Source organism: Archocentrus centrarchus, unplaced genomic scaffold (genome assembly GCF_007364275.1).
Source record: "Archocentrus centrarchus isolate MPI-CPG fArcCen1 unplaced genomic scaffold, fArcCen1 scaffold_45_ctg1, whole genome shotgun sequence".
In the NCBI taxonomy this organism is placed as follows: Eukaryota; Metazoa; Chordata; class Actinopteri; order Cichliformes; family Cichlidae; genus Archocentrus; species Archocentrus centrarchus.
Window position 1 is genome coordinate 1,303,576 of NW_022060271.1, and position 72,089 is coordinate 1,375,664.

Consider the following 72,089-nt stretch of genomic DNA (forward strand, 5'->3'; position numbering starts at 1 on the left):
TAATTAATTAATCAAAATTAACACATTAAAGTCCCACCCCTAATATATATCTAAAAATATATCTAAAATACAAGACACACACACACACACACACACACACACACACACACACGCTCAGCTACAGCTGCCTGTCACCATTATCAGTGCCAAACTGAGCCCAGTGCCCCTAAACAAGGACAAAGAGTAGCAGAAACCAAACCAGGCAGTGTGGTGAGTCCAGACATCACAGCACAGGATGGTGACAAGAACCCGACTGTCTGCACCCTGCATCAAAGGCCAAGAAGCAGTGGAAGCCTGCAGGAAGGTCTCCATCAGTGTCTGAGGCCCAGAGCACCACCCGAGCCATGGGACAGCAAACAGGCCCAAAGACAGCCCCAGCCCACAGGACACCCACCTGAGCCCCCCACACCTACTGCCCCCACCACCCCCTGACAGAGAAAAAGGTGCCCACCCTGTACCAGAGAGCCAGACACAGGGGCAGAGCACTGGAAGTCTTCATGCTTCTATATTCATTATAAATGCTTCTGAAAAGTTTGTATTGTTTCCATGTTCATCGTATCTATAATGAGAACAGCTGCACACAACTGCAGTGTCTCCATAACAGCCATCAACATAACAGAGAACATGTAAGTGCGAGACTTGCACATCACATCATTAAAAATAGCACAAATTTGAAAGGAAAATTAATATATCAAATGATAATATATTACTTTAGATTAATATATTAATTTTTAAAGCACAAATGATATGAGGATGAGAAACACTAGCCTGTGTTTGATGGACCTGAGCTTCAGGAGAAGCTCCTTCAGGGTGTGATGGTCTCACTGCAGGTCAGAAACGCAGTGATGACTCTGCTTCCTGTTTGTCTTCACTGTTAAACAGGAGCGACAAATGCACAGAAATGCAGACACATGAGTGAAGGAGGCTCATATAGTAACGTGTTTCCTGTGGTTTCACCCTGAATCTTATCAGTTTGTATTTCTGTGTAAACGCTGAGGGGGAAGCACTGAGATACATGAGACACTGAGCAGGACTTCAACAGGGAGCTGTAGCTGCTGAATAACCTTCTTCTTTAGTTTCTTTGTGACAACAGAAATTAAAACTGTTTAGTTGGATCAGAACAACCGACAGACACCAATCATTCCTTTGAGTGAACAGCAGGAGGCGACATGTTTTCTTCACATACTTTCTCATATTTGGCTAATAACTGGACTGTTAATGAAAAAGAAAAACTGGGATTCATACATAAAGAAAACCCATTAGAGAATCTGCTTCATTTACTGACAATCCAGCAGACCTGCTCTGGGTTCATGGATCTGTTACAAAGACTAACTGAAATATTTCACTGCTTTATTTCCTCTGAGGAAGTACAAACCCACAGTCCCAGTTTAGCTGCCTCTGCCTTTTAGCAAAGAGCCGCCTGTTTGACACTTTCTGAAAGTGAGTCCCAAACTTCTCTGCAGCTAAAGAAAGAAAGAAGGAGCTGATGTTTGAATAACTTTTCATCTTTCTATCAGATCAGTGACCATCTCAAAATAAACCCCCTTCTTACTAAGACTTGAAAGCACTGACCCAGTGTTTGGGTCATACTTAGGTCCTGAACTGTGTGAACTTTTCTCTGCTTCTTTGTTGTGTTATTGGTTCTGTTTTCATTTCTGCTTTCCCATTTTTTCCTGGTGTGTAGTGTCTAGTCCAGAGATCCTCAACTCCAGGGCTCGAGGTCCGGTGTCCTGCAGGTTTTAGATGTATCTCTGCTTCAACACACCTGAGTCAAATATAGAAGTCATTAGCAGGACTCTGGAGAACTTGACTGCATACTGAAGGAGGTCATTCAGCCATTTGATTAAAGTGTGTTGGATCAGGGACACATCTAAAACCTGCAGGACACCGGACCACGAGGCCTGGATTTGAGGATCCCTGGTCTAGTGTGTTTCTCTGGCCTCCATCCTGTTTTATTTTGACAGTCTTGTGTTCTCTGTGTGACTTCCTTTTTGCCATGTTATTGTGCTCACCTGTGTCCCCACCTGTGTTGTTGTTCTGTGGGTCCTCTGCTTGTTGCTGTGTGTTTTCCCTTGTTAGCCTCCAACTGTGTCTTGTTTTGTGTAGATTTTGGGTTTTGGGATTTTTGTCTTTAGTATTTCTGGACATTGAAAAGAGTTTCAGCTTTAAAGCTGCTTAACAAAAACAACAAAAATATTAAACATTTTCTAAACATAACCAGCTGAAACCATGTGAAATAAATGTAATTTAATTGTAATTAAATGTAATGTTAATCAGGGCATCAGTGTTGAACTGTCCACACTGATAGAGACGGTTTAACCCTTTATGACCACAGAACAAGTCTGCCAGACCAAACTTTACGTTTTTACATGCTGTGGATTATTTTGTTACACATCAATAGAATCATTATATCCCCAATTTTAATAATATGTATTAAATAAATCTGTATTAACTAAAGAAAGTAGCTTAAAGTGCACTAACCCACAAAAAAAGAAAAACATTTATTTTTATGAATTTTTCTAGATAAACGACACAGGTGTATGATTCAAAATTTTCAATGACACGAAGCTGCACAGGAAGCTTTTCAAACCACAGAAAATTAATTTTTATTGTGTTCATAACTTTATTTTTGTAATACACTCATTTTTGTGAATGGTTGGAAAATGCCTAGTGTGCAAAATTTACAAAGAGAACGTGTCATGTAAGAGCTGTGTGGCAGGCAGGAAGGAGGACCCCACCACAGGATACATCAGACAGAAGTAAAACATCAAACTTAGCTTTACTGGCTAGCAGCACAAACAAAAGGCAGGACTGGACAGAACCAGCAGCATATGATGCAGAACTCCAGAAAATAAGGTAACAACAACAAAAAAGCAAGGGAGGCAAAGACAACAGGCAGAGAAAACATGAGACTTAAATACACAGGAGGGCTGATGAGGGAAGTAAAAACAGGTGGGACCACAGGTGACGCTGGTTACCTAGATGAGACCAGGGGAAGCAAAACTCAACACAACAGAGACCAGACAACTATCAAAATAAAACAGGTAGACAGAAGGGGAACAACAACGCAAACTCAACCCTACAATCAAAAGAAGCCCAGAACAGAACAGACAAAAATAAGCAAAACAAAACACGGGGTCCACAGGACCAGGACCATGACAGCATTTTCAAAGTTCTAGTGAGTCTGTAGAACTCATTCAATTCAATTCAATTTTATTTATATAGCACCAAATCACAACAAACTGTCGCCTCAAGGCACTTTGTATTGTGGGTAAAGACCCTACAATAATACAGAGAAAACCCAACAGTCAAAACGACCCCCTATGAGCAGCACTTGGTGACAGTGGGAAGGAAAAACTCCCTTTTAACAGGATGAAAACCTCCATCAGAACAGGGCTGGGGGGGGGGGGGGTCATCTGCTGAGGGGGGAGAGACAGAGATTAATAATAACTAATGATTAAATGCAGAGTGGAGTATAAACAAAGTAAATAAGGTGAATGAGAAGAAACAGTGCATTATGTGAACCCCCCCCAGCAGCCTAGGCCTATAGCAGCATAACTAAGGGAGGGTTCAGGGTCACCTGATCCAGCCCTAACTATAAGCTTGATCATAAAGGAAAGTTTTAAGCCTAATCTTAAAAATAGATAGGGTGTCTGTCTCCTGAATCCAAGCTGGGAGCTGGTTCCACAGAAGAGGGGCCTGAAAGCTGAAGGCTCTGCCTCCCATTCTACTCTTAAGTATCCTAGGAACCACAAGTAAGCCAGCAGTCTGAGAGCGAAGTGCTCTGTTGGGGTGATATGGTACTATGAGGTCTTTGAGATAAGATGGGGCCTGATTATTCAAGACCTTGTATGTGAGGAGAAGGATTTTAAATTGTATTCTAGATTTAACAGGGAGCCAATGAAGAGAAGCCAATATGGGAGAAATCTGCTCTCTCTTTCTAGTCCCTGTCAGTACTCTAGCTGCAGCATTTTGGATCAGCTGAAGGCTTTTCAGGGAGCTTTTAGGACAGCCTGTCCAGAACCTCAACAGGTGACTGCTGAGACACCTCTGTTGGGCTAACTTGCAGCCCACGATGATGGAGGTGGTGAAGACCCCCGGGGACATGACAATAGGCCTTGGTTGATGGTGGAGACTCTGGTGGATTGGCAGGTGGCTGACGGAGAAGGTTGAAGTTGATGACGGAGGCCTTCTGGGGGTTTGGCAGGACTCATGACCTGGTGACCTGGTGAGGCTGGGACTGAGTGGGACCCTTGGATGCTGGCTTAGACAATCATGGACGCACCACGGCTCACTAGGGTGGCAGTGACTGCTCGGGTGGTGCAGGTGAGGATGACAGTGGAGGTGCTGCTGCAGGCTCAGACACTTGAGAGTAGACTGGGAGGCAGAGTCTTCAGCTTTCAGTTCAGTATATCTCAGGTGGTACTCTGAGATGGGCTTTATAGTTAATTAAGAAGCTATCTGGTGAAAACCTGGACTTGTTAGGAGACAGTATCCATCCATCCATCCATGCTGTCTTTCTGTCAGGAGGTCTTCAGAGATCCTGTTCTCCTGTCATGTAGCCACAGCTTCTATAAAGCAACAACACACGAGTGTCCAGTTTGTAAGAGAAGATCTTCAAGGTCTGATCCACCTTTAAACCTGGCTTTAGAGAACCTGTGTGATTGGTTCTTACAGCATGAGCCAGAGGTGAGAGAGCATCAGCATCAAAGTTGTGTTTTCTAGTTCGATATAAGAGTTTGAATGAGAAGGTGGAGCAGACATCAATCTGTAACTTGTAGCATCCAGTTTAGCTGATTTAGCAGGTATGTTAGTGGGTCAGTAATCACAGTAAAATGGATCCATGGAGATCATCATCAAACTTTTCAGTGATTGTTCACTTCAGAGCCAGGAATTCCAGTTTATGTGCAGGGTACATAAACTGGACTATACAGTCACTCTGGTTTGCTCTTGATGCTCTGGGTACAAGGTGGGACCTAAACCAGTGGAGCTGGCATCAGTCTGCAGTGTGTGCTCTTTGGAGGTCTCATTGTTGGACCTGTGCTTAATTTCATCAGCACCAAAGCAGCTGAAACTGATGAAGACCCCTCTGATACTTACTGAGCACATCAGTATCAGACCTTTAACTGGCTCGATGCTCTGACTGCAGAGTGAGCAGTTTGAGGAGTGTATAAAGGGTTAAAGTAGAGCTGGTTATGTATCTGTAGCTGTGACCCTGCTCACTGGGACAGCACAGAAACTAAATGTAATGCAGCCATGCTGTAAATCTCTGAAAGGATGAGTTTAGCTGACCTGAGGTCATTTTTTAGAAAAGACTGAATCCAAATGGGTTCTGTTTCTTTTTAGAAACAAGATTTGTTTCTCAAAAAATGCCAGAAAACAACTTTTCTGCCACTTTTAGGAGTTTTCTAGACTACGAGGATATTGTGTATATGAAGGCCTCAGCCAGTCCTCTGTTGGATGATGTCTATCATGGAGCTTTATCACAGGTAGCAAAGCACCTTACTCACCATTGCACCCTGTATTCTTTAGTTAAATGGCCCTCTCTACATACTCGTAGACTGTTACACTGGAATACCTTCATTTACAAATCCATCCTCCAGCTGGTTCCCTCATACTTCTTACCACAGTCTTCACTCTCAGGACTTTATTACATTCAGTGTCCCATCAGTGAGCACTGAGCTTGAAAAAAAAGCATCCTCCTTCTCTGCCCCCTGCACCTGGAGCTCCAGCAGGACCTGAAGCTCTCCAGTCTGGTTACACTTGGAGAGTTCAATATGTCTGTAGGCACTTGTGTTTGTTATCAGTAATAACTGGTTTGTTGATAATTGTATGTTATGGATTTTTAGAAGTGTTAAGTAGATTGTATTATTACTGTTTTTATGTCATTTTCTTGATGCATGTAACAGGTCTCTCTTTTAAATGAGACAATAAGGCTCAAGAGACATTCCTGTATAAATAAAGGATTACTAATAAAAGTAATAATTAAAAAAGGCCTAAAAATATCCTGAATAACCTTGGACATGAGTTTGCTACAGGACCTGTTCCCACGCTCGGTGTGAAACTCTCTGCTTTGGCTCCTGTTTTCCAGAAACAGACTGAAAAACGTTGGTAACTCAGTCCACTGATTGAAGGGCCGACACCCTGATGTGAGCACACTTTGGAGAGTGGAGCGTTCTCATTGGGCCCTCCTAATGAAAACATTAAAAACAACTATTAATGAGGCCCTCACAGGTGGACCTAACTGTACATTTATCATTACACTCTGTACACAAAGTTTAAATCAGCTGCTGCTACAAAGTGAAGCTTCAGCTGTTTAAACACTCATTGATGAAAGTTCACAAAGACTTTATAAAAGTTTTCATCTTAAAATGAAAGCAAATAAAACCAGTTTCACAGCTGAAGGCAGGCTGAACCCTGAACCCTGCAGTGGCCTCAAATACACGATATGGTGAAGCAACGCTGACAAGAGGAAGTCTAACGAAGCTCCGCCCCTGACTCCACTAAACTGACACAAACCAGGAAACAGGCTGTGGTTGTTCCAGTTACAGCATTTTTGACTGCAAAAATAAAAAAAATATAGCTTGTCTTCTTCACAAAGAGACCGAGGTTTTGTATGTACTTCAAAGAGTTCAGGAACAGCAGCTAATTTAATTTGGGTATGCTTTTTCAGGCGTTTTTGGTGATTTTGGAGCAGACAGGTAACAGGTTAATGGTTGAAACAACAGCACGTATAGGAGGAAGGAGGGAGGGTAGTGCTCGGATGAAACTCCACCCTTGACTTCACTTAACTGACACAAACCAGGAAACAAGATGTGGTTGTTCTCGGTGCAGAGAGACACAGACGATCAGACTGAGCTCAGACCAAAGCAGCAGCTTCCTCTGAGTGAGTCCAGCTACAGGAGAGAAAAGTGGAAACTCCAACACTGCTGCTTCAAGCTGCTGACGCTCCACACACTGAAGGTGAGTCTGAGCAACAACACGACTCACAGGAAGTTTCAGTGAAGGTAGCAGAGGAGGGAGGGGAGCAGGACTGACTGTACTTCCTGTTTGCAGCTTCACTCACAGACTCAATGGCTTCCAGATCAGAGGAGGATCTCTGCTGTCCGGTCTGTCAGGAGGTCTTCAGAGATCCTGTTCTTCTGTCATGTAGCCACCTTCTGTAAAGACTGTCTGAGGAGATGGTGGAGGGAGAGAGTAACTCACGAGTGTCCAGTTTGTAAAGAAATATCAGTGTCTGATCCACCTTTAAACCTGGCTTTGAAGAACCTGTGTGAGTCTTTCTTACAGCAGAGAGATCAGAGAGCTTCAGAGGATCTCTGCAGTCTGCACTCTGAGAAACTCAAACTCTTCTGTCTGGACCATCAGCAGCCAGTGTGTGTCGTCTGCAGAGACTCAGAAAAACACAGCGAGCACAGATTCAGACCCATCGATGAAGCTGCACCACAACACAAGAAGGAGCTTCAGGAAACTCTGGAGCCCTTAAAGAAGAAGTTAAAGGTTTGTGAAGAAGTTCAAGTGAAGTTTGATCAAACAGCAGAACACATTAAGGTCCAGGCCCGACACACAGAGAGGCAGATTAAGGAGCAGTTTAAGAAGCTTCACCAGTTTCTAGCAGAGGAAGAGGAGGCCAGGCTGGCTGCACTGAGGGAGGAAGAGGAGCAGAAGAGTGGGATGATGAAGGAGAAGATGGAGGCTCTGAGCAGAGAGATAGCAGCTCTTTCACACACAGTCAGAGCCACAGAGGAGGAGCTGAGAGCTGAAGACGTCTCATTCCTGCACAGCTACAAGGCTGCAGTGGAAAGAGTCCAGCGCTGCCCCCTGCTGGATGATCCACAGCTGCCCTCAGGAGCTCTGATAGACCAGGCCAAACACCTGGGCAACCTGACCTTCAACATCTGGAACACCATGAAGGACATGGTCTCCTACACTCCTCTGATCCTGGACCCAAACACTGCTCATCCAGGACTCATCCTGTCTGAAGATCTGACCAGTGTGAGATATGGAGGAGGAGAGAGGAAGAAGCTTCCTGATAATCCAGAGAGGATTGATGATTATTCCTCTGTCCTGGGCTCTGAGGGCTTTAACTCAGGGACTCACAGCTGGGATGTTGATGTTGGAGACAGTACATACTGGTTTCTGGGTGTGTTAGCAGAGTCTGTGCTGAGGAAGGGAGACATACAGTCTGGATTATGGAGAATATGCTTCTATAAAGGTGAATACTCAGCATTCTCTCTATCAGCTGAAACTGTTCTGTCAGTGCAGAAGAAGCTCCAGAGGATCCGAGTGAATCTGGACTGGAACAGAGGAAAGCTGTCGTTCTCTGATCCTGATACTAACACACACATACACACCTTCACACACACTTTCACTGACAGCATGTTTCCACTCATTGGCACTCTGGAAGGTGAAGTTAAGGTGCTGCCATTGAAGGTGAGGGTGCAGCAGATGAGCTGAGGATGATGATGTTTCAGTGAATTGAAGCTGTTAAACTGCAGCTGTCCTCCTGCTGCCTCGTTCTTCCAAAGCTCTTTGTTTCTCTTTTAGTTTCACTCTTTCTTTCTCTTCCTGCTCTCCACCTTTTCACATGGAAATCATTTCACTGTTTCTCACTGAATGACTCCCCAAACTAGATCTGAGCTTCTACCAAGTTTACAATCATTCCAAGTGATTCCTGTTTGTGTTTGATGTGAATGGAGATGATTTAGTTTGCTGGGATCTGGACTGACAGCAGCAGTTTGTTGTTGTCTTCTTGTCTCTTTGTGACAACAATAAATGTGTTGTTGAAACATGATTCATGTTGTCAGCAGTGATGCTGACATGAAGCTTCGTGGGGCTTCATTTGCTCTCCTGCGCCATCAAGTGGACAGAAAATGTAACTCAGTGATTAGAATCACAGCGTGACTGCAGTGTGAGTCTGTGAACACAACAAGTTAATAAATGATGTTTGTGATGCTGAACTCATTCATATGGTGTCTGTCTTTATGATGCAATGGTGGGGTCAAAGGTCAAAGGGGAAACAAGTTTGGGGAGAAGGATGTGATGTGACTGTGATTGTGTTACTTCATTAAATCTCTCATAATAAGATTTCACTGATTTCAGGTTTCACTGTCACTGATATTCCAACTCACACACACACACACACACACACACACACACACACACACACACACACACACACACACACACACACACACACACACACACACACACACACACACATCATCAGAAATGTTCCTCTGTGTGTTTGAAGGAAAAAATCATTCAAACTTTAAAGAAAACAGGAAATCAATGAGGTCATGATGCGTTCACGGACAGGAAAATAACCCCGTGGATCAGCGTGTGTTTGAGGAAACAGTTTCTGTTTCCATCACAAAGATTCTGGACTTTATTTTCCACGTTTTATTGTCAGAGTTTATTCTGAAAGGTTGATCTTATAAATTACGTTTCCGGTTGATTTTGTCCTGTAGCGGCAGCGAGTCAGCTGACCGGAAGTGAGCTGCAGGTGTTTCAGTGAGAACAAACAAACTGCTCGTTCCTCTGCTGCAGAGCTCCAAACTCCATCAGCTGAGCTGCTGTGGAGAAAAAAGCGCTTCGTTTACTCTGACAGGGACCTCCGCGGCCGCCGTACACAGGACGTGGAAACCATGGTGCTGGAGAAGAAAGGCTCCGGTGAGTGTTTGTGTGCCTGTAAACAGTGTGATGCAGCAGACGGTGTAAAAACGCTGTAACGGGCGGTGTGATCTGCCGTCGTCGCTCCGCTCCGGAGCTCAGGGAGAAAAGGCGCTTTGAAGCCGAGCTGCGGGTTTCTGAAGGCTGCGTGTTGCTGTCAGCGTCTCTGTTAGCTGCTAGTGTTGCTACAGAGCTGCGGGATGGTCGGCATATGGATGTGTGCTACAAATAGTCCCGTTCTTTAACAACGACACAACATCCGAGCTGCCAGCAGCGGCCGCAGGCTGCGGCTTTGCTGCACCGCGGTCAAGCCAGCCGCAGATCAGCCGCCGCGTACATTTTGTTGCGCTTCTAGCCTGAGCTTTATGGTAATGCTCGTCCTTCTGTACAGCGGAGCAAAAATAACCTGTAGTTACTTTTGATTTATATATGTGTTCCCGTTCTGTTAAACACTATGACATATAACAATAACATTTATTAAATTATGCATTTTAAGACAAAGGTGTGTGTGTGTGTGTGTGTGTGTGTGTGTGTGTGTGTGTGTGTGAAATTTGATTTCATTACAAATGTATTCAGGTCTTCATCATTACCTGCACAGCTGATTTTGCAGACATCTGCACAGGCTCCAGCCTGACAGCCCTCCACCTGCGACGCTTAACACAATAAGAAGATAGGATGGATGGATGAGGCTAATATTCATGCAGAAAATCAGAATAAATAAACCCAGGGTCAAGTTATAGGACTGTACAACTGTAATTATAAACTGATAATTCTGAGCCTATTTAATGAACTCAGTCCAGTGTGGTTATATTTTTTATAAGGCCATTAAAGCTCATCATTGATAGCTGACATAATTTTTCTGTAGATTCAGCTTCTGCCTTATCCGCTCTACCTGGCTGTGACATTTCCTCTAAGGCCAGTTAAGGACTCCACTTACATTACAGAACAGATCTGCACAAAATTCACCAAGGTTTGCTCAATATGGAGAATATCAAATTAAAATATTCATAAAAAATCAGCACAGGAAGTTGACGTGAAATTCCTAGCTGATTATGAATCTAGCTGGCCTCCTCTGTATGTGTGCAGAGTCTCATCACAATTTACTGCAGGATTCCACAGACATTAAGGGACCAATCTGTGATGGAGGTTGACCCAAGGAGCAGATTACACAGTTCTCATTAACAAGTTTTATTTGCAGAAGTACAAAAATAAAAAGTGGGAGAGAAAGCAAGGTTTGTCTGCCAATGCACAGAGAGTCGGTGGGTCTCGGACAGGAAGGCCTTGGGGGGGATCTTGTCTGGGTTTTGGCTGGCGGGATGTTTCCAGGATGCAGTGGTGGTGGTGAGAGCAAACTGGCATGATTGGTAGGGCAGGCAGGTGGAGAGGCAGTGGCTGAGTATTCAGGGATTCTTTATTGTCATTCGCGCCACATTTGTCTGGTCAGGAAGGCACACAGGTCATTACTGGAGCCTGGCTGGAACCTTTCCCTGACGCAGGGCGAGAGGCAGGGTACACCCTGTACAGCCTGTCGCAGGGCTAACACAGAGAGACAGACAACCCTTCACACTCAGATTCACACCTATGAGCAATTTAGAGCTAACCTAACCCCCACTAAGTGCATGTCTTTGGACTGTGGGAGGAAACCCACGCAGACACGGGGAGAACATGCAAACTCCACAGAGACAGAGAGAGAGGTGGAATGTGTTTCTATCTGTGAGGCAGCAGTGCTAACCACCACGCCACCGTTCTTTACTAAACTGTCATAACTATTACATGGGCAACACTGGGACCTGAGACAGAATTTTGTTCCACTGCATGCAAATGTGGTGACGAATGAATGTCTTCTGAGTGACGAAGGTCAGCTCATAGCTCCCAGAGGTGGTTTATGCTTAGATAACAGGCTGTATGAAGATGTTGTGGTTAGACAGGAACACTCAGAGAGAGAGAGCACAGTCTTACTCTGAGTCCCCACATGGCCATGTGTGTATTTTTATGATCCTTTAATATATTACATGTTTTACTTTTTTAATTAAAGTGTTTCAGGTGTCTTCCTTCACAAAAACCTGATTACCACACATGCACAGTCTCATCAGCCAGAGTCATAAACTGCTGAGATTTCCACGTCACCTTCCAGGGATCAATAGATGGGCCTTTGTCAGCGATGCCACGTGTGGGACGCTGACTGATGGAAACTGTGTTTGTGTCCGGCAGCTCGGGCGGAGGCCGGTCAGCGCAGAGTTTTGGATGAAGCCACCAGACAGAGGAGGCTGAGCCGGCAGCTGGAGGCTCTGGAGAAGGACAACTTCCAGGTGGGCGTGTCTTTGGTTTGTGACTCTTCTTCCACAGAAAAAGCTCCCTCTGAGGGCCCCTACTCCAGAGAGCATCTCAGAGAAGCATTTGAATCCCAGTGAATGTCGCTCTGAGTGCTGCAGCAGAGTGTGACCTTTGACCCTGGGTCCACTGAAAGGTGAAAGCTTCCTGTCCCACAGCCTGATGGAGGAGACGTTTGGATGCTTCAGTCAGTCACAGATCAGAGTCCCATTAATGTGGCTGAGCAGGTGTTGTTGGTGTGTTTGTGTTGGAGCAGCAGGTCAGAATCACCTCCATTTATAGCTGTCCTACAGTAACACACATTCCTGTGACAGACACACCGTCTGTGCTTCAGTCAGTGGCTGTAGGAACGCTAACGAGCTGCTCACAGAAACAGCTTCTCCCAGCAGAGTCTGCAGCACACTGAGAACATGCTGAGAAGCTCCCACTCAGGGAATCGTGTCTTTACCGCTCTGAGCGTCACCTGCTGCTGACGGCTTCATCCTCTCAGCCCGCAGACTGATCTGAGGTCAGTGAGGACAGTGCAGGAGTGCTGATCTAGGATCAGATGTGAGCGCTGACAGAACAATAACACTGCTGTCTAACAATCTATATGGATTTATTTCTTCCTGATGCTCATCAGGGAACCCAAAGAACTTCAGAGCCTCCTGCTCTCCCCGCAGAGCTCACAGTCACGCTGTTTTCTGGAGCTCTGATTGGTCAGTAGGCGGTGCTTTCATTGAGGTTCGCAGCATTAGTCACCATGGCGATTTACCTGTGTATAGTACAGTAACCCCGGGGTGACCCTGAAGTTACCTGGATGAGCCCAAATCCTGCTGCGTAGTCCTCTGGATTATAATTATTCCCTCCTGTTCTCCGAGGACGAGCTCGAGAGCGCCCTCTGGGTGAATTACAGCCAGTTTGGGAACGCTGGGATTAACAGGAAGTGATGGAGCTCTCGTAGATCGGCTCTGCTGATTGGACGTAAAACATGGGTTTGATCGTTGTTCAGAAAGCAGACGAGACAAACTCTGAATGCTCTCCTCCTCCATCCTCCTCCATCATCCTCCTCCTTCATCCTCCTCCTCCTTCATCCTCCTCCTTCATCCTCCTCCTCCTCCTCCTTCATCCTCCTCCTTCATCCTCCTCCTTCATCCTCCTCCTCCTTCATCATCCTCCTCCTCCTCCTCCTCCTTCATCCTCCTCCATCATCCTCCTCCTCCATCATCCTCCTCCTTCATCCTCCTCCTTCATCCTCCTCCTCCATCATCCTCCTCCATCATCATCCTCCTCCTCCTTCATCCTCCTCATCATCCTCCTCCATCATCCTCCTCCATCATCATCCTCCTCCATCATCATCCTCCTCCATCATCATCCTCCTCTCCTCCTCCATCATCCTCCTCCATCATCATCCTCCTCATCATCCTCCTCCTTCATTATCCTCCTCCATATCATCTTCCTCCTCCTTCATCCTCCTCCTTATCATCCTCCTCCATTATCATCCTCCTCCTCCTTCATCCTCCTCCATCATCCTCCTCCATCATCCTCCTCCTCCATCATCCTCCTCCATCATCATCCTCCTCCATCATCCTCCATCATCCTCCTCCTCCATCATCCTCCTCCTCCATCATCCTCCATCATCCTCCTCCATCATCATCCTCCTCCATCATCCTCCATCATCCTCCTCCTCCATCATCCTCCTCCTCCATCATCCTCCTTCATCATCCTCCTCCTCCTCCATCGTCCTCCTCCTTCATCGTCCTCCTCCTTCATCGTCCTCCTCCTCCTTCATCATCCTCCTCCTTCATCATCATCCTCCTTTCTCATTAGTTGAATCTGAAATAATATTTATGTATTGTTCAGTTTCCTTTTGAAATGCTAAGAAAAAGGGCTTTGAGTGACTAAATTTTGCTTTATGTATATGATATTTCCCTGTAATTATTATCAGATTTATGATCAATAATTCTTTTTGTTTTTTGCTTTTGACGTTGTGGAAGCCAAACAATACTTTGTTCCAACTTATAGAAAGTTCTGAGTCTATCTTCATCGTAATGAACCGGATTACCTCTGACCAGAAGGTGGCAGTAACGTGTCATTGCCAGAACAGGTGTTTTACAGTTTCAGGTTCAGTTTAAAGAATCTTTCTTAAACTTCAACCAGTAAAGCTTGGCTGGATAATATCTATGAATTAGCTTATAAGACACTTCCCTCACTTTGTCAGCAAATATCTGTATGGAAGATTCCACCATTCAGATCACCGACCATACCAGACCAGTACTGAGTCACTGTGGGAGTGGATATCTTTTTGAAATAGTGATGTACTTGTTTTTGTTTTATAATCACATAATAGAACGTATTGAAGGCCTCCAATGGCAGCAGAGATGTGCTTAGGTATGAAGTTCCAGACAGATGTGGGATTGTGTAAAAACTGCTTTATCCAATTTATTTTAAAGATATTGCTGAGGGCAGTAAAATCAAGAAAGTTGAATCCACCAGAATCATAAGTGTTCATAATCACAGATTTTTCGGGTCTTGTTTTTCCAGATAAAGTTGAATAAAAACTTATGGATGGCATCACAGAGCTGTTTGTCAGCAGCAGAGGAGCAGCTGCAGATGTTAGGCTGGACAGGCCTTCTGCCTTGGTCAGCAGAATTCGGCCTTTCAGTGATAAATCTCTCTGAAGCCACTGATTGAGCTTTTTCCTTGTCTTATCAATAATCAAATTCAAGTTTTCAAAGCATCTATCTATCTGCTTTTTCACAATGTTAATCCCAAGATACATGGTTTTAGTTTTAATTGGTATGTTGTGAGCATGTGCAGCATCACAGTCTTTGAGAGGAAACCGCTCACATTTCTTCAGATTTAGTCCAGAAGCTGCAGAGAACAGATCAGTTATTTGGATAGCTACGGGGTCTTGGGTAATCTCTGTTAACAATAACGTAGCATCATCAGCCAGCTGACTCTATGAAGATACCGTTTAATGGGCTGTTTTTTAAGTGAGTGGAAAGTAGTTGTGTCCATAAAATAAATAAATAAGGAGGCAGAGGGCAGCCTTGTCGATGCCCCTCTGTAATTCAAATCTTGGGGAGGTTCCATTTGTAAGTCTGATGGAGCTGTTACCGTTGGAGTACATGGTTCTAACTGCTTTGCAAGAAAATTCACCAAAACCGAATCGCTCAGTTGTTTGAAATATAAAATTATGTTCAACGGTGTCAAATGTCTTATAGAAGTCTAAGAGAAAGATAAAACTGTCATCAGAACACAGGAACGAGTAATCGATCAGGTCCAAAACAAGCCGATTATTATTAGAAAGATGTCTCTTCCTCATGAACTCCGACTGCGTCTCATCAATAATCGGATCCAGAACATTCTTAAGCTGTTTAGCAAAGACCTTATAGTCCGTGTTCAATAATGAAATGGGTCACCAATTATCAATGAGTAGATCAGTGTAATCAGGTCTTGTTAGTGTGGGAGGTAAAGTTTCCTGCTCCACACTTTCTAATATCACCTCCAGTAAAAAGGGAGCCAGATTTTCTATAAAGGTTTGATCAAGTTCTGTGGTGAGACCATCAACTCCAGGAGATTTATTAGTTTTAAGATGTTCAACAGCATGAGTCACTTCCTGTATGGTTATAGTCTCATCACATTGATCTCTGGCATCCTCAGTAATTTGGGTAAAATCGCTCCGAGTTGAAGAACAGAGTTGCAGACTGATGACAGAAGTTTGCTATTCTACTTGGATCATCGGTAACAGCCCCATTAATGTTGAGCTGCTGGATTAAGTTCAGCTTTGCTTGATGTCTTTCCAGGTTAAAGAAATAAGCTGACTTCTGTTCTCCTTCTTCAGTCCACTTTTCCTTGACCTTATAAAGCACCTTTAGCTTTATATAGATACATTTTATTCAGTTTATTTTGTTCTGAAATTGATGAACGGTCTGTGATTGGCTCTGACGTTGCTCAGTGATGACATGTTGTTGTTGTTTTGTGTTTCCAGGACGACCCTCTGTCCTCCCTCCCTCCCCCAGGTCCTACTGCCCGCCTTCCTGCCTTCAGTGAGACTGAAGAACCAGGTGAGGCCGATCTGCACCAGAAGCCTACACATGTGAGAGCAGGGCTGCTTCCTGTCCCTGCCTTTCACAATAAAAGCTCCTTCCATGTCTGTGCTGTGTTCCTGGTAGAAGCTGAATGTTGAAGCAGTGTAAAGTTGTATTCCTCTGAACCCTGAGTAGCAGTAATGCAGCTTTTCTCCTCTAACTCAGTGTTACTGCATTCACACAGTCTCACACACTCATGCAGCTCTTTGTCTCACATTCATAACTGATGCATCGGGTTCACAGTGTTTCCCAGGGACACTTCAGTCCTCAGACTGGAGGAGCGGGATCGAACCCTGACCTTCTGATCGGTGGGCGACCCGCTTTACCTCCTGAGCCGTCCCAGCGTTAATGATTCGAAGCAGAGAATTACAATCAGGTCAAAGGTGTAATGTTACAGCCTGCATATAGTTTCCACTCTCACACATTAATGGACCAATCAGGGAGAAGGTCACAGTAGGAAACACGATGATGATGATGAAGAACCTCAGAAACAAAGGCTGAAGGTCGAAGACGTTTTCTGTCCTTCGTCTTCTGTGTCTGTGCGTCCAGAGAAGAAGAAGAGGAAGACGAGGGGCGACCACTTCAAGCAGCGTTTCAGGAAGAACTTCACCACGCTGCTGGAGGAGGAGGTGAGTCACACGCCTCCGCTCCTCTCTCTGATTGGCTGAGAGTCGGCCGTCGGCTGACCCGCCCTCTCCTCTCCTCTGATTGGTAGAACCTGTCCGAGAAGCCGGAGCCCAACTACCTGTCGGCGGCGGCCCCGCCCTCCTCGCTGCCCCCGCGCCACTTCTGCTGCGTCTGCGGGTTCCCGTCGCACTACACCTGCACCACCTGTGGGGGGCGCTACTGCAGCAGCAAGTGTCTGTGCACACACAGAGAAACCAGGTGAACACACACACACACACACACACACACAGGTCTCAGATCTGATTGGTCAGGTTAGCAGCTTCTTCCTGGAAAATATCCCGACCGGAGTTTTTTTCTCCCGCGTGTCTGCAGGTGTTTGAAGTGGACGCTCTGACTGCCGCCTCTTGTTGCCACGGTGATGGAGGAGGCGTGGCTCATGACGCTGCAGCTGGGGCGGAGCTTGAACCGTTTGTGTCTCTGCTGGCTGCTCTGAGAGACACAGACTCACCTGTGCAGGTGGACAGGAGGACACACGATCTGATGTCACAGTGATGTCACAGTGATGTCACAGACCCACTGAGGGATTTGGCTGCTTCTCAGTGTTTCTGTATATTTTCCTCTAAACTGTCAGTTTGCTGTTAGGAAACGAGGAGAAATGTCGGCTTTGTTGCATCATCGTTTAGTCGATAGAAGCAGATTAACTGAAATATCGGTGACGTCCAGCTGAGCAGGTCAATCCAGCTGTGGCTGCATCTGCACAGAAACTTTAAGGTCTTCTTTGCACATCAAATAAAGCTTCATTCAAAGTGTCCTGATGTTTCAATGATCCTTTCTGTCTCTGCAGGACTGAAAATATCAGTTTCCTGTCTGACTCGTTCCACAGCACTTCATCAAACACCCCCACCTTTGCTTTGGTTTTTGGTGGTCTGGGAGCAGCACCGACTCTATGGGGATGGGGTTTGGGGGGATGGCAGGAGGAGAGAAGCTGCAGAGAGGCGTGTAAGACTGCAGCTCTGCTTCCTGGTCTCAACCCTGGGTAGTCAGTTTTTAGGAGGGTTAATAAATTTGGGCAGATTTCTAGAAATGAGAGCTGCTCCATCCAAAGTGGGATGGATGCTCCTAACAAGACCAGGTTTTCCCCACAAACTCTGCCGATTATCTATGAAGCCCACGTCGTTGTTTGGACACCACTCAGACACCGTTAGTGTAATGTGATCGACATTTTATTTTGATTTTTAAGCATATTTAACACTGCAAAATTTCTCTGATGCTCACATTTGAATAAATACAACAAACTCTACAACAGTTGGCTTTGTATTAAAAACATGTCGAATTTATAAAACAGTATAAAAGCAAAACATGTTTAAGTATTAAATATAAAGTACAGATGTACTATAGAAAAAACAGGTTGAACCATCTGTGTATCAAACAGGTTCTTGTTAAGCTGCCTCTGCGACTTCAGCTGCTTTATAAAAAGTGCAGCTTGTTTTCATTGTCAGAACATTGTAAAATCCTCCAGCTCACATGTGTCAGACTCAGTCATAGGTCAGGCCAACACTGAAGACACAGAGTCGCAGGACGATCAGGATCAAAAAGAATCATTTTAATCAGTAATGTGAATTTGAATGGCCAGAATACAGCAACTTTTTCCTCAACACATTAAAATATAAAATTATATTTTTCTTTAAAAATAACATCAGGAAAAATTTATATATTTCAAGCTGATGAAAATTTGCAAATTTTTCAGGTAAAAACTGTGATGAGAATTTCTGCACTTCACAGTCGGAGAAACGCTGCATATAACATATATCACTTTCATATATCATATGTTTCTGGTGCTACACAAAGCACTGCAACCTCAATGTCAGCTACAGGTCAGAGCATGGGTCAGAGTGGATCACAGAGTGGGTCAGTGTGGATCAGAGTGGATCACAGAGTGGATCTCAGAGTGGGTCAGTGTGGGTCAGAGTGGGTCAGCAGGCCTGCAGCAGTCTGATGACACTCTGCCAGCTCAGCAGTCTGTGTGCTGATGACGATCTCCAGGTCCATTAATGAGCTTGAAGGACAGAGTGAAATCCCTCCCACAGTCAGCTGCTCCACTGCACTTAAACATTATATATCAGTCAAACATATGGCTGAACTTTAGAGGATAATAAATGGTGATTCTAACAGAGATGATCTGCTACATGTGGATACTATCAGCTCTGACAGCAATGGTCAAAAACAGCTTTGAACAAGCTTTAGATCCAAATGAGTTCCAGAACAATTCCTTTAGTTTAAACTGTTGAACTCCTGTAAACTTTGACTGGGTCGGTTTCCTACCTGAAGAAAGCAGAAGATCATGTGTTCTACTGTATGAAGAACTCTGTCCTTTCAATCCTGGAGCAGCAAACATGGACGGACACACTCGTTTAGCTCAGACAGCTTTAATTAAGATCAGTGTGTTTGTTCACTCTAACAATAACGAGCATTTCTTCACAAATGAGCTCGTCAGAAACAAAAATGTGCTCTTATTAAAATAAAGCTTTTTTCCTCAGAGGGATGATCTTTTTTCTCTAGAATTCTACGACTGTGTCTCAGTGCATTCACAGATTGTGGAAATGTTTGATTTGCCTCCATTTTACAAAGATCATTTTCAGGATCTAAATATTTGATGGAAATGTTGCCAGTTATGATGAATGTTTTTGAAATGATAAATCCTGATATTCTGATTTCCTGAGCTGCTCCGATCTTCATGTGCTCTGTTTAGAGGCTTTCTTGAAATGTTTCATCACAGATTCAGGATCAAATTTAATAACATGGAAGGGTTTATAAAATAAAGTCAAATGAAAGCATAAATGCTGAGGTTGAACTTCTGAGCAACAAGATGTGGAGTTTATGAAGTCCAAAGCAGGAGAGTTGTGGATGCCATAATCCACGGCTTCTTCAAACTCCTCATAACTGTGACTCCAACATCTGCTACAGGAAGTGTGGCCTCAAACAGAAGCTGTGGCTTTGGCTGAATTCCTGCTGACTCAGGAATTTCCCTCAGTCCAGCAGCAAACATGAGGATGTCCTCCAGAGACGGATTTCCATTTTTCCCTGGGGAGGTAAGAAGGAGAAAGTGATTTAATGGGAATAAAGTGACAACAATGTGCCCTTACACTTAATAATAAAGCTGCTTTGTACATTTCCCAGCAGCTGTAAGAGCTTCCACAGGAAGTCTCTGCAGCAGCTGAGTCCTCTTGTTTCCTCCTGGTGCTGCCAGGTGGACTGATCTGCATGTGGAAGATGTCCTCCACAGCATCAGCTGTCAGCCTGGTCTCAGTGTAGCACATGAACGAGGAGAAGAGTGAAGGATGCTGCTCCAACATCCAGCATCGCTCGACCCTCTGAAGCTAGCAAACAGTCCTGTTTGAAAATCGATGAGTTCGATGGTTCTTATTAAGGTGGTTTCCCCTCAGCCACAGCATGATCTCACTCTCAACAAGTAAACAGAAGCTACTGTGGAAGAATCAAACCAGTGTTGTTGCCCAGCTGAGACACATCCTGCTGTCAGACAGAGCCCCCCCTCCTCAAACAGCTCTTGCACATTGGTTTCTGTTAGTACTGGGAGGTGGATGGATGTTGGAAACCAAAGAAGTTCATTAGTAATGAAGGTCCCAGCTCTGGATGGAAAGATGGTTTCAGTAGATGAAGTCCTGCTGAATGTGATCAGCTGCTACCTTCTTCTTCTCCTCCAGTGTCCTCATGAATCGATAGCAGCCTGCAGGCTGGAGCGAGCTGGGGGGGTTTCAGAGAGTGGCTGCAGCTCATTCAGGGATGTTGCATCCTTTATGTAGAATCAAAACACAAACACAGATATATGTATTTACTTCTTTCACATTCAGCAGTCTATCAGAATGATGAGGGCTTGGACTGTGGAAATATTTCCACAGTGGAAATTCTGACTCCATAATCTGAGTCCTGTTTCTAACTGGGCTGAAAGAACAGACTGATTGAGGTGACATCCTTCACTCTGTTCCAGTGCAGTCTAACACACTCTGTGATCAACAGTCATTTCCTGCAGTCATGCGTTCAGTTTAGAAGCCAAACTAAATGCAGCTGCTTCCCTTCATTGAGGCTCCTCAGTATCCCAGCCTTCCAAACTCCCTCAGGGAGAGCCTTCTTGGTTTCTTCATCTGCTGCTTCATCAGTTGGAGCCTCAAATGTCTTTGCCAACAAGGTCCATGAAGAGGTTTGGGGAAAGGCAGCGTGGCCCTGGACCACCATCAACCATGGACACTGTGATCATTCTTCCAACATGGAAATATTTATTTTCCTCTGCAGCTAAAGGAAAAATATGACACTATAACAAACCAGTTGTGAGTGTTGGAAAAACTGTGGTAAAAAATAAGTAGCTTTGCTATCAAATGTGAGGGATTTGGCCTTCAAATATTCTTCTTGTTTTTACTGCTGCCATCAAAAGGGTGAGAAGTTCTCGAGTAGGTCCACCTGTGTCCAAAGCCTCTTCCACCAAGCCAACATCAGAGAGTTTCCTGATCATGGCACAGTCGGGGCTGCATGCAGACCATCTGAAGCCTCTGCAGGCTCCATCCCAGACATCAGCTGTGTTCATGCTGACTCTGCTGCAGGAAGTTTGGTTCATCTTCAGAGACAGATTTGAGATGATCTGCAGCGTCAGTCCATCAGCTTCATCACTGGAGATTCAAGGAAAGATTGAAACCTTTTCCTCTTTGTGCTTTCAAGCTTTTTGTTGGTATTCATTTGGAAGTTGTGTTTTATTTGTTGTCTTTTTCTACTTTTTAAAGTCATTTTCAGAAAGCAAACATGAATCTTCAGAATAATCCTCAGTAAACAGACTTTTCAGAATCCTTCTGCATGAATGTGTTTATGATCAGAGCAACAGCTGCAGAGGATGGTTAGACATTTATGTTCCTGTCAAAGGTGGATCAGGAACAGCAGGAACACTAATATATATATATATATATATATATATATTATTGTACTCTGAGATATCAAATCTGCTGCCTTCCTCTGGAAAGTCCTCTCCCTCAGCTCTGAAGAACTGCTGTCAGTGATGACAGGAGTATAAATGTTGGTATGTGTACTGTGGAAGTAAAAGTACAAACACTAGATAACTGCAGTAAATTGTCTGGCTCAGTTTTGGCTCTGCGGTATTTGAGGCTGACAGAAATGTTATGATCAGAGTTATTACATAGAGAAGCTCACTCATTCAAAATAGTGTCTCTGACCATATTATTTCTATAGTGCATTGAAAATAGAAATGAAAGGCTGTGATGGAACATTATGACTAACTTGTAGAAATAAGCTGAAGTATGATCTGCTGAGGTGGATGCTTTTTGGGCTCCATTCTGAACCTGCAGCATAAAGAAACTCACTGCAATAACAAACTGCACATGTAACGGTCCATTTACCTCTGAAATGAAATGCAGCATTATTATCTACAAGAATATGATATAGTTGCACAGTGGACGGCTGGGCTGGTGAAGGTGACCTCTAAAATACAAAGAGTTGAAATGATTAAGAAGATCAGAAAGTTACACAGCAGGAAACATTGAAGTGTCCATCAAATCCAAACTTTAAAGAATGAAATCATTAGACATTTCTATCCCTGACACTGAGGCCACATCAATGAGTCAGAAAGCAGCTAACTTACTGATGTCTGGGCTCTGCTCTTCTACTTTCTGGGCTTCTCCAAAGCTGTCAGATAGAATCATGAAACCTTCAACTCATCGTCTGTCACCACTCTAATTCTTACCGCTCTGTATTCCTTTAAAACCTTATTATTGTTCTATCAGGAATTGAATGCAGTGTGTCTGAATGGAGAGCACAAACATCTTGCACTAATAAATCCCTGAAAGTGACCCACAGCACCACTGTGTCAGAGAGAGGTGACATCATGGGTGGCACCCCAACAATACCTTCATCATCCTCCTCATCTTCTGCATCACCTTCATCTCTGGGACCTTACAGAATATTTGATGATCACAGTTACAGTTCAGTGCTGTTCATCACGCTGGCTGCAAACTTTAACTTTGGTTCCAAACTAAAGCACTGATCACAGAAAGAAAGAAATGAGACAATAGAGACAGTAAAAGAGAGAACTCCAATGGTGCCAGTTCTATTTAATGCTCACTTTGTGACATGAAGCCCTCAGGGTGCAGACAAACAGTGTCCTTCTTTGCTGAGCTTTTCCAGCAGCCTCTTTGGAGAGCTGAACTGTAAAAGGTGTGTCAGGAGTATTTTTCCCTGAGAGCCATCAGGGCACAGCAGGACGTTTTCTCCAGCTTCCACATCTTGGTTGGAATCTTTCACTTTTTTAACGGCAGCACCCAAAAGTTTCTCAGACCACCGACTTGCCCCAACATTTAATGGTAGTGTTTTCCTTCTTTGGGCCTCAGGCCCGTCTTGGTTTAGTTCATAGATCACATATCAGAAAAAAATGGTGGTCACATGTTAGAAAACTGTTTGATTGTGTCAGAAAACAGCCTCACTTTCCAACATTTAGATTATTACCTTCACTGTTTGATTTCTTTTTGCATTTTCAGAACATCCTTCTTTCTGCCTCTTTTCCTTCACGGTACTCAAAGAACTGACTTTCCTGGAAAGGCAGGGAAGTGGAGGAGAGACCATAAAGATCCTTTATTGGTCTATTTTGGCTCATGATCCAAAGGCAAACATGATAACTGAAAACCATATGAACATCCTTTACATAAAACAACTCTGCTTCATTAAAGTCAGAGCTTGTTTCAGACATTTATCTGTCACAGCAGATGCCCATAATTCCCCAACTAGAAACAGATTATTTCATGTTTCATTTCATTATAGTTTAATACAAAGTGTAAACACTAACGAGCTGATCAATTCTCGCCCTCATCATTTTATTAGCTTACAGAACGAGTTCAAGTTCAAATAACAGGGAGATTAAAAATATACCTGTGCAGTGTTCAGGGTCTGCAGCTGTAGCTGCAGCTGCTGTTTTCTTACACTGCAGTGCATTTGGCCTCTCAGGGCCACCGTAGAAATCAGTATTTAGACACTGCTGAAGTTCTCCCACCTGCAAAGATGGAGAGGTCTGCAGTCTTTATCATAGGTACACTTCATCTGTGACAGACAGAATGGAACAAAGAAAATCCCTTTGTAGCATTTTAAATCATTAATGTGCATTTGATTGCATGAACTAAGTCTAAAGTGGACCTCTGAGTTGATGTATTCTTTTCCAAATCATCTTCAGTGAAGGTGCTGAGAGTGAAACTCCATCTCCTGGCTGGGCTCTCCCTCTGAGGACCTGCAGCCGCTGTTTGTCAGTGTTGCTGTGCTGGATTGATGCTTTGGATGGTGGTGTGTCGATGTGCCGAGGGCAGGCTTGTAGTTGTCGGGGTTGCTGAGAAGGGAATGCAATAAAATGAGCATCATCATGAAAATGGTATTGATTTGAAGACATTGAGGAAAAAAGGGTTTAATTTTGCTTTTGCTCAGAGATTTGGATTTTCTCCTTCCACGGCTGAGACCTCAGTGTAGTATATGGTGATTAAAGTCTTTGGGACCTTCACCAGTTAATGTAGTAAGTCGCTGAGGTCAGGTTAAGAGCACTGAAACTGCCTGCATGAGCACCATGGAGCTCCATCAGGGAGATGTTTCTGTCCATACTGTCTCATGTGGTCTGTTTGAAAAGCATTTAGAAACATTGTGCAGAGGCAGGTGTGTGGTCACATGTTACAAAGGAAAGGTGAGCCTCCCTTCTTGGTGTTTCTACCTCCAAGTCCATCTCTGTAAAAATGTGCTGTATGTGCTTGTTTTGATGAGGCTTCCTGTGGCATCAATACAGAAAACGTCCTCTTTGCAGCGTGTGAGGAACATCTATGATTTTATTAGACCAGAGCATCACTCCCTCTGACCTCACCTGTCCTTTGGTTGCTATCATCTCCAGCCTTATTGCTTCATGTTGTCTTTGCTCTTTTCATTCCTTTATGTTCCCATCACTGCTGCTGACGGGCCTCATCTCTACAACCACATTCTATCACAGCTTCTTGCAGCTGTCTCTGGTTTCACATACAACCATCTTGGTGATGGTTTTACAGGAACTCACCTTTACACCTCTTTTTTCTCAGCCTGATTCTCTTTCCTGTAAAGGACATGTATGCTTCATGAGTGCCTTCATTTTCCATAAGTACCTCAGCTTTTGCTGTGCAGTCACTAAATAAACTGCAGGCTGAGAGTTTGTGCAGAGGTGAATTCCTCTGAGCTCCCTGAACTTTGACTGTGTGCAGCAGGGATTCACTGTCTAAATGCCTCTGAATATGATGTTTGTCCATCACAGTCATTCTTGTTCTGTGTTTTCTAACATGATCCAGGCACTGTGAGGGGAAAAAGGATGGAGGAGACTCTTTATGAAACATTAATCTTCCATCATAACTATCATTCCCACTGTCATCTTCAGTTCTCTTTAAATCAGTTTTTTTGGACCTGCAGAAGAAAAACTGTGATAATTAGATTTCTTTGTAAAGTAAGAAGATCCATTTTACTGCATACTTTGTGTTTAAACATTTGTCCTGATCCAGCCTTCATTTCTTTATGTTTTGCTTCCATGGAGCCAGACTTTCTTTCATTTTTATTGAACTTTCTTTCATTTTTATTTCACTTTCTTTCATTTTTAAAGCAATAATTTTCTGGACTTTCTGCAGTTTGTTGTTCTTTGGCTGCTTTTTCACTCTTTCAGTCTCCTCCTTGTACCTGACCATTTTCAGAGGAAGTGTTTGTTTAATAAGCAGCCTCATACTGACCTATGAACCATTAAGTTCTGGGATCTGTTTGGGAATATCCTGATAAGATAGGATTCATTTACTGAACTGTTGAGACCAAAATCATATTTTGGTTTCCACAAACAGTAACAGCCATGTTTTACAGTCAAGTGAGCAGAAAGTGAAAGGAAGTGAAGGAAGACCTCAGAGAAGATGGATGCAGTGAAGGAGGCCATGCAGAGGGTTGGTGTGACAGAGCAGGATGTGGTATATAGATGAGCAGTCATTTGCTCATAACAGACTTAGTATAATAGTATCATCTGAGAATTTAATGACCTGGTTTCTGATCTGGTTCCCTCTGCATTCATCTGTGTACAAGGTGAAAAGGAGAGAACTCAGCGCTCCTCTGTGCTGCAATATTTGATTGATATTGTATTATTCACTTTGACTTGTTGTGATCTACAGTATTTTTTAAAAGAGATAAAAGCCATTTAATAATTAGAGGATTCATTTCTAACTTTAAGAGCTTCTGAACCAGCAGATGTGGACGAACAGTCTCAAATGCAGAACTAAAATCAGTAAATAAGATTTGTGCATAAACTTTGGGATCTTCTGTTTGTTGATCAATGAGTGACACTTACCACAGCATCCACAGTACTGTGCCCCTCTCTATATGCAAACTGAAGAGGGTCCAATCCTGGAGATATCTCTGGTTTGATCATATTCACTATAATACTTTTGGTATTGGAATAATTATAGATTTTTCCCACAGCTCTGGAACTGTGTGACTCTGCGAGGACTTTTGGAAAGTTGGTAACCAGGCGTCAGCTAATTCATCTGCACAGCATTCCAACAGAGAAGCGGACAGGTTATCAGGACCCAGAGATTTCTGTTCAGAAACATTTCTAAAGACTGACGGCACCTGCTTCAGGTCACTTTTTACACCATCAGCATCACATCCAACCTGATCTAGAACTTCAGCCATTGCAGCAGTAAATAGGTTCTGCGCATCAAATCTTAAAAAGAAGTTGACAGCTGGTTTACCAAAAGAAGCCGTCTCATGCCATGATATGAGCTGTAAGAATCCTCAACATAGCGCTGAGTTATGACGTCCCTTCTTACCTCAAGTAAGCCTCTGTATAAAACCAGCTCACATGGTATCAAGCCAGGCTGGAATGACTATTTAGCAGAGTTTCATGGAGGGGCCAGAAGGGCTCTTAAAGCATGGGTTCATTTGGGTAAACATAGACATGCCCCTTTGTTTGAGTATAAAAAAACAGGCAAATGCAAATTTTAAATATGCTTTAAGATTTATAAAGAGAAACAAAAACACTATGAGGTCTGACTCTTGCAAGAAAGTTAAAAAATAATGTCTAGCACTAGAAATTAAGAAAATAAATAATTGCAAAACATCACTTCCAACTACTATTGAAAGAAATTACTCAGTTACGGCAGGAGCACTACACTGAGCTGTTTAATTGTGTCAAATTAAAAATTTTCTTTCTTTTCGCATATGCATCAGTCTTTCTTCCGACATCCCCGACATCAACTGATGTCGGGGATGTCGGTGATGTTGGACGTCACAACATTCTCATACATAGTGCATAACTCAGCGCTATGTTGAGGATTCTTACAGCTCATATCATGGCATGAGACGGCTTCTTTTGGTAAACCTGCTGTCAAAAAGAGACAAAAAGTAAAGAAAAAACACCCTAAATATGTTTAGAACTACTAGGGCTGGGGAATATGGACCAAAATAATATCTCAAATTTTTTTTTTTTTTATCTGAATGGTGATATAATAAATATATCTTGATATATTTTTTTCTTCCCAAAGGTATAAACAAAAAGGTACTTCTGAGTCAAAGCTACATGTTCCAAATGTCACACAGACACTTTTATTAACATTCAGCTGTAGATGTACATGAGGAATTGCTGAAAAATAAACCACTGGCATATTTAAATAATAATGCTCCTCAAATAAATTAATGCTTTTTTCCTTCATAAGAAAAGACTCACAGCTGTGCTATTTAAAAGTAAACAGCAAAGATCCAGAACAGCTAAAGGCTGACTGATTCTTTACAAAGCCAGTCTGCAGTGAAGCAGACTTCACCACAGAGCTTCCTCCTGTAAGAGAACAAACATGGAAACAAACTGAATGACCAAACTTCATCCTTCAGTCAGCAGGATCTCAGCCAGCTCAGTAAATCCATAGACATATACACTGATGTATCACAGCAACGGGGCCCACCCACTCAATGTGGCGTCGTATCCACTAGGCTAGTGACAATGCCCCCCAAATTTTGACATACACCTACTGGAGGTAGAACTAAACCCAACCATGTTTTTCCTCATCTCTGATGTCTTCCCTATACGAAATGGATTCTTGGCCAAAAATATTTTACTGCCAAGATGGTTAAATTGATAGATATTGTTATATACCCAAAACTAAAAAAGAACTCAAGTACAGCCTGTCCGCATGGGGGGTTAACCCACAAAAACTGATGTAGATTAATAACATAAGGCCTGAGAGCTTTCAGAATAGACATGTATGTAGTCAGGACTTTGCTTTACCCACTAGAAAAAACTGGATGGGAATATCTTAAAGTATGGTAGATAGAGACCTTGGAATACATACCTAAAATAGGCAAACATGGAAAAACTATATCTATGCAAAATGTTTTCATTTACTTTGTAATTGCTTTGCCAAGGTTTGTCATAGAAACACATATGATGGCTTGTTGGAAAGATGAGGTTGTGCTGAATCCATCAATACATATGTACATATGGCCTGCATAATCAGGGTGTTAAGTCACTTAATGTATGAAGTGCCCCAGCTGAAAAGTATTGACAAAATTGAGTCTCCAGTCCCAAGTTTTATTATGCCGCATGTATTGTCATATAACACAGTAGGCTTGTTGAATTAATGTGCTTATTTTCTAAATCCAGCAATACCAAATATGTAAAGATACTATGCATAGTCATTTAAAAATATGTGATCTGTCCCAAATGAAAGAATATACTGCATTTCATTGCAATATAGTAGACTGTACTAGTAAAATCACCAGAGATGAGAGAGTAGGACAGGAAACCACAAGAGATTATAACAGTTTGGCCTTGATGGGCCTTTTTAATAAAACTATAACTTAACTACACACAGTATAAATCAGGAGCAGAACTCCATGCATGTCAAGCCCAGTGCATTTGCTGATCTCACTGCAATTGCCGTCCTTACAGTAAGGACAGGGATTTTCACGGGGTCTCTGCTTTAACAGGCTATTAATTCAGACGGTATAGGTTGTTGGTTAGACTGTAATTGAGCTAGAACATTATCGATAGCATCAAAAACATCAAATGTATCATGACTGGGTGTCTGATTTTGAGGGGGTTCAATAGGGTTATCTGATGTATTATCAACACGGGTAGAGTTGGGGTCCGATAGTTGTAACCAGAGTTCACAGCATCAATAACAGGAGTCAAAGAGATGATTTCAGGATTGGATTGACTAGCGTTCTCTCTATTTTCACCCTCTAACAAGGCTAAAGCTGCATTTAAATCTCTAAAATAATCATTATTAGACATTTTATTGTTAAATAAAATCCAGTAAAAAAAAAAAACAACAAAAACTTATTTTATTAAGGTCAATACCTCTGACATAACTGTAAATGTTTTATTAAGGTTAATAATTCTAACACAGGTTTAATTTTTTACAAAAGAACCCTAGTGTATAGGCGCCTGCATCTCCTCTCTGTCATGTCCTGGGCCGTTGGCCCAGCGTTTTGTGTTAATTTATTTCCTGAGTTTGTCCTCCCTGTATGTTTGTCATGTTCCCAGTGTTGTGACTTGTCTGCGTGTTCCTTGGTTTATCACTTCCTGTTTTATTTTTCCAATGTGATTTCCTTGTGCTTTGTGTTTAGCTTTGCTTCCCCTGTGTAATTAGTTTCATTTGCCTCACCTGTTGTTCCCTGCTGTTTCCTCTTGCCCTGATTACCCATTGTGTATTTAAGCCCTCAGTTTTCATTTGTTCTCTGTCGCGTCGTTGATGTTTTGTGCCCGCATGTTCCTGTGTTCCCTGTGCCTGCCCTTCGTCTCCCTGTGCCTCCCTTCCAAGGTTTTTGTATTTGTGTTTCCCCGTTGAAATAAATCCCCTTTTTAGTTATGTTTGCTTCTGGAGTCCTTCATGTGAGTCCTTCCTCGTCCGTTTCCTCCCCGGCCATGACAGAACGACGCGACCATTACAAAACCCCCTCCGGCTCCAATTTTTTCGACGGCACTCGTCTAGCGCTGGGGGGCCCGGCGTCTTTGAACAGTCCCCGTCATCGTCACTCACCTGCCTCCCCTTTCGCTGATCCCTCCCTTCCTCGGCAGCCGCGGAGGAGAGGGAGTTCCCGGCAGCAACGGCGGAAGGCACCCCGAGACCCGAGCGGTATAACGCCGCGGACCGCTTCACCACTTCACACCCAATCCTCCGTTTCCGTGAGTAACACTGGCTTCAACGCTACTATGCCTGCGGACAATTATTCCCGTCACCCCCCTGCCTTTCCCCTCCCTGAGGTGGCAAAGCAGACCATTATCTGTTGGGTGGATTCACTGGTTATGGACCTTCTGGCTGACCCATGTGAGCAGGAACAGCAACAGCTCACGGCCCAGCTGCAAGGGCTAGTCGATGATTACCCTTGGTTATTTGGCTCTCTGCATGGGTTAGTGCAGGATTTCTTAACCTCCACCCTTCACCTACAGCAGTCCCCAGTGTCAGCTCATTCTCAGTCCTCAGTGTCAGCGCATTCTCAGTGCCCGGTGTCAGCTGTGTCTCAGTCTCCCCAGTCAGCTGTGCCTCAGGCTGCTTCCACGCAGTCAGCTCCTCTCCCTAGCTCGCAGTCGGTCTCCTCGCAGTCGGTCTCCTCGCAGTCGGTCTCCTCGCAGTCGGTCTCCTCGCAGTCGGTCTCCTCGCAGTCGGTCTCCTCGCAGTCAGTCTCCTCGCAGTCAGCTCTAACGCCCTTAGCTCCTGCTCTCTCTAGCTCGCAGTCTGCTCTTTCTGTCTCCCGGCCTGCTTCCACGCGGCCAGTTTTGACGTACTCAGGCCCCTCTAGCCTTCAGTCGGTTTCCCTAATGTCTGTTCACCCTAGCACTCTGTCAGTTCCTCCAGTGTCAGTTCCTCCAGTGTCAGCTCCTCCTCAGTTGCAGTGTTCCCAGTCAGCTGTAGCTCCAGCTCCTCCTCAGTTGCAGTGTTCCCAGTCAGCTGTAGCTCCAGCTCCTCCTCAGTCGCAGTGTTCCCATTCAGCTGTAGCTCCAGCTCCTCCTCAGTCGCAGTGTTCCCAGTCAGCTGTAGCTCCAGCTCCTCCTCAGTCGCAGTGTTCCCAGTCAGCTGTAGCTCCAGCTCCTCCTCAGTCGCAGTGTTCCCAGTCAGCTGTAGCTCCAGCTCCTCCTCAGTTGCAGTGTTCCCAGTCAGCTGTAGCTCCAGCTCCTCCTCAGTTGCAGTGTTCCCAGTCAGCTGTAGCTCCAGCTCCTCCTCAGTCGCAGTGTTCCCAGTCAGCTGTAGCTCCAGCTCCTCCTCAGTTGCAGTCTCAGACCCCTCAGTTAGCTCCAGCTCCCTCTGCTCACCCTGCTCCCGCTCCCTTGGCTCCAGCTCCCCCTGCACCCGTACCTGTTCCGCGGGTGGGGGCAGCCACGGACGGGCTGACCTCTGCACCCGTTCCTGTTCCGCGGGTGGGGGCAACCAGGTCCAAGCCTTCGCATCGGTTTTCTGTGTTAGCTGCAGCAGCAGGGTCTCAGTCAGCTCTAGCTCCAGTCGCTCTCCCTCGCCTTCAGTCAGCTCCAGTAACTCTTCCTCGGTCCCCAGTGTCAGCTGTTTCAGTGCCCTCTCAGTCAGTTCCCTCAGCCCCTGTCTTAGTTCCTTCGGTTTTGGTCCCAGTTCCCTCAGCTCCTGCTCCTTCTGTAGTGTCAGCTCCCTCTCAGGCCCCAGTGTCAGCTAGCTCTCGGTCTGTTTCCACGCAGCCGGATCTCCCTAGCTCTCGGTCTGTTTCCACGCAGCCGGATCTCCCTAGCTCTCGGTCTGTTTCCACGCAGCCGGATCTCCCTAGCTCTCGGTCTGTTTCCACGCAGCCGGATCTCCCTAGCTCTCGGTCTGTTTCCACGCAGCCGGATCTCCCTAGCTCTCGGTCTGTTTCCACGCAGCCGGATCTCCCTAGCTCTCGGTCTGTTTCCACGCAGCCGGATCTCCCTAGCTCTCGGTCTGTTTCCACGCAGCCGGATCTCCCTAGCGCTCGGTCTGTTTCCACGCAGCCGGATCTCCCTAGCGCTCGGTCTGTTTCCACGCAGCCGGATCTCCCTAGCTCTCGGTCTGTTTCCACGCAGCCGGATCTCCCTAGCTCTCGGTCTGCTTCCACGCAGCCGGATCTCCCTAGCTCTCGGTCTGCTTCCACGCAGCCAGATCTCCCTAGCTCTCGGTCTGCTTCCACGCAGCCAGATCTCCCTAGCTCTCGGTCTGCTTCCACGCAGTCTGCTCTCTCTCGCTCGCGGTCTGTTTCCACGCAGCCAGATCTCCCTAGCTCGCAGTCTGTTTCCACGCAGCCAGATCTCCCTAGCTCACAGCCCGCTCTCTCTGGCTCCCGGCCTGCTTCCACGCAGCCAGTCGTCTCCCGGCCTGCTTCCACGCAGCCAGTCGTCTCCCGGCCTGCTTCCACGCAGCCAGTCGTCTCCCGGCCTGCTTCCACGCAGCCAGTCGTCTCCCGGCCTGCTTCCACGCAGCCAGTCGTCTCCCGGCCTGCTTCCACGCAGCCAGTCGTCTCCCGGCCTGCTTCCACGCAGCCAGTCGTCTCCCGGCCTGCTTCCACGCAGCCAGTCGTCTCCCGGCCTGCTTCCACGCAGCCAGTCGTCTCCCGGCCTGCTTCCACGCAGTCCCCTGCACCTCGGCTATTCCCCGAGCAGCCCCTGCTGCTCAATAAAGCAGCAGTGTGCCCTGTTCCGCGGTCCCAGCCTACGCATCCGGTGCCTCACTATGTAGGCCCCGTTCAGCCCATGGGCTCAGCTCACTCCGAGCCGATGGGGGTCTCCGCTCACTCCGAGCCGATGGGGGTCTCCGCTCACTCCGAGCCGATGGGGGTCTCCGCTCACTCCGAGCGCTCCGCGCCAGAGGGCCCCGCTCAGTCCGAGCCGATGGGGGTCTCCGCTCAGTCCGAGCGCTCCGCGCCAGAGGGTCCCGCTCAGTCCGAGCCGATGGGGGTCTCCGCTCAGTCCGAGCGCTCCGCGCCAGAGGGTCCCGCTCAGTCTGAGCCGATGGGGGTCTCCGCTCAGTCCGAGCCAGGGGGTCCCGCTCAGTCCGAGCGCTCCGCGCCAGAGGGTCCCGCTCAGTCCGAGCGCTCCGCGCCAGAGGGTCCCGCTCAGTCCGAGCCGATGGGGGTCTCCGCTCAGTCCGAGCGCTCCGCGCCAGAGGGTCCCGCTCAGTCCGAGCCGATGGGGGTCTCCGCTCAGTCCGAGCGCTCCGCGCCAGAGGGTCCCGCTCAGTCCGAGCACTCCGCGCACGAGGGTCCCGCTCAGTCCGAGCCGATGGGGGTCTCCGCTCAGTCCGAGCGCTCCGAGCCAGAGGGTCCCGCTCAGTCCGAGCCGGTGGGGGTCTCTGCTCAGTCCGAGCGCTCCACGTCACCCGAGGGTTCCCCACCAGAGCCCGGGGTCGCCCTTCTCCGCCGCCGCATGCCCCGCGGTCGGCCTCCAGTGTCTGCTCCCCGTCGCCGCCGCCGCATGCCCCGCGGTCGGCCTCCAGTGACCCCTCCTCGTCGCCGCCGCCGCTGGGAGCGCGGTCGGCCTCCAGTGACCCCTCCTCGTCGCCGCCGCCGCTGGGAGCACGGTCGGCCTCCAGTGACCCCTCCTCGTCGCCGCCGCCGCTGGGAGCACGGTCGGCCTCCAGTGTCTTCTCCTCGTCTCCGCCGCCGCCGCTGGAAGCACGGTCAGCCTCCGGTGCCTGCTCCCCGTCGCCGCCGCCGCTGGGAGCGCGGTCGGCCTCCAGTGACTCCTCCTCGTCGTCGCCGCCGCCGCTGGGAGCGCGGTCGGCCTCCAGTGACTCCTCCTCGTCGTCGCCGCCGCCGCTGGGAGCGCGGTCGGCCTCCAGTGACTCCCCCTCGTCGTCGCCGCCGCCGCTGGGAGCGCGGTCGGCCTCCAGTGACTCCCCCTCGTCCTCGTCGCCGCCGCCGCTGGGAGCGCGGTCGGCCTCCAGTGACTCCCCCTCGTCCTCGTCGCCGCCGCCGCTGGGAGCGCGGTCGGCCTCCAGTGACTCCCCCTCGTCCTCGTCGCCGCCGCCGCTGGGAGCGCGGTCGGCCTCCAGTGACTCCCCCTCGTCCTCGTCGCCGCCGCCGCTGGGAGCGCGGTCGGCCTCCAGTGATTCCCTCTCGTCCTCGTCGCCGCCGCCGCTGGGAGCGCGGTCGGCCTCCAGTGATTCCTTCTCGTCCTCGTCGCCGCCGCCGCTGGGAGCGCGGTCGGCCTCCCTCGTTGGGATTTTGCTTTGTGGCCCCTTGGCCTCTGCGGCCTCCTGAACTGTGTGTTTTTTGTTTTTGGATTTCCCACTGACTCCCCTGAACTGTGGACTGTTTTTTCCCCTGCTGTTTTTTGTTTTGTCATAGCTCCTGGACTGTTCCTTGTTTCGGCCCCCTGTTTTGGACATTGGAGCTCTCCGGCCTTGTGCCGTCGCTTTTTGTTTCATCCGGTTGTTTTTTTTTTTTTTTTTGCTTCTCGTCCCCGTGTTTTGTTCTTGTTTGGACTGTGTTGCCTCTGCTCTGCCTCATTTTGATGCCCCCTGTTGGACTGTCTCCGGCCTTGTGCCGTCGCCTTTTGTTCTGGTCCTGTGTTTTTGTTTTCTTCCTGTCCGGGTTTGATTTGTTTTGTTCACGCCCTGTGATTTCTGTTTTGCTCCCTGTCTTTGTTTTTGTTTCGGGCCCTCCCTCCTGGTCCCCCGCCTCCCGCCCGTGTGTGGTTTTGTTTCTGGTTTTGGCCGTCGGGGGCCGGCCGTTGAGGGGGGGGGTACTGTCATGTCCTGGGCCGTTGGCCCAGCGTTTTGTGTTAATTTATTCCTGAGTTTGTCCTCCCTGTATGTTTGTCATGTTCCCAGTGTTGTGACTTGTCTGCGTGTTCCTTGGTTTATCACTTCCTGTTTTATTTTTCCAATGTGATTTCCTTGTGCTTTGTGTTTAGCTTTGCTTCCCCTGGGTAATTAGTTTCATTTGCCTCACCTGTTGTTCCCTGCTGTTTCCTCTTGCCCTGATTACCCATTGTGTATTTAAGCCCTCAGTTTTCATTTGTTCTCTGTCGCGTCGTTGATGTTTTGTGCCCGCATGTTCCTGTGTTCCCTGTGCCTGCCCTTCGTCTCCCTGTGCCTCCCTTCCAAGGTTTTTGTATTTGTGTTTCCCCGTTGAAATAAATCCCCTTTTTAGTTATGTTTGCTTCTGGAGTCCTTCATGTGAGTCCTTCCTCGTCCGTTTCCTCCCGGCCATGACACTCTCATTTCTCCGCCTCCTTCTACGTATTGTATGTGAACTCCAAAAACACCTTTACCTCCTGAAAGACAGATTTTTAAAAATTAATAAAACAAACATAGTTAACGTACTCACCTATCTTTAATACTTATGTGACAGTATTGGGGCAGGGTTGTCACTTCTGTCAACTGTGAGATGTTTTCCTATTGAGGTTGCACCACGGAGATTCTATCTTTGGCTTTCCACTAGCTTGCTGCCCTTAGAAGGTGAGCCCAGTCCTGTTACTGAGGGGACAAAGGTCTTTGAATGTGAAGATAGAGGTCTAACTCAAATATGTCTGAAATGGTTTAAAAAGTTTCTTATTTTTAAAGCATTTTGTTTTTTTTGTCTGAAAAACAAAAATACCAAAAAAAACCCCAAAACAAACACCCCCCCCCCCCCCCCCCCCCCAAAACATACCAATATCCGCCTCCTCAATCAATCCAGCATCTGAAGAAAAAAACAGGTTCTATGACCCTCTTATTCATCAAGACATGAAAAAAAAAACAAAAAAAAACATACCGACATCTGTATCTGAAATGGAGCCTATGAGCATCTCATCTAACACAAAAGTGAAAAAAGAAAAAAAAAAAATTTTAGAAAAGTATTTTTTAAATGACCTACAACCTAAAAACAGAGTTTGATATACCTGTATAAACCATGTCTTTACAAAAATCCTAGCGACCGTCCAAGAGTCACATTTAGAGGAACAAACTAACAACATATTTACACTGAGGCTCTTTATAGGTCTGTGTGTTTCACAGTTAGCTTTTACACCCAAATGGCAGATTTTATCATTCTTCTTTCTAAGGCAGGTCTGTGATCTATAATAACCTATGTATTTTTTTTCAGTTATGAGGCTGGAACTAAACATACAAAGGGGAAATAAACGTAACTTACCTTAACTAAAGTTGCCAATCACTTGTTTTACACGGTTGCCAGAACAAACAGACTCAAGAACAGTTTCTTCACCAGAGCAATCACCACCCTGAACTCACACACTCACCCACCGTAACTGTGCAACACCCACATCTCTGTGCAATATTAGATTATTCATACTGAACAATATCTATCACTCCTATATTGTGTAATATTCATTCACCAAGTGCAATATTCATCATCTTCATTATTATATGTATACACTTATTTACTTTTCTTACAATGTACAGATGCACCAATGTATGTATATATTTCTATACATTCTATTTTTTGTATATTTTATACATTGTTTATTTTCTGTATATTTCTTGATTATACTAGATTATAATATTTTTATTTTTATTTTAGAGAGTTTGATTTTCTGTTACATGGCACTGAACAGGAGTGGCCCTCCAATCTCATTGTACATCCTGTATAATGACAATAAAGGCATTCTATTCTATTCTATTCTATTTAGTAGGTTCAGCTGTTTTTTCATAAAGCTCTGATGTGCTCTGATGTGCTCACGGTAAAGGAAGAGGGTGGGGTGGGGGGTGGGGTACTTATCTTACAAAAACAGATGTGTCCAACAAGCTAAAGAAGTCCAGTGACCGTTATTTTTTTCTGCATCTTACTAAAGCAAACAGAGGTGGTACTGCGAAAAGAGAGGCCCTGAATGGGGGGCATAGGTGGGGCCCCGAGGGCTTAATTATTGTTTTTCTTTTTGAATACTGTAATAAACTGTAATACACAGAGGGTGGGTGGGATCTCAAAGAGGCTCAACATAGGGAGGAGGAGGAGGGAGGGGGTTTTTAGTGCTTATTTCTGATAACAGATCATTGGTAATAGAAAACAGAAACTTTTTTTAAAAGAGGATTTCATTTATTTTACTTTTTAATTTAATTTTTAGTTTAGTTTCACTTACTTTGTAATTTTATTTTTAAATTTTATATTTTATTTTTTAATTTTCTATTTTATTTTTTAATTTACAATTTTATTATTTTATTTACAATTTTATTTTTTTATTTACAATTTTATGGAAAAGGGGTGTGGGGTTCTTATCTTACAAAAACAGATGTGTCCAGCAAGCTAATAAGGTCTGGTGACTGTTATTTTTTCTGTATCTTACCTAAAGTACTGTGAAAAGAGAGGCCCTGAATAGGGGGCATAGGTGGGGCCCACGAAGTCTAAATTATTGTTTTTCTTTTTTTTAAATACTGTAATAATCTGTAATACACAGAGGGGTGGAGGAGGAGGGGTAGGGGGAGTTTTAGCGTCTATTTTCTGTTACAGGTCAGTGGAACTGGAAAACAGAAACTTTTTTTAAAAAACTGATGATTTCACTAATTAACTTTTATTTTACATTTTAAAAATGTAATTTTTAGTTTACTTTTTAAATTTTATTTTTTAATTTACAATTTTATTTTTAATTTACAATTTCATTTGCTTTCATTTTTTTTAGTTTTTTCATTTACTTTTATTTTTTCATTTGTATTTTTTACATTTTAGTTTTTACATTTTATTTTTAACTTTCAATTTTATTTTTTCATTTTCAATTTTATTTTTTAATTTACAATTTTATTTTCTTTCATTTCCTTTCATTTTTTTGTAGTTTTTCACTTATCACTTATTTCACTTTTCATTTACTTTTATTTTTTGCTTATATTTTTCATTTGCTTTTCTTCTTTTTATTTATTTTATTTGCTTTTATTTTCAATTTTATTTTTTAATTTATAATTTAATTTTTTAATTTTTCTTTTTCTCAGAGGAATTAAACACAAAACCCTGACTGAGGCTAATCTGATGTTTAGCAGAGAAGGAGGAGCAGGAGGAGAGAGAGGCGGGGGGAGAGAGGAAGGGAGGAGGGGCGAAAGTTCAGGCTTACTGACCTTTCTGTCTGACCTATTTCTGATCACATTCACGGTGGCACTCAGAGGTCTCAGTAGGCTCACTAACGGTGTCCTGGTGCTGTCTTCTTTGTGAAAATCGGGTAAAACGAATCTTGATTTCATAAATTTTTTTAGAAGGAATTAAACATATACAAATAAAATTAAGCAAAGATTTCCAGTGTGGTCCACAGCAAAATGTTTCGGTCATAGTTGAATGAAAAATGAAAAGAAAAAAACAAACTATACAAGCTGTAATGTCTCACAAAAATGAAATGACAAGTTTTTATGTTTACAAAATAAAAAGAAAATGCCCAATTAAAATAAATAAATATATACATATATATATCCATCCATCCATTCTCTTCCGCTTATCCGGGGCCGGGTCGCGGGGGCAGGAGCCTAAGCAGAGAAGCCCAGGCTTCCCTCTCCCCAGCCACCTCCTCCAGCTCATCCGGAGGGACCCCAAGGCATTCCCAGGCCAGCCAAGAGATATAATCCCTCCAGCGTTTCCTGGGTCTACCCCGGGGCCTCTTCCCGGTGGGACATGCCCAGAACACCTCACCTAAGAGGCGGCCAGGAGGCATCCTAATCAGATGCCCGAGCCACCTCAACTGGCTCCTTTCAATGTGGAGGAGCAGCGGCTCTACTCTGAGACCCTCCCGGATGGCCGCACTCCTCACCTTATCTCTAAGGGAGAGGCCAGCCACCCTTCGAAGGAAACTCATTTCTGCCACTTGTATTTGCGATCTTATTCTTTCGGTCACTACCCAAAGCTCGTGACCATAGGTGAGGGTAGGAACGTAGATCGACCGGTAAATCGAGAGCTTTGCTTTTACACTAAGCTCCCTCTTCACCACGACGGACCGGTGCAGCGTCCGCATCACTGCAGAAGCAGCCCCGATCCGTCTGTCGATCTCCCGTTCCCTTCTCCCATCACTCGTGAACAAGACCCCGAGATACTTGAACTCCTCCACTTGAGGCAGGAACTCGTTCCTGAGCCGGAGATGGCACTCCACCCTTTTCTGGCTGAGGACCATGGCCTCAGACTTAGAGGTGCTGATTCTCATGCCGGCTGCTTCACACTCGGCTGCAAACCGTTCCACTGCGAGCTGGAGGCCCCCCCGTGATGAAGCCAACAGAACCGCATCATCTGCAAAAAGCAGAGATGAGACTCTGAGGCCACCAAGGAAGAAGCCTTCCACCACCTGGCTACACCTAGAAATTCTGTCCATAAAAATTATGAACAGAATCGGTGACAAAGGGCAGCCCTGACGGAGTCCAACACCCACAGGAAACGAATCTGACTTATTACCGGCTATACGGACCAGGCTCTCACTGCGGTTGTACAAGGACTGAATGGCCCGAAACAACGAGCCAGACACCCCATACTCCCGCAGGACCTCCCGCAGGACACCCCGAGGGACACGTCGAATGCCTTCTCCAAGTCCACAAAGCACATGTAGACTGGTTGGGCAAACTCCCACGCACACTCGAATACCCTTGAGAGTATATATATATATATATATATATATATATATATATATATATATACTCTCACCCACCTCCCCTATAGTGACACATAAGCACCAACCCTGACATTCATTTCCATATACCCCTTATACAATATTATCTATTTTTATAATCTACATTCAATTAAAAATATCACGTCATCTATATGAAAATTGCTTATCTTATCTATGCTATAGATCTTTATCTATTACTGATAAGATCTTGACATGCATTTGACAGAAGGTGGTACCTTATACCTCCTCACAGTCACTCTGGTTTGCTCTTGATGCTCTGGGTACAAGGTGGGACCTAAACCAGTGGAACTGGCATCAGTCTGCAGTGTGTGCTCTTTGGGGGTCTCATAGTTGGACCTGTGCTTAATTTCATCAGCACCAAAGCAGCTGAAACTGATGAAGACCCCTCTGATACTTACTGAGCACATCAGTATCAGACCTTTAACTGGCTCGATGCTCTGACTGCAGAGTGAGCAGTTTGAGGAGTGTATAAAGGGTTAAAGTAGAGCTGGTTATGTATCTGTAGCTGTGACCCTGCTCACTGGGACAGCACAGAAACTAAATGTAATGCAGCCATGCTGTAAATCTCTGAAAGGATGAGTTTAGCTGACCTGAGGTCATTTTTTAGAAAAGACTGAATCCAAATGGGTTCTGTTTCTTTTTAGAAACAAGATTTGTTTCTCAAAAAATGCCAGAAAACAACTTTTCTGCCACTTTTAGGAGTTTTCTAGACTACGAGGATATTGTGTATATGAAGGCCTCAGCCAGTCCTCTGTTGGATGATGTCTATCATGGAGCTTTATCACAGGTAGCAAAGCACCTTACTCACCATTGCACCCTGTATTCTTTAGTTAAATGGCCCTCTCTACATACTCGTAGACTGTTACACTGGAATACCTTCATTTACAAATCCATCCTCCAGCTGGTTCCCTCATACTTCTTACCACAGTCTTCACTCTCAGGACTTTATTACATTCAGTGTCCCATCAGTGAGCACTGAGCTTGAAAAAAAAGCATCCTCCTTCTCTGCCCCCTGCACCTGGAGCTCCAGCAGGACCTGAAGCTCTCCAGTCTGGTTACACTTGGAGAGTTCAATATGTCTGTAGGCACTTGTGTTTGTTATCAGTAATAACTGGTTTGTTGATAATTGTATGTTATGGATTTTTAGAAGTGTTAAGTAGATTGTATTATTACTGTTTTTATGTCATTTTCTTGATGCATGTAACAGGTCTCTCTTTTAAATGAGACAATAAGGCTCAAGAGACATTCCTGTATAAATAAAGGATTACTAATAAAAGTAATAATTAAAAAAGGCCTAAAAATATCCTGAATAACCTTGGACATGAGTTTGCTACAGGACCTGTTCCCACGCTCGGTGTGAAACTCTCTGCTTTGGCTCCTATTTTCCAGAAACAGACTGAAAAACGTTGGTAACTCAGTCCACTGATTGAAGGGCCGACACCCTGATGTGAGCACACTTTGGAGGGTGGAGCGTTCTCATTGGGCCCTCCTAATGAAAACATTAAAAACAACTATTAATGAGGCCCTCACAGGTGGACCTAACTGTACATTTATCATTACACTCTGTACACAAAGTTTAAATCAGCTGCTGCTACAAAGTGAAGCTTCAGCTGTTTAAACACTCATTTATGAAAGTTCACAAAGACTTTATGAAAGTTTTCATCTTAAAATGAAAGCAAATAAAACCAGTTTCACAGCTGAAGGCAGGCTGAACCCTGAACCCTGCAGTGGCCTCAAATACACGATATGGTGAAGCAACGCTGACAAGAGGAAGTCTAACGAAGCTCCGCCCCTGACTCCACTAAACTGACACAAACCAGGAAACAGGCTGTGGTTGTTCTCGGTGCAGAGACACACAGACCATCAGACTGAGCTCAGACCAAAGCAGCAGCTTCCTCTGAGTGAGTCCAGCTACAGGAGAGAAAAGTGGAAACTCCAACACTGCTGCTTCAAGCTGCTGACGCTCCACACACTGAAGGTGAGTCTGAGCAACAACACGACTCACAGGAAGTTTCAGTGAAGGTAGCAGAGGAGGGAGGGGAGCAGGACTGACTGTACTTCCTGTTTGCAGCTTCACTCACAGACTCAATGGCTTCCAGATCAGAGGAGGATCTCTGCTGTCCAGTCTGTCAGGAGGTCTTCAGAGATCCTGTTCTTCTGTCATGTAGCCACAGCTTCTGTAAAGACTGTCTGAGGAGATGGTGGAGACAGAGGACGACACACGAGTGTCCAGTTTGTAAGGAAATATCAGTGTATGATCCACCTTTAAACCGGGCTTTGAAGAACCTGTGTGAGTCTTTCTTACAGCAGAGAGATCAGAGAGCTTCAGAGGATCTCTGCAGTCTGCACTCTGAGAAACTCAAACTCTTCTGTCTGGACCATCAGCAGCCAGTGTGTGTCGTCTGCAGAGACTCAGAAAAACACAGCGAGCACAGATTCAGACCCATCGATGAAGCTGCACGACAACACAAGAAGGAGCTTCAGGAAACTCTGGAGCCCTTAAAGAAGAAGTTAAAGGTTTGTGAAGAAGTTCAAGTGGAGTTTGATCAAACAGCAGAACACATTAAGGTCCAGGCCCGACACACAGAGAGGCAGATTAAGGAGCAGTTTAAGAAGCTTCACCAGTTTCTAGCAGAGGAAGAGGAGGCCAGGCTGGCTGCACTGAGGGAGGAAGAGGAGCAGAAGAGTGGGATGATGAAGGAGAAGATGGAGGCTCTGAGCAGAGAGATAGCAGCTCTTTCACACACAGTCAGAGCCACAGAGGAGGAGCTGAGAGCTGAAGACGTCTCATTCCTGCACAGCTACAAGGCTGCAGTGGAAAGAGTCCAGCGCTGCCCCCTGCTGGATGATCCACAGCTGCCCTCAGGAGCTCTGATAGACCAGGCCAAACACCTGGGCAACCTGACCTTCAACATCTGGAACACCATGAAGGACATGGTCTCCTACACTCCTCTGATCCTGGACCCAAACACTGCTCATCCAGGACTCATCCTGTCTGAAGATCTGACCAGTGTGAGACGAGGAGGAGGAGAGAGGAAGAAGCTTCCTGATAATCCAGAGAGGATTGATGATTATTCCTCTGTCCTGGGCTCTGAGGGCTTTAACTCAGGGACTCACAGCTGGGATGTTGAGGTTGGAGACAGTACATGGTGGAGACTGGGTGTGTTAGCAGAGTCTGTGCAGAGGAAGGGAGACAAACAGTCTGGATTATGGAGAATATGGTTCTATAAAGATAAATATTCAGCAGACTCTCCATCATCTCCTCAAACTGTTCTGTCAGTGCAGAAGAAGCTCCAGAGGATCCGAGTGAATCTGGACTGGAACAGAGGAAAGCTGTCGTTCTCTGATCCTGATACTAACACACACATACACACCTTCACACACACTTTCACTGACAGGATGTTTCCACTCATTGGCACTCTGGAAGGTGAAGTTAAGGTGTTGCCACTGAAGGTGAGGGTGCAGCAGATGAGCTGAGGATGATGATGTTTCAGTGAATTGAAGCTGTTAAACTGCAGCTGTCCTCCTGCTGCCTCGTTCTTCCAAAGCTCTTTGTTTCTCTTTTAGTTTCACTCTTTCTTTCTCTTCCTGCTCTCCACCTTTTCACATGGAAATCATTTCACTGTTTCTCACTGAATGACTCCCCAAACTAGATCTGAGCTTCTACCAAGTTTACAATCATTCCAAGTGATTCCTGTTTGTGTTTGATGTGAATGGAGATGATTTAGTTTGCTGGGATCTGGACTGACAGCAGCAGTTTGTTGTTGTGCTTCTCAAACTAAAGTCAAACCAATCAAATAGAATCTAATATGTTTGATTGTGTTGGTGTGCAGAGAGAAAACCACAAACTAAATGTGTCATCATCCAGAAAGTTGTGGAGCTGTAACTGCTGATGTGGATGGATGTGATTGGTTATTGTAATGTTGTTTCCTGGTTACAGTGTGGTCTGTGATCTGTTGATGATGATGATGATGATGGTGTGACAGTGAAACAATAAAGTTTGTGAAGTCTTGTTGGAGCTCTAACGTCTCTGAGCTCATCTGTCCTTCATGTTTGTTCAGAGCAAACATCAAAATACTTTGACGGGTAAAAAATGAGGCTGATGCAGAAAGTTCTTCTGAATGATTCAAACCAAAGAGCAGAGTCACATTTGAAGCCTTCCTGCTTCCTGTTGTTCCATCAGTGCTGATGCAGACACGGACAAACAGGAAGCTGCTGCTGCGACTCATCAACTTTAAGCTCGTGTGTTTGTGAGGCTGCAAAGACGGATCATCTTCTTTATTAGAAACAACACAAACAGCTGCAAGCAACTCTGAAGATGGAGCTCATGATCCTCTGGAGGAGGGGCGCTATGGCAGGCTGTTTTAACATAAAATCTGATTCACCTCACTTATATTCCAGATATCTGAAATGGATTTATGACTAGACGTATTAGTAAATTGAGATATCTCTAATTACATTCTGACTAGTCGAAATGACGTCAGATTTACCATTCATTTGTACGGCGGCTTCAATTCAAGATATCTTCAATGAATTTCTGACTATCTGAAACTCACATTTCAGATATCTACAATTAAATTATGACTAGTTATAAAGTTAATTCAAGATATCTTGTTTTTTATTCTGACTAGTCATAATTCTAATTAAAGATATCTTAAATGACACCACATTTCAAGATATCTTAAATGTATTTTTAGATAGGCGATAAATAGTTTTGACTAGTGCAAATTAAATTCTAGATATCTTGAAAGCAAATAATGACTAGGCAAAACTAAATTAGAGATATCTAGAACTGTAATTTTGACTAGTCAAAAAGCCTTTTAAGATATCTCTAAATGTATTACAGATATCTCAAATTAGACGGATTTTCTATTTAAGATATCTTAAATTAAAATTCTGACTAGTCAGAATGACGTTTGAGATATCTTGAATTTTGGCTGAATGTTTATGAGGCAGTTTGTTAAAACGGCCATAAAATCAGAGATTCTGTGCAGATTTCTGAAGCAGTCTTTAAGTACACGATTCTCGCTCTCCGCATATCCCATACTGAAGAGTTCTTTCTATGTTGTTGCATTTTATTACAATTTTGTCTATAACCAGCGCCATTGCAGGCACCTGAAATTCTACACAGGCAATTATTTGGACAGCTCAGTACAGCACAAGGGGGCCTTCACGCAATCGTTAAATTCAGATATCTAAAAGGTAATTTCGACTGGTCATAATTACGTTTTAGATATCTTAAATTGTAATTACGGATGTGTGACCCGTCAAATGACGAATCCGGTGATGTAATTTGAGATATCTTGAAAGAAATTTTGACTCGTCAAAATGTAATTGAAGATATCTTGAATTATTATAATTACTAGTCAGAATGTAATTGTGGATATCTTAAATTACCATTCTGGATAGTCAAAATGCAGTTTTAGATATCTGAAATGTAATTACGGATAGTCAGACAAACAGATTTTATGTTAAAACGGCCTGCCATAGGGCGGGGCTTCTACCTGTCTGCACCTGAGGCTCATTTTCAGAGTCGTACAGTAAAACCTTTGAGCTGTGTGTGTCTGTGTGTGTGTTACTGCTGCTGTGAGTACAACAAGTAAGTGTCAGCATGGAAACTAAAGAGCTTCTAATGGTGAGAACACACCTGCAGCACACTGTGTGCTCATGAGCAGCACTCACCTGGAGAGAGGACAGGTACACACACACCTCACTGCTGCTTTGAGTGAGTAGATCTTAATGCAGCAGGAGCACACACACACACACACACACACACACACACACACACACACACACACACACACACACACCTATACGGGTCTATATGGTATAGATGGACGATTTCTCCAAACAGGCCCGGTGGTGGTTTAGATGGACTACCATTTCCCGAGGTCCTAGAGCTCTGGGAGTAAGGTTACCACACTCTAAAAAATCTGAAAAAAATTTAGGTCACTTTAGGTTTCCAATACACTCTACAGAACTCTACAGAACTTGATACACAGCCCCCTAACACATTTGTGGTTTATATGGACAAAAAATTATGTGGTTTATAGGGACCAAAAAAACACTATGAAGACTTTAAAGGGACAATGACGTCACGTTTTAATTACCTTCTAATCAACATAAATACACAAGCCTGACAACAACAAGCATTAGTGGAACAGTCATTTTATTATGATTAATTTGAGTCATAATTGCATTTTAATGCCATAATATCAGCCCAGCATTGTAGCCTGTATTATTAATGAACAAATAAAAATGTAAAAAAGAAACTGAACAGTGTCTTTGATATATATTTTGTTTCTGCAACAGCCTCTTTGCAGATACTCGTCAGTTTCACAGAGTCCCTTATATTTTGTAGTGTTCTTTGTGCTAGTGGGGCCTTCTACCAGCTAAAAGTGACTGCATTCACTTTTGGTGGCTAGGTTTCCTTTGCATACTTGATCCTTGAAATGTTGGATTACTGCTGCAACCTCAGCTTTTGTCCACACTTTCTCTTTCACACTTCTGGAACCATTTTTTGACCAACTTCTCTCCCTGGAAAATATGCAGAGGAGAAGAAATTAGTGTACAAACAGAAGCCAGTTTGAGCCATCAAAATATGTTCAAGTAGTGCCACACCTGACAAGATGTTGCTATTTACTGTGATAAAAAGAGTTCAGTTCTTGATATTTCATTTTAGGATTACAATTAATTGCTCACTTAACGTGACTTCATCAACTAGACATATCTTTATTTGAGATTATCCTCCAGTGTCCTCCATGAAGTCATAAGCCTTTACAATAGAAATTATGTGACTTTACATCACCTTAGATAAACATTTGACACAACTGTGCACTGGCAGAAGTCGCTCTGAATACAAGCACAGAAGACAGTGGTGGTGCTGGCAGTCAGAGGGACAGTGAGATATTAGACCTCCCAAAGTGTTGGGGTGACACTTCTGTAGAGGCAAAACTTTGTTTGTTCTCTTTTCTTTTTATCCTTGTTGCCATTTGTCAATGAATTCACTGGCTTCCAGTGCACATCAGTTTATAAATGAAACCATTTAAACAATTTAGTAGCCTCCACATTTATGTCCATATAACCATATGGTACTTCAGAAGTTACATGTTTTGTTATTGTCCTTTTGCATGTTCACATATATAGGCCACATATGAGCTCTAAAAGTATCACTCAACACTTTTCAGCCTTGCTTCACAACACTCCTCCCAGATCTGAGGCAGCCCAACTTTGGTAAACAGCCAATTAATAATTTTAGTAATTTAACTGATGCTTCAAACTTTAACTGTAATACAGTATAATATGAATGTACTCCCCCAAAGACAGGATTCTCTGGTAACAGTGACAAACAGCATAAATCATATGATTAGGTTGAGTAGATTAGATTCAACTTTATTATCATTGTACACAAGTATACAATGAAATGCCAGGCTGTATGCATTTTTGTTTGTTATGAAAATGCATGCCTTGTATCATTTCCTTACCTTCAGTGCGAGGGGCAAGGGGTAAGGTGTCTTATCTCTAGTACCTACTTGGTGCGGCTCAACTTGGCACAGTTTGCATTTGTTTCCATTAGGTCCTGGTACCAGGTACTTTTTTAGTACTCACTAAGCCAGGGTTCCAAGCAATTAGGGGTGATCCAAAAATGTGACGTTGAAAAACAGCATGTTACCGAATGGCAAGGGAGTGTCGTCACTAGCTGAAAGCAACTACTTCACCAAAATCAACCATGCTATTTTTAAAACCTGACAGATGTCTTCAGCGTGATATGGATCTATGGCTTTCTGGACTCTCCTGTACTTTTCCAGAGTGTTACGTATTGCTGCCTGCAACCTTCTCTGGCTCTCTTCTTTTGCCCCGCATCTGGCAAAAATCCATAAACCGAGCAGGAGGTATATTATTGCCTCTATCTCATCCATTGTTGTGTTGGGTTTAAATTCCATTCAAATTACATCAAGAGACTACTGCCCACATTGCTATATCGACTCCACCCACCCTGAGGTGGTACTCAATTGTAATGGAAACAAAACAAGTCATGACCACTTGAAGTAATGTTGAGTCGAACCACTCTGAGTAGGTACTAGTGGAAAAGAGGCATTATTTACTGTGGATGTCACCAATGACCACCAAAAGTTCCTATTAAACACATCATTTGGCAAAAGTATTTAACAGGGAAAATTTATTTTATCTAGAGAAGCCAAGAGGTGAAGTAACTTACCAAAATCTCTCTCGTCATGGGCCTTCTCCATCATGGTAGATTTAGCATCCATAGGCTACACAGTTTCACATTTTGAGGTTGTGATTTCAGTCCTGCTTTCATTAGTTTTGCTTTCACTGACTTCACCTTCACTTAATGCAGTTTCATCTAGGAAATTAATACCAGGACATAAAAAAAACAAAATAAAAAGCAACTTTGCATTGGTAAAAACAAAACAAAACAGAGAAGCGACAATATAAGTGAAACAACTCCACTCAAAAAAGATTCATACTAGCTTGTAGTGTGGGTAACATTTGTGAGTTACATTTACTGTTCTGTATTTCACTCACTTTTTTTGTAAATGTAACACAGCATATGTCTTAGTTTAATAATTATACTTTATATTATATTATATTAATTATTTTAGAGGGATGAAATGTTTTATTTTGACCTCATCCACAGCAGTACAGATATGAACAAAATAGTTGGTACTCTTCTATTAAATAAATAAAAACCACAATGGTCACTGAAATAACTTGAAACTGACAAAGTAATAAAAATAACATTTACTGAAAATCTAATGAAATCCTAATGAAAACCCAACATTGCTTTTGAATTGTGGTTCAAATTATTATAAACAGAATTATTAAACAACAACAACAACAACCTAACAAAACTGGCCTGGACAAATGAATGCAGGTACCTTCAGAAAAGGCATTGACCATAGGGACGTTTTAAATCAAGGTGTGTCCTGCAAATAGCATCACAAATGTCTTTTCTAACTTGTAATCAGTCAGTCTGACTATTTAAAGGGTGAAAAGTAATCACAATGCTGTTTTCTGTCATGTGTGTATCACAATGAACATGGACCACAGAAAGCTAAGGGGAGAGCTGCCTCAGAAGATAAGACAATTGACAAACATGTTAAAGGTAGAGATGACCATCTCCAAGCAGCTAGACTACAGCCTGACTACAGCTGCACATATTATTCAGAGGTCTAAAGTCCATGGGACTGTAGTCAACCTCCGTGGATGTGGCAGCAAGAAGAAAATTAATGACAAACTGAAGAGACAGATAATAAGAAGGTAACCAAGATGCCCAGAGCAACTTCAAAAGAATACGTAAACTCCAAGATCAAAGGCCATCAATGTCAGGTCACACCATCAGTTGCAGTTTTAGCCAAAGATGATTTAATGTAATGACTTAATTGACACATCTTTGGTCAAGATGGCGGCGCGCACAGACGCAGCGGCTCATGGCTCTTCCTTTCGGTGCTCTTTTTTGTACTTCTTGTATTTCATATTTGTTAGTTTTGGTGCATTTGTCTCTGCAAACAACTGCTACACACGCCAGGATCTTGTGGACATTGGCTACCGGCACAAGATATCAGTATCGAGTGATTTTCACTACACTCATAACATCCCAGACAACATAGCGAGACCGCCGGGGGCTCCGTGGATTGTTATCGGGTCTGGAAGGTGCCGCCGACGGCGGAGGGAGAGGAAGCAGAAGCGGGGCTGCAGGTCCGGCTTTATGCTGAAGCTGAAATGCCAACCACACAGGCCTCCTCTGCTGAGCCTGTATCTCTCCAACGCCAGGTCCATGGTAAATAAAACGGACAACCTAGAGTTAGAGCTGGCTGTAAATCGCTATGTTCGTGACTGCTGTGTAATGATTATCACCGAGACCTGGCTAAACCCCCACATTCCCGATGCTAGCGTGCAGCTAGCAGGCCGCACTCTGCTACGCGGAGATCGGACCAAGGACTACGGTAAGAGCAGGGGAGGGGGTCTCTGTATTTACGTGCATGAGGACTGGTGTAACAATGGAACAATCATAGACAAACATTGTTCCCCAGACCTCGAGTACATGTCTGTAAGATGTCGGCCCTTTTTTCTACCCAGAGAGCTAATAGTAGTGATCGTCACAGCTGTGTATATAGCTCCCGATGCTAACGTTAGCATGGCGCTCTCTCTCCTGCTGAACGCCATTAACGAACAGCAGCGGGTCCACCCCGACGGTGTTCTTATTATCGCGGGAGACTTTAACAAGGCCAACTTAAAGACTGTACTCCCGAAATTCCAACAACATGTCAAATGTTCTACAAGAGGGGAGAACACTCTTGACCATGTTTACTCCAACATTAAGCACGCTTACAGAGCCAAACCCCTCCCCCACCTCGGCCAGTCTGACCATCTTTCCCTGCTGCTCACCCCAGCATACACCCCCCTCAGACGGAGAGCCAGGCCTACTGTAAAAACCATTACAACCTGGCCTGAAAACGCACTCTCCGACCTACAGGACTGCTTTGCATACACAGACTGGGACTTATTCGAACACGAGGACCTAGAAACATTCACAGGGACGGTACTGGACTACATTAAGTTCTGTATCGGAAATGTGACTGTCAGCAAAAACATCCGGGTTTTCCCTAACCAGAAACCCTGGATGAACAGCCAGGTCCGTTCACTCCTCAAAACCCGTGATGCTGCCTTCAGGTCAGGCTGACCTGAAAAGAGGAATTAAAAAAGCCAAAACGGACTACAGGAGGAGAATAGAGTCCCATCTGTCCAGCAATAACACACGGGAGGTGTGGCAGGGCATTCAGAACATCACAAACTTCAGAGGCTGTGATGTGACTGCAGGAGACCTGAGTGTGTCACTAGCAGAGGAACTTAACTGTTTCTTTGCTCGCTTTGAGATGCCTCAGGACCACCCATCTGCTCCAGTCCTGCCCCCCCCCCCCCCCTTCCACCAGGCTGCACCCCACTCACTGTCCAGGAGCATGAGGTACGGCGCGCGCTCCTGGCAGTGAACCCCAGGAAGGCTACCGGACCAGACGGAGTACCTGGCAAGGTGATCAGAGCGTGTGCCCACCAGCTCACCCTGATTCTCACCAGGATTTTCAACCTCTCCCTGGCCCAAGCAGTCATCCCCCCCTGCCTAAAAACAGCCACAATCATCCCCGTCCCCAAAAGGTCATCTGTCACCAGCCTAAATGATTACCGCCCTGTGGCCCTCACACCGGTAATCATGAAGTGCTTTGAGAGGCTGGTTCTCCAGCACATCAAAGACCACCTGCCCCCCACTTTCGACACCCATCAGTTTGCATATCGTGCAAACAGATCCACAGAGGACGCCATCGCTGTAGCTCTCCACTTTGTGTTGAGCCACTTGGAGCAGCAGCAGAGCTACGCTCGCATGCTCTTTGTGGATTACAGCTCAGCGTTCAACACAATCATCCCGGACATTCTCACCACCAAACTGCACACCCTGGGCCTCCCCCCTCTCACATGTTCCTGGATCAAGGACTTCTTAACCAACCGGCCCCAGACTGTGAGACTTGGCCCCCATCTCTCCTCCACCCACACACTGAGCACTGGCTCCCCACAGGGCTGTGTGCTGAGCCCCCTCCTGTACTGCCTCTACACCCATGACTGCAGCCCGGCCCACAATAACAACCTCATCGTCAAATTTGCTGACGACACCACAGTGGTCGGACTCATCTCGAAGGGAGATGAGGCAGCTTACAGAGAGGAGGTCTTGAAGTTGACAGCCTGGTGTTCAGAGAACAACCTGGTACTGAACACCATGAAAACCAATGAGATCATCATCGACTTCAGGAAGCACAGGACTGACCCAGCTCCCCTCTACATCAACGGCGAGCATGTGGAGAGGGTCCACACCTTCAGGTTTCTTGGTGTCCTCATCTCTGCTGATCTCTCTTGGTCAGATAACATCACAGCTGTTATCAAGAAGGCTCAGCAGCGACTTCACTTCCTGAGGGTCCTCAAGAAGAACAACTTGGACTCAAACCTGCTGCTGACCTTCTACCGCTCATCCATTGAGAGCCTGCTGACGTACTGTATCACAGTATGGTACGGCAGCTGCACTGAGGCAGACAGGGTCAGGCTTCAGAGGGTAGTCAAGACAGCACAAAGAATCGTTGGCTGCCCTCTCCCCTCCCTGATGGACATCTACACCTCCCGCTGCATCAGCAGAGCCAGGAACATCATCAAGGACAGCTCACACCCTGGCTTTGACCTGTTTGACCTGCTGCCCTCTGGCAGGCGCTACAGGTGCATCAAAGCCAGAACAAACAGACTCAAGAACAGTTTCTTCGCCAGAGCAATCACCACCCTGAACTCACACACTCACCCACTGTAACTGTGCAATATTATATTATTCATACTGAACAATATCTGACATTCCTATATTGTGTAATATCCAGTATTCATTCACTAGTGCAATATTCATTCACCAAGTGCAATATTCATCATCTTCATTATTATATGTATACACATATTTACTTTTCTTACAATGTACAGATGCACCAATGTATGTATATATTTTTATACATTCTATTTTTTGTATATTTTACACATTGTTTATTTCTGTATATCTCTTGATTATATTGATCATACTAGATTATAATATTTTTATAATATTTTTATTTTAGAGAGTTTGATTTTCTGTTACATGGCACTAAACAGGAGTGGCCCTCCAATCTCATTGTACATCCTGTATAATGACAATATAGGCATTCTATTCTATTCTATTCTATTCTATTCTATTCTATTCTATTCTAATGTAAGATAACTGAGGAGGACACCATTGTTGAAAGCAAATCATCAAAAAAGTGAGACTGGAATTTGCCAACATCCAAGTCCTTTGTAAAGAGACAAAACTGGAGTTTTTTTTGGCAAATCACATCAACTCGGTGCTCACAGATGCACAAATGAAGGATCCAAAGAAAAGAACACTGTAATTCCTGTGGAACACGAGGCTTAGTTTTATCCTGTATTTACTTTGATCTATCTAAGGCACAGGGTGTCTTGACTCTGTGAAAGTACAATGAAGACCCATGACTATCAAGGCATTCTGAAGTGAAATGTGCTGCCCAGGGTGAGAAATCTTTTACTTAGTCACAGATCATAAGTCCTCCATTAGGATAATGACCCAAAATACACAGGGCGTTTTTAGCTAAGAACAAAATTTAACTTTTTGGAAGAAGCCTTCTATGACCATTGCTCTAAATCCTATTGAAAATCTGTGGATAAAGCTGAAACATGTAGTCTAGAGAAGACACCCTTCAAACCTGAGACAGCTGGAGTAGTTTGGTCATGAGGAGTGGGCTAAAATATCTGTTGATTGGTGCAGAAGTCTCATTGAGAGTTACAGGAATCACTTGAATGTAGTGACTGCCAAAAGTCTGTGCAACAAAATATTACGTCAAGGGTACCATCATTATTGTCCAGGCCAGTTTCATTATTTTGCTTTTTAAAATCATTCAGTTGAAAAACAATTCAAAAGTAATGCCTGATTTTCATGAGTGATTTTTCAGTAAATTTTTACTGGTTACTTTTGTCAGTTTCAAGTTATTTCAGTGACCATTGTGAGGTTTTTGGTTGTTTGTTTGTTTTCTTTAATTAAAGGGTACAAAGATTTTGTCCAGTTCTGTACATAGCTCTCATTCAGGGCTAGGCCTTCTATATGCTTCTCTATACTTGGAGCATCCTCATAAAATATCTGCAAAAGATAATTTCTATACAAACCATTAATTTTGATAGTAGTTTGAAGTAATTTCCCATTCATGCTGCAAACCATGGGGCATTGACAAAAGCAGCTTGAAATCTTGGACAGTTGTGTTGTGGAAATTGGTCGTCTGCAGAAATCATGGTGAACACATGGATGTCATGACCCAGGAAGGCTTCAACCTGATCAAGTTCATTGGTTTTTTAACTGAAGACTTGCAAAAGGTGCTCAGGATGCTTTGAGTGAATTTGCCAACAATCCTGTCCTCTGTAGTAGCTCATTGATTTACATCTTTCAAACAGGACAATATCTGTGGCAAGAACTGAATGTGGTGTTCATGCCACAATGTTCTGACATTATTAAATTAGACACATTAAACACACTAGACCTTTACAATTCAAATCAATTTTATTTATATAGCGCCAAATCAGAACAAACAGTCAGCTCAAGGCACTTTGTATTGTTGGTAAAGACCCTACAATAATACAGAGAAAACCCAACAGCCAAAGTGACCCCCTATGAACAGCACTTGGTGACAGTGGGACGGAAAAACTCCCTTTTAACAGGAAGAAACCTCCAGCAGAACCAGGCTCAGAGAGGGGCAGTCATCTGCTGTGACCAGTTGCAGCTGAGGGGAGAGAGACAAGACAAAAGGCACGCTGTGAAAGAGAGACAGAGATTAATAATAATTAATGATTAAATGCAGAGTGGAGTATAAACAGAGTAAATAAGGTGAATTAAAAGAAACAGTGCAGGAACTCCCCAGAAACCTAGGCCTATAGCAGCATAACTAAGAGTTGGTTAAGGGTCACCTGATCCAGCCCTAACTATAAGCTTGATCATAAATGAAAGTTTTAAGCCTAATCTTAAAAATAGAGAGGGTGTCTGTCTCCAGAATCCAAGCTGGGAGCTGGTTCCACAGAAGAGGGGCCTGAAAGCTGAAGGCTCTGCCTCCCATTCTACATTTAAGTATCCTAAGAACCACAAGTAAGCCAGTAGTCTGAGAGTATAGTGCTCTGTTTGGGTGATATCGTACTATGAGGTCTTTAAGATAAAATGGGGCCTAATTGTTCAATACCTTGTTTGTGAGGAGAAGTATTTTAAATTCTATTCTAGATTTAACAGGGATCCAATGAAGAGAAGCCAGTATGGGAGAAATCTGCTCTCTCTTTCTAGTCCCTGTCAGTACTCTAGCTGCAGCATTTTGGATCAGCTGAAGGCTTTTCAGGGAGCTTTTAGGGCAGCCTGATAGTAATGAATTACAATAATCCTCCCTAGAAGTAATAGACTAGATTAGATTAGATTAGATTAGATTCAACTTTATTATCATTGCACACAAGTGTACAATGAAAAGTACGTTACAGAACACCCATCCAAGGAGATACAGGTGTCTGCGGTCATGCAGCCTTTATATAGGCGCTACCATATAAATGCATGGATTAGCTTTTCAGCATCAGTCTGAGAAAAGGATATTTCTAATTTTTGAAATATTGCACAAATGCAAAAAAGCAGTCCTACATATTTGTTTAATATGTGCATTAAAGGACTTATCCTGGTCAAAAATAACTCCAAGATTTCTCACGGTGTTACTGAAGGCCAAATTATGCCATCCGGAGTAAGTATCTGGTTTGAAATCATGTTTCTAAGATTTGTGGGGCCGAGTACAAGAACTTCAGTTTTATCTAAATTTAGAAGCAGGTAAGTATAGGTCATCCAGGCCTTTATGACTTTAAGACATTTTTGCAGTTTAACTAATTGATGTATAGTGGTATGCAAAAGTTTGAGCACCCCTGAAAAGTGAAATGAAGTTTATAGGATTTACATAAAGTATGCAATAATTATTTAAACTAAATTAGGCACGTGCATAAGTTTGGGCACCCCAACAGAAAAATGACATCAATATTTATTATATCCTCCTTTTGCAGAAATAACAGCCTCTAAATGCTTCCTGTAGCTTCAATGAGAGTCTGGATTCTGGTTGAAGGTATTTTGGACCATTCTTCTTTACAAAACATCTCCAGTTCAGTCAGGTTTGATGGTTTCATGGACAGCCCGCTATAAACCACACCACAGATTTTCAATAATATTCAGGTCTGGGACTGAGATGGCCATTCCAGAACGCTGTACTTGTTCCTCTGCATGAAGGCCTTAGTAGATTCTGAGCAGTGTTTAGGGTCATTGTCTTGTTGAAGAATCCAGCCCTGGCACAACTTTGTCACTGATTCTTGAACATTGTTCTCAAGAATCTGCTGATATTGATTGGAATCCATTCTACACTCAACTTTAACAAGATTCCCAGTACCTGCACATACAGCCTCGCTTGTGCAAAGTGCACTGAATAGTTGAACAATGTACAATGACACCATCTGCAGCAAAATGACGTTGTAGGTCTTTGGAGCTGCTCTGTGGGTTCTAAACATCCTTCACCTCTGCCTATCTGAGATTTTTCATGGCCTTCCACTTCGGGCCTTAACTAGAACTGTACCTTTGCTCTTCCATTTCCTTACTGTGTTCCTCACAGTGAAAACTGACATCTGAAATCTCTGAGATAGATTTTTGGATCCTTCCCCTAAACCATGATGTTGAACAATTTTTGTTTTCAGGTCATTTGAGAGTTGTTCTGAGGCTCCCATGTTGCCACTCTTCAGAGAAGATGCAAAGAGGAGAAACACTTGCAACTGGCCACCTTAACCCTTTCTCATAATTGGATTCACCCGTGTATGTAAGTCAAGGGTCAACAAGCTTACAAAACAAAATTTTGTGTTCCAATAATTAATGCTAAAGGTATTCAAATCAATAATACAACAAGGGTACAAACTTATGCACATGCCTAATTTAGTTTAGATCATTATTGCACACTTTCTGTAAATCCTATAAACTTCATTTCACTTCTCAAATATCATTGTATTTGTCATCTGTATTATATATATTTAACTGAAATTGCTGATCCCAACAACTAATAATTTAGAAAGGAAAATCATGAAAATTATCAGGGGTGCCCAAACGTTTGCATACCACTGTATGTCATCTGGCTTTATGGATAGATAAAGCTGAGTATCACCTGCATAACAATGAAAATTTATGCAATGCTTTCTAATAATCGTGCCTAAGGGAAGCGTGTATAATGTAAATAGAATTGGTCCTAGCACAGAACCCTGTGGAATGCCATAATTAACCTTCGGGTATGAAGAAGACTCCCTATTTACATGAACAAATTGGAGTCTATTAGATAAATAGGATTTAAACCACTGCAGTGCAGTACCTTTAATACCTATAATATGCTCTAATCTCTGTAATAAAATGTTATGGTCAACAGTATCAAAAGCTGCACTGAGGTCCAACAGGACAAGAACAGAGATGAGTTCATTGTCAAAGGCTGTAAAAAGATCATTTTTAGCCTTCACTAATGCTTGTTTCAATGTGGAGGAGCAGCAGCTCTACTCGCAGCCCCTCTCGGATTACTGGCACACCCATCCATCAGATGAAACTAAATAACTTGCATAATGAACTAATATTTATATCAAAGACAGCTGGACAAGTTTTCTCAGTGACCAAAATGAATGACACTGAAATGTTGTGATGGTTCACTGTTTAACAGAAATATACAACTAATCTTTGTACTGTCTTTAGTTTATAAATTAAGCATTCTAGAATGACAAATTAACCCAGGACCATAACAGAATGTCATTACATTCCATTGTCCTAATAGGCCATGCCAAACTCAGGTGACTACACACAAACAGAGAAACAATTAAATATTTGTGTAGTTTTAATATTTAGCCTGAAGTTAACGCCATTAAACAGTTTATCTATCAATATCACTGGATAATTTTTGTAACATAATCAATACAAGATGTTAATGAAAATAAATATCTTATAAACATATACTGTACCTCTTCAATATCTTCAGTCCATAGGTGTGGAATTTGTGTCTGCAGAACTTTTTAGAAGCATTTCCTCATCAAGACCCTACAAAAAGCCAAATAAAGCTATATTATCACATCTATCTTGATGACCAGGTGTTCCCTCTGGGACATTATGTGGAGACTAACATGGCTGTGTTTCTGTAAGTGCTTTGTGGGAAACAGATCCACTATGAAACAGCTGTTTAGTCAGTAAACAGGCCACAGTACTGTAGTCTGTAGAATATGTAAACTATACTCTAATGAATTCACCTTTTTGTTACTTAATTTCATGGACACATTTTCTTAAAAACCAAAATTAATACCACTATCAACGGCACCTGTCGACAGGACCCTATAAACTATTGGGGCCTCATAAGTCATGTTCTGGTGGTCCACTGTTTGACACACATACACTCAGACATTACACTGACTTTAACTTAGAAATGTATTCTGTGAAAATGTCCTTACATACCATTGTCCACATAAACCATGTCACACTCATGTTACACACACAAACACAGCAGCGTACAAACATGCTGGTACTCTTAATATTTAGCCTCAAAATAACACTATTAAGCAGTTTGTTGTGTGTATTTTACCTTTTCAGCTTTGATGAATGGATGGAGTACTAGACTTGTCTGATTCAGGTCCCTCACAGCTGTTTGAACCTGGCTTCTCTCAGGCATCATCTACAACAGATAGAGAACAGAGCAAAGGGACAAGAAATATAAAGTACCAGGAATGTACCAGTACAAAGGATATTAAAGGTCTAAGAATTAGAGACAAACTTTAACCTCACCTCACCGATTTTTTTAAGACAAATACAAAATATCTAAGATATTAACAAAAGTATATATTTTATAAACATATACTGTACCTTTTCAATATCTTCAGTCATAGGTGTGGAATTTGTGTCTGCAGAACTTTTTAGAAGCATTTCCTCATCAAGACCCTACAAAAAGCCAAATAAAGCTATATTATCACATCTATCTTGATGACCAGGTGTTCCCTCTGGGACATTATGTGGAGACTAACATGGCTGTGTTTCTGTAAGTGCTTTGTGGGAAACAGATCCACTATGAAACAGCTGTTTAGTCAGTAAACAGGCCACAGTACTGTAGTCTGTAGAATATGTAAACTATACTCTAATGAATTCACCTTTTTGTTACTTAATTTCATGGACACATTTTCTTAAAAACCAAAATTAATACCACTATCAACGGCACCTGTCGACAGGACCCTATAAACTATTGGGGCCTCATAAGTCATGTTCTGGTGGTCCACTGTTTGACACACATACACTCAGACATTACACTGACTTTAACTTAGAAATGTATTCTGTGAAAATGTCCTTACATACCATTGTCCACATAAACCACGTCACACTCATGTTACACACACAAACACAGCAGCGTACAAACATGCTAGTACTCTTAATATTTAGCCTCAAAATAACACTATTAAGCAGTTTGTTGTGTGTATTTTATCTTTTCAGCTTTGCTGAATGGATGGAGTACTAGACTTGTCTGATTCAGGTCCCTCACAGCTGTTTGAACCTGGCTTCTCTCAGGCATCATCTACAGCAGATAAAGAACAGAGCAAAAGGAGAAGAAATATAAAGTACCAGCTCAAAGGATATACAAGGTCTGAAAACATGCTACTGTTGACACATAGATTTAGAGAAAAACTTTAACCTCACCTTTCCTTATCTTTTTCAGATAGGGAAGATCTTAATGAAAATGAAAAGTAATAATTTTATCAGAGATGTCTGTCTAACAGCAGAATATACCTGCAGTACAATATAATATATTTGTATTTTTTTTTAATAATAAAGACAATTAAGATAGTAATGAACGATTTTCTTGCAATTAATAATTGTAAAAACAGGATTTCCTCGAGGACAAAAAGAAAAGAAAAGAAAAGAAAAAAGAAAATCATGACCTCCTCCTGTTTTCCTATTGGTGGAGAACTACACCACATCAACCTATCAAGAAAATTATATGGCAAAGCGCGGAATTTGGTTTCTGAGCAGAAAGTTTTTGGAGTGACGGTGATAAGCGAGAGACAGCAGTATCGATAACGTGTTTTGCGATTTGAGAGATTTGTGACAATAATGTCTTGTGCGGTCATGTTTTGCGCCAAAACAATGAGGCAACTGCTGAATGTGGAGCAGGCAGTGACGCTCTTCTTTGAGCTGGACGAAGACGAGTAAGCCGTGGTGCCAGAGTCTGAACCAGAGAGTGAGCATTTTGATGATACCGTGAATGATCCGTCTTTTGTTTTGGAAGAGGAGGAGAAAAACAGAGAACGAGGCGCAAAACAAGAGCAGCCTCTGAAATACACACCAAGTGTCACTAAAAGGTGTGCACAGAGGAAGGGAAGGCGTGGCCCGCCAACCAGGTCCAGATCTCCTGTGGCTCAATGCTGACACTGCTCCAGGAATAAGCAGGTTCCAGCCACGACGAACACCAGGAGTCCAGGTAGAGACACTTTCTCCCCAAAGTCCAAAAGACCTTTTTCTGTTGTTTTTTGCCACTGAGACAGTCAGGACCATCTGCAGCAACACCAGTAAAAATGCTGCAAAAAACAAGGAACTATGGAAGAAGTATGCATGGATTGATGTAGAGATGGAGGAACTATATAAGTTTTTGGTGGATTCTGGTGTACATGTCATTAGTGTCACTGCCAAGTCTCCAAGACTACTGGAGACAAAATCATGTGTTGTCTGTGCCCCTTCCATCAAAAATGTTGAGAAGGGACAGATTTAGATCTATATTTTGGAACATCCATCTCAGTGATCCTGAGGAGGATGTAAAAAATGACAAAAGGAATGGAACACCAGGCCATGACAAATTGTTTCGGATCAGGCCTCTTTATCATATACTTAGTGCATGCCAGGCTTCTTACCACCTGAGGAGGGAGCTGGCAGTGGATGAAAGGATGGTGGCAACTAAGGCTAAAACTGGCATGACAGAATACATGAAAGACAAGCCTACTAAATGGGAAATGAAGATTTTTATATTGGCTGAGTCAAGTAGTGGCTACACCATCAGATTCTCCATATATACTGGCAAGACTATAACTGCAAGTGAGCATGGGCTGTCTTACGATGTGGTCATGAACCTCATTCAGCCATCCTATCTTGGCACTGGGTACCATATTTACATGGACAATTTTTACACCAGTCCCAAACTGTTCATGGACCTGGCCAACATGAAGTTTGGAGCATGTAGCACCTACAGGGAGAGCAGAAAAGGATGCCCCAGAGGGAGGGCAAATGCTCTCATCAAAAAATGTGGACAAGGAGCTGTGAGATGGATCCGAGAGGGCCCACTTGTTTTTGTACATTGCATGGACACACAGGAGGTGTCTGTGTGCTCAACCATCATCCTGTATTTTCAGGGGAGAGAGTGAAGAGAAGAGTGAAGGATGGAAATGGACGCTGGGCTAAGAGAGAATGCATTCTTTTTGCACCGTGAAATGAGCAGTGCCAAGCAGCCGATGACTCAAAGATTTCATGGTGGAGCTGGTGTGTCAGCTTTGTGGTGTGGAAAAGACAGGTATTCCCCAGAGCAGGAGAGCTGATCACATTCCTGTGCCCATTGGCACAACAACAGATACTAGCAAAAAAGCCACCAAAGGCAGACTCAAATGCAAACTCTGTCTCCAGGTGAACAGCAGGAGGAGTGACACACCCTGGAAGTGTCAGGCCTGTGATGTGCCCCTCTGTCTTGTGGTGGAAAGAAACTGTTTTTTGAGTGTCACAAATAATATGTGATATCTTATTGTGACACCTTGACTGTTGTGTAAATAGTTGTACAAAAAACGCCTGGGGCATTGCTTGCATTTTAATGTAAATAGTGTACATATTGTATATAACTTTGTTGTTTGTTAAATTTGTACATAGTTTTACCCCAGATACCAGAGGGTTAATCAGATTTATTACTCGTGACTGGGTCCCCTCCTCTTTTAGCCCCTGTTAGTTATCTGACAACAATTCTTTAGTAGGGAGAGAACTTACTACTGAATTGTGATTGTCAGGCTTGTGAAATTGTGCATATTAAATATTAATATCCAGGATTTAGTTTGTCTAATAGATTGATATCTATCAATACTGCTTTAAACACTGTATACAAATAATGTAAAAAAAACATAATGATCTGACCTTATCAATACTTTTGAACAGATCGTTTGATACACCTGCAGAGCTGATGACTTTTGAGTATTTGTAGAAGGCTCTGGTGTGGGTTATCCCTCTCCATGCTGCTCTTCCAAAGACTTTCCTCCAGGATTCTAAAGAGTTTAACAAACAAAAACACATTATCAGAGTAATAAATCTAGTAAAAATACATTTTACATTACAGGCATTATACGAACTAACAATGTGAACACAATTTTGGCTTAATTTTGGCTTAAAAATCATGTTCAGACTAGATGTGTCTTGTACAGCAAGAAAACATAAGTGGGGCTTCTACAATACTACAACTCCAACAACACATGTAACGATTTAACACCAGCCAGTTTATATACAGTACTTGGAAAGGGTAAAATAGCATGACATAAGAACTTAATTTCTGTATGAAACAGTGGAAAAGATGTCATGGAGTTAAACTAGTTAATTAGAAGGAAGAAAAACTAAAGCTGATAGCCACTTGCTGCCAAATAGCTGCTTTTTACAGCCTCCCCTTCATCATCAGTCCTCTCTGCAAGTGCAGTAATACATACAGGACATCCTGTATGTATTACTGCACGTGCAGTCAAGTCAAGTCAAGTCAAGTCAAGTTTATTTATAAAGCACATTTAAAACAACGACGTTGACCAAAGTGCTGTACAAGATCTGTAACCCCAAGGACTATACTAAATAAAAATAAAAATATATAAATAAATAAATAAAATAATAAAATAAAAATAAATAAATAAAAACATTAAGAACAATAAATAACATAAGAAAATTAAAAATTAAAACGTTTAAAACAAGTACCATAAAATACCATAAAACAATCATCTAAAAGGAGGTAGCACTGCAGCCAAATGCCAAGGAAAAGAAATGTGTTTTTAATAGAGATTTAAATGTGTGTATCGTCTGAGCTGTGCGGATATGGAGAGGTAGATCGTTCCATAGCTTTGGTGCTGCTGCTGCAAAAGCTCGATCACCTCTCTGTTTTAGTCTAGTTTTAGGCCTCTGTAAGAGCAGCTGGTTCGATGACCTCAGAGCTCTTACAGGGGTGTGACAGTGAAGCAGCTCAGACAGATACAAAGGTGCCAGTCCGTTTAAGGCTTTAAAAGTAAGCAATAAAATCTTAAAATCGATTCTAAAACGGACAGGGAGCCAGTGAAGGGATGACAGGACTGGGGTAATGTGTTCATGCTTTTTTAAACCGGTTAAAAGACGAGCTGCCGCATTCTGGACTACCTGCAGGCGGCGCACAGATGATTGATCTATGCCAAAGTACAGAGAATTACAGTAGTCCAGGCGGGAAGTAATAAAAGCATGAATAACTTTTTCCAGGTCCTGCTGCGGGAGATAAGGTTTTACCTTGGCAATGACTCTGAGTTGGTAAAAACTGATTTTGGTAACAGCACTTACTTGCTTCTCCATTTTAAAACTACTATCTAAAATGACACCCAGATTTTTCACAGCATCACGACAGTGAGGAGCCAAATGACTCGGAGTGCCAGAGGAGTAGCTTGAGGGGTCAAATTTACCAAAGCATATGACCTCGGTTTTGCTTTCATTAAGATTTAGGAAATTGTTTCTCATCCAGGACGTGATGTCACTTAGACAGTTCAGCAGGGGTTCCCATGGATCTCTGCTGTTCAGTTTGATGGGCATATACACCTGGATGTCGTCAGCAAAACAGTGGAAACAAATATTATGTTTCCTAAAAATCGACCCTAGAGGCAACATATACAATGAGAAAAGAATTGGGCCCAGAATGGACCCCTGAGGCACTCCACAAGAAAGCTTTGCTGTGGTAGAAAAACAGTTTCCTAGATGGACAGAGAAACTCCTGTCAGTAAGATAAGATCTGAACCAAGTCAGAACCGTGCCTTTAATGCCAATTTCATGTTCTAGGCGGGATAGAAGGATCTCGTGGTCCACAGTGTCAAAGGCAGCTGACAGATCTAGAAGTACTAAAACTGCAGGACTACCAGAGTCCACAGTTAAAAGCAGATCGTTAAAAACTCTTAAAAGAGCCGTCTCTGTGCTGTGACGCATTCTAAAACCTGACTGAAACTTTTCCCACATTCCATGTTCACTTAAAAATGCTTGAAGTTGCTTAAAAACAACTTTTTCAAGAACCTTGGATAAAAATGGTAATTTAGAAATTGGTCTGTAATTTGAGAATACAAGAATACCCACCCCAGCTCGCCGCCTCTCACCGAGGGCAACTCCAGACTGGAACAGAGTCCAGCCCTTCTCCAGGAGACTGGTTCCAGAGCCCAGGCCATGCGTTGAGGTGAGCCCAACTATGTCTAGCTGGTATCTCTCAACCTCACGCACTAGCTCAGGCTCCTTCCCCACCAGAGAGGTGACATTCCATGTCCCAACAGCCAGTTTCGATAGCCGGGGATCGGTCCGCCAGGGCCTCCGCCCTCGGCCACCGCCCGACACACATTGCACCCGACCCCTACGACACCTCCTGCGGGTGGTGGGCCTGCAGGAGGGCGGGCCCATGTAACCTCTTCGGGCTGCGCCCGGCCAAGCACCACGGGCTAATGCCTGGCCACCAGACGCTCTCCCTCGAGCTCCCTCCCCAGGCCTGGCTCCAGGGTGGGGCCCCGGTAACCCTATCCCGGGCAGGGTAAACTGTTCCCTTGTTTTTTCACTCATAAGGGTCTTCTGAACCGCTCTTTGTCTGGACCCTCACCCAGGACCAGTTTGCCATGGGAGACCCTGCCAGGGGGACAAGCCCCCAGACAACATAGCTCCTGGGATCACTGGGACACACAAACCCCTCCACCACGATAAGGTGGCGATTCACGGAGGAGTCAAATTACAGTTCTTACTGTTCATTACTGTTCATAATTTTTATGGACAGAATTTCTAGGCGTAGCCAGGTGGCGGAAGGCTTCTTCCTTGGTGGCCTCAGAGTCTCATCTCTGCTTTTTGCAGATGATGCGGTTCTGTTGGCTTCATCAGGGGGGGGCCTCCAGCTCGCAGTGGAACGGTTCGCAGCCGAGTGTGAAGCGGCTGGCATGAGAATCAGCACCTCTAAGTCTGAGGCCATGGTCCTCAGCCGGAAAAGGGTGGAGTGCCATCTCCGGCTCAGGAACGAGTTCTTGCCTCAAGTGGAGGAGTTTAAGTATCTCGGGGTCTTGTTCACGAGTGATGGGCGAAGGGAACGGGAGATCGACAGGCGGATCGGGGCTGCTTCTGCAGTGATGCGGACGCTGCACCGGTCCGTCGTGGTGAAGAGGGAGCTTAACGTAAAAGCGAAGCTCTCGATTTACCGGTCGATCTACGTTCCTACCCTCACCTATGGTCACGAGCTTTGGGTAGTGACCGAAAGAATAAGATCGCGAATACAAGCGGCAGAAATGAGTTTCCTTCGAAGGGTGGCTGGCCTCTCCCTTAGAGATAAGGTGAGGAGTGCGGCCATCCGGGAGGGGCTCAGAGTAGAGCCGCTGCTCCTCCACATCGAAAGGAGCCAGTTGAGGTGGCTCGGGCATCTGATTAGGATGCCTCCTGGCCGCCTCCTGGGTGAGGTGTTCCGGGCATGTCCCACCGGGAAGAGGCCCCGTGGTAGACCCAGGACACGCTGGAGAGATTATGTATCTCGGCTGGCCTGGGAACGCCTTGGGGTCCCTCCGGATGAGCTGGAGGAGGTGGCTGGGGAGAGGGAAGCTTGGGCTTCTCTGCTTAGGCTTCTGCCCCCGCGACCCGGCCCCGGATAAGCGGAAGAAAATGGATGGATGGATGGATGGTCTGTAATTTGAAAGAACATCAGGGTCAAGGTTCTTCTTCTTGATTAGAGGCTGTACAACTGCATGTTTAAAGGCAGCTGGAACACAACCAGATGCAAGCGCACTGTTAATCAGAGCGAGGATAGTTGGTCCCACTGAATCAAAAGCCTCTTTAAAAAGGCGAGACGGAACACAGTCTGTGGGAGAGTTTACAGGTCTCATATTGTGAATCACCTCCTTTAGTGTGGAGAGTGTGACAGGCTCAAACTGCTCAAAGACAGCTCTGCTGGGAGGAGGTGCAGATGAGTCTGTTTCAGCCTGAGGTGATGAAGGCCTGAGGGCAGAAATTTTTTCCACAAAAAATTTCTTAAAGTTTTCGCACAGTGCAGGACAGACCTTCGCTTGGTTCACATTACAGCGAGGATCAGCGAGTGAATTAAAAACACTAAAAAGAAAATGAGGCCTGTGACTGTTACTTGAAACAATGTTAGAGAAATAAGCAGACTTTGCATATTTTACTGCTTTCTGGTATTTCAATAAACAGTTACGCAGGATCTCTAAGGAGACATGGAGCTTATCCTTTTTCCACCTTCTCTCAGCACGTCTGCACTCACGTCTGAGAGCGCGGGTTGTCTCATCCAGCCAGGGCTGGGAGGAAGGTTTGGTGCGTTTGGTTGTAAAAGGGGCAATACAGTCCAGTACAGCAGTGCAAGCAGATATAAAAGAGTTAGTGAAGTCCTCGGTATTCAGGCTCAAGCAAAAATCCAAATTGCTTAAGTCAGAGTTTTTAAAAGCAGCTGCAAAATCAGCAGCGCATGAAGAGTTAACCAAGCGCACACGACGTGTAGAGGATACTCTATTTATCCCAGAGCTGGGGAGCGCTGCTGTAAATAAAACAGGAAAATGGTCCGATATACCACAGTCACGTATCCCTGTGATGCAGACTCTAAGTCCATAAGACAACACCAGATCCAGTGTGTGACCTTTTTCATGAGTGGGACCACACACGAGTTGTGTTAAGTTAAAAGAGTCAATAAGCGAGGCAAATTCTTTAACCAGTGGACCACTCTCACAACACACATGAATATTAAAGTCGCCAACAATTAAAATACGGTCATATTTTAGTATGAGACCCGTCAGCAAGTCAGCAAAGTCACCGATGAAGTCCTTCGTGCACTTCGGTGGTCGGTAAATCACCGCGCAGAGCACCGAGGGGGAAGAGTTTATCTCCAACAGCTGCAGTTCAAAGCTGGCGTACAGGTCTGCCGAGACCTGACGACAGCGAAAACTGCATTTAAATATTGAAGCAAGTCCTCCACCTTTTCCAGAGATCCGCGGGGAGCTGAAGAAAGAACAGCCGGGAGGTAAAAGTTCGGAAAAAGGTGCAGACTCACCAGCATGAAGCCACGTCTCAGTCACAAACATAAAATCCAACTGCTGTGCGATGAAAAAGTCATTGAGAAGGAAAGTTTTGTTGGCTAATGATCTAGCATTTAGTAGGGCCATTCGGATGTCCAGATCCTTGTTAGCTGAGGCCGGGGCCCGCTTCAACAGGCGAAGGTTAGCATGGTTTACGCCGCCTCCACGATCCCGCATCCTGCGCCAGGACGAGGGACGCCGAGTCTCCAGGATGACAGGTGGGACAATCGGCCTGATCCAGCGACGCCCGAAATCCACAGGCAGCCCAACAGCCTTGAGGCGGCAAAGACCACCATCCAGGGGGTAATGAACAGACAAACCTAGGAGTCTCAGGTAAGTTTTGACCCGCACCGCGATACCTTCCCGCTTTCCGCGTCTCCTCTGGCGTTTGTTGGGGACCGGAGCACTGGGCAGCCGGCGCAAATTCTCAGGTACATCCGATAGGTGTGGAGGAAAAATCGTTGAGTTTTTCTTTACAGTATATGCTGGTACCAAAACAAACTGGAGGTTTAGAAGTGTCTGCCGATCGTAGGTGATCAAAGCGGAGACATCTGGGCAGATGACTACCAGGAACAGAGCGACAGCAAACAATACACAGAACAGCTGACGGCAGCCCGTACACAGTGGCGCCATCTTGGGTCCTTAGGAGAAGCTCAATGTTTTAGGAGAAGCTCAGTAATACATACAGGATGTACTGAAGGCTTAATGATGCTTAACGAGGAGGCCGCATGTTGACTTAAGCCAGTTAGCTTACAACAAACAAAACAAATCCATAAACTGCTTTGCTTTCTTTTTCAGTCAAAAACCTATAGAAAACTGTAACTGTAAAATAACGTTGCTGCTGGCCTCTTTTCTTCCTTTTTACGAGCAGAAGTCAAGATAATGCACGCTGTGTTTAATGTTTAGGAATGCAAGGCTATGACATTAGCTACTGAAAAACCAGCATTACCAGCACTCATTTTACACCCAAAGCTAAATTTTTATTCACTTACTTCATTTGTAAGTTACTTTTGCACAAACTAAACTCTTGCTCAAGCAAAAAAAAAAAAGAAAAAAGTTGCAAATGCAATATAAATGCTTACCTCCATATGTTTGATCAAATCCATTATGCTGCTGCTTCCGACAGGCCTGGCCATGCTGTGGGCGGCGCTTCAAGCCCACTTCTGGATTAAGCACGCCCATTTGTGTTAGCCCCGACCACATTTTTAAAACAACCAATCAGAGAAGAGCCCGCCAAATTTCACTCGTGTGTATCGAAAATGTGTATGAAATTGCACCAGCAACTACCTAACTATAGGGTACGCTGTAACATACACTGAATACACTCAAAATTAGGTCAAGTGGTACATAAGGACTATCAAAGAAAATGAGAATTTATGTTATTTAGACACTAACGAATGCAGATACACTCTTTTGTTTATGAGGACTTTGCCCTAGTCCTCATATTACCCTTGGGTCCCCGGATCCCAGGTGAGATGTCAGGTCAATTGTCCATGTAAACGATATAGACGCACGCACACACACACACACACACACACACACACACACACACACACACACACACACACAGACTGCAGGTATTTAAGTCTGAACATTAGACACTCAGTGTAACCTTGTGTGTGTGTGTGTGTGTGTGTGGTAGAGGGAGGGCAGCTGCTCAGACTTTACCCCTCCTGCAGGAAACTGTCGCTCAGACGCTGCGACCAGCCGAGGAGCTTCACAGCAGCCAGTGAGTACAAACTGGGAGAACTGGGAGGGAGGGTCACAGCTGGGGTGGGAGTGGGGGTGGGGGCACCACAGCCTGTTTGTCTTCACTGATCTCAGCTCTGTTCACTCTGAGTTCAGACCGTTTGGAAATATTAACCATAACTCAGCAACAAGTCAAACCTTCAGATGAGCTCTGGAGTCTTTATGTGTTACAGTCAGGCTGGGGGGGGGCTGTTTCCAACTGTTGTACTGGCAGAGGACCAAACTTCCAAACTTCAAGTACTTTCAAATGTTTTAATACCAATTTGTTCAAGAACTGAACATCCATCCATCCATCCATTCGCTTCCGCTTATCCTGGTCAGGGTCGCGGGGGGGCTGGAGCCTATCCCAGCTGTCATAGGGCGAGAGGCAGGGTACACCCTGAACAGGTCGCCAGCCCGTCACAGGGCCAACACAGAAAGACGAACAACCTTTCACACTCACATTCACACCTATGGGCAATTTAGAATAGCCAATTAACCTAACCCCAGTAAGTGCATGTCTTTGGAATGTGGGAGGAAACCGGAGTACCCGGAGGAAACCCACGCAAGCACGGGGAGAACATGCAAACTCCACACAGAGAGAGGGAGAGGCCCGGGCCAAGGTGGAATCGAACCCAGGCCTTCCAGATGGTATTCTAACTGTGAGGCAACAGCGCTAACCACTGCGCCACCGTACTGCCCAGAACTGAACATATGAAATTCAAATCTTTCCAAACCTCCTCCACAGCAGCTCACTGTGTGGGCAGCCTTTACTTTGATGTGTGCCTAATTTTGAATATAATTATAATTGTTTTATTTCTCCTCACAACACTTAATTTATAGATATAACACATTTTGGGGTCAACCTGAAAGAAAGGCAGATGTGACGTGATATTTGAAATCCGTTTGTTCCCTATGCTCACAGTGCACACCACACTTGTAACAATCACTTTCTGGGTTAATAGTAATATTGGACCAATAAATCATTGAGTTACCCTTGAAGACTTTGATGGATGGAAGCCAAAGGTTGATGGATTGGTAACATGACCCCACTGTGCACCCTTACAGAGTTTCATCAGAATTCATTCAAAGCTTTTCGTGCCATCTTCCAGTCCTGCAGTGGCATTATTTTAAGCAATCAGCTCATTCTGTCTGAAATAAGCCGTCTCTTTGCTCTTTTCTCTGTTAAGGTCTAAATTTCAATGAACCACATGAGATTCAGCTTCACTGGACCAACTGTTATGGTCCCCAACTTAATGACTCAAAGGGAATCCCACATACAAACCACCACAAGCAGCTGCCACTCAACAAGCTTTTAATAATGTAAATATTAGTCACAGAGACAAACAGACTCTGAAGAGATGGGAGCCCCGGCTAGAACAAGAGGAAATGAAGGGGACCGTGAACCAACCACACAATGGGCTGCTGGATTCAGGCTTCTCCCCAAAATTCATTCATTAACTGAACTAATGAAAATCAAAACAGGAAACAGCTGTTCCAGTAAAAACTGGAAGCAACAAACAGAGCTTTATGAGCCACAGATAGGTGATTGCTGATGGATATCTGATAGGAGGAGTAGGGAAGTGACAGGATGCCAGTTGCTGAACACCCAGCAACCAGTCAGCACTGGGGACCAGCCAGAGAAGCTGGTTAAGGAGGACGACAGTAAAACAATAAGATAATACCTGGACCAACAGCCTGAGGTCGAGCTTAACACCACGGCACTCACTGCATTTTTATCATTATCATGAACCAGATGCAACATGGAAGTGCCATAAAACAGCTAGACAATGTAAATTCAATATGTAAACAAACATGACTGCGCAAATATAACATAAAGCAACTTGGTAAAAATTTACAAACTACTTTGATGTGTCAGCAAGACTATGTTTCTGCCTCTGCCACACTGCTTGACCACTTGCCAATTATACATCAAATTCAATTTGATTCAGTTTAATTCAATTTTATTTATATAACAAAAATCACAACAAACAGTCGCCTCAAGGTGCTTTGTATTGTGGGTAAAGACCCTACAATAATACAGAGAAAACCCAACAGTCAAAACGACCCCCTATGAGCAGCACTTGGTGACAGTGGGAAGGAAAAACTCCCTTTTAACAGGAAGAAACCTCCATCAGAACCAGGCTCAGGGAGGGGCAGTCATCTGCTGAGGGGGGGCTGAGGGGAGAGAAAAGACATGCTGTGGAAGAGAGCCAGAGATTAATATCAATTAATGATTAAATGCAGAGTGGAGTATAAACAAAGTAAATAAGGTGAATGAGAAGAAACAGTTCATTATGGGAACCCCCCAGCAGCCTAGGCCTATAGCAGCATAACTAAGGGAGGGTTCAGGGTCACCTGATCCAGCCCTAACTATAAGCTTGATCATAAAGGAAAGTTTTAAGCCTAATCTTAAAAATAGAGAGGGTGTCTGTCTCCTGAATCCAAGCTGGAAGCTGGTTCCACAGAAGAGGCGCCTGAAAGCTGAAGGCTCTGCCTCCCATTCTACTCTTAAGTATCCTAGGAACCACAAGTAAGCCAGCAGTCTGAGAGAGAAGTGCTCTGTTGGGGTGATATGGTACTATGAGGTCTTTGAGATAAGATGGGGCCTGATTATTCAAGACCTTGTAGGTGAGGAGAAGGATTTTAAATTCTATTCTAGATTTAACAGGGAGCCAATGAAGAGAAGCCAATATGGGAGAAATCTGCTCTCTCTTTCTAGTCCCTGTCAGTACTCTAGCTGCAGCATTTTGGATCAGCTGAAGGCTTTTCAGGGAGCTTTTAGGACAGCCTGATAATAATGAATTACAATAGTCCAGCCTAGAAGTAATAAATGCATGAATTAGCTTTTCAGCATCACTCTGAGAAAAGATGTTTCTAATTTTAGAAATATTGCACAAATGCAAAAAAGCGGTCCTACATATTTGTTTAATATGTGCATTGAAGGACATATCCTGGTCAAAAATGACTCCAAGATTTCTCACAGTGTTATTGGAGGCCAAAGTAATGCCATCCAGAGTAAGTATCTGGTTTGACACCATGTTTCTAAGATTTGTGGGGCCGAGAACAAGAATTTCAGTTTGATCTGAATTTAGAAGCAGGAAGTTAGAGGTCATCCAGGCCTTAATATCTTTAAGACATTCCTTCAGTTTAACTAATTGATGTGCATCATCTGGGTTCATTGACAGATAAAGCTGAGTATCATCTACATAACAATGAAAATTGATGCAATGCTTTCTAATAATACTGCTTGGAGGCCGAGGCAGCTGACTGGGGCTGTGGGAATGATGGAGCTACAGCCGATGTTGACTGAGGCTTGGAGGCCACTGCAGCCAACTGCGACATGGACCGTGGTTGATTGGAGGCCACTGCAGTGAGCTGTGGCAGCTGGAATGAAGACAGTGGTGGCTTGAAATCCAAAAACTCTGAGTCCGGAGGAACAGCTGTCTCAGAAGGTGGAGATGAGTGTCAATGCTGCTTCCTCCATGAAGCTGATGCTCTAGGTATGTCAGAAGCTGGTTCCTCTTCTTCAGTCTACATTAGGGCCAAAAATGTGGCTGGGGGCAGGTGAGTAGAAGAGATGATGGCAGGTCTTGAGAGCGAGGGGGTGACTGTGAAGATGAGCTGCAGCTGAGAAGAGGAGAAGGCATTGGAGAGATGACAGGCTGCAGGAGAGGTGAATTGGCGATGGCTTGAAGAAAAGAAGCTGAATCCCTCCCCTGGAATGGGCGACCAATGTTATACAGTTCATATTGCATGATGACTGAGTGTGCCAGAGAAGCTGTATCAGGATGGGTGAGGGGCCATGATGAGGAGGGCGGTGTAACGGGCAGAGACTGACCCAGATGCAGGACTCTGGATACAGGCATAACTTAAAAGGCGTTTACTGAGTTGAACAAAAAACAAAATACAAAATCCTTCTAGGAGTCAGACGTAGAGCAAAAAATTAAAACGAAGTGAGGTAGACAAAAGCACACAGGCACTCCAACATGGCAACATCAACAACACGACAACAAGCAGAGAAAACACAGGACTTAAATACACCAGGGGATAATGAGGGAAAGTGGAAACAGCAGGTAGCACATCTGAACACAATGACA

General features: G+C 44.1%; 2 protein-coding genes, 1 long non-coding RNA gene and 1 pseudogene across 3 annotated transcripts; 3 read left to right on the plus strand and 1 right to left on the minus strand.

Annotated features, from left to right (window-relative positions):
• Nucleotides 1–6,826: 6,826 nt before the first annotated feature.
• On the plus strand, nt 6,827–8,901 carry LOC115777242 (nuclear factor 7, brain-like; annotated as a pseudogene).
• Nucleotides 8,902–9,498: 597 nt separating this feature from the next.
• On the plus strand, nt 9,499–17,514 carry znhit1 (zinc finger, HIT-type containing 1). Its single transcript, XM_030725093.1, has 6 exons — nt 9,499–9,672; nt 11,884–11,981; nt 15,977–16,052; nt 16,626–16,705; nt 16,792–16,961; nt 17,076–17,514. The coding sequence occupies exons 1-6, from the start codon at nt 9,648–9,650 to the stop codon at nt 17,095–17,097; spliced, it is 471 nt and encodes a 156-aa protein (XP_030580953.1). The 5' UTR covers nt 9,499–9,647; the 3' UTR covers nt 17,098–17,514.
• Nucleotides 17,515–22,673: 5,159 nt separating this feature from the next.
• On the minus strand, nt 22,674–35,111 carry LOC115777231 (uncharacterized). The gene is made up of 4 exons (XR_004019604.1): nt 35,043–35,111; nt 23,643–24,090; nt 23,223–23,307; nt 22,674–23,113 (listed from the first exon to the last, which is right to left on the minus strand). It is a non-coding gene; the product is annotated as an uncharacterized LOC115777231 (long non-coding RNA).
• A 6,009-nt stretch (nt 35,112–41,120) lies between these two features.
• On the plus strand, nt 41,121–43,305 carry LOC115777230 (nuclear factor 7, brain-like). The gene is made up of 2 exons (XM_030725068.1): nt 41,121–41,275; nt 41,369–43,305. Exon 2 carries the CDS (start codon nt 41,386–41,388, stop codon nt 42,772–42,774), a length of 1,389 nt encoding a protein of 462 aa, XP_030580928.1. The 5' UTR covers nt 41,121–41,275; nt 41,369–41,385; the 3' UTR covers nt 42,775–43,305.
• The last annotated feature ends 28,784 nt before the right edge of the window (nt 43,306–72,089 follow it).

What these genes read in the sequence shown, in the direction of transcription:
- znhit1 (XM_030725093.1), top strand. Translation starts at nt 9,648, where the DNA reads ATGGTGCTGGAGAAGAAAGGCTCCG. An exon ending in TGGAGAAGGACAACTTCCAG is followed by an intron (nt 11,982 to 15,976) that starts GTGGGCGTGTCT and finishes TTGTGTTTCCAG; the next exon opens with GACGACCCTCTGTCCTCCCT. An exon ending in CCACGCTGCTGGAGGAGGAG is followed by an intron (nt 16,706 to 16,791) that starts GTGAGTCACACG and finishes TCTGATTGGTAG; the next exon opens with AACCTGTCCGAGAAGCCGGA.
- LOC115777230 (XM_030725068.1), top strand. Translation starts at nt 41,386, where the DNA reads ATGGCTTCCAGATCAGAGGAGGATCTCTGCTGTCCAGTCTGTCAGGAG.